The following is a 72,089-nucleotide window of genomic DNA, read 5'->3' as shown; positions in this document are numbered from 1 at the left end:
TCTTCAACGTTACGGTTGAAGGCAGTGACGCGGAGGTTGTGGTAATCCTGCAACGAACGTTTCAGACAAAAAGTTAATACCCAAAGTTCATCAATTGAAGTTCCGGGCTGCCTGCTCAGCAGCCAGCCTGAAACTCGGGGACTACACCTAGTGGGTGCGCTGGCGTGCCCCCACAGAGAGGAACAAGAAAAACAAAGGCCAAAAGCAAAAACATACCCGGACAGCTGCCCGCGACGCCAGGTACGCCTTGGTGCAATTATGGAGAGTGTCGCCCTCGGCACGAAGCTTCGCCTAGACGTCCAGAAGCGCCTGGTTCAGCGGCCCTGTGCCGCCTCCTCGCACCCACCCAATGGGCGCGGCGCTCGTCGCCTCGGCGTCTGGGATCGCCGAGCTGGCAGCACCGGTTTCAAGGGGACGGGGCGCCGAAGTCGCCTTCTCCAGACGGCGGCGCGTTGGCAAGCCGACTCGGAGGAGTAGCCTCGCCACGGCCTCGTCTTCGGTCGGCGGCACCGGAGGGCCCGCCGGCTGCTCGCCCTGCGCACCTTCAGACGGCGACGGAGGCGGCGGCGGAACGTTCGCGTCCGGCGTACAGGGGTCGCCGCCCTCCCCCTCCATGATGGGGTTCTCCCCGCCGGCTTCCCCAGTCTGCCCCGTGAACTCTGGAGGCGGCGGTGCAGAGTTCAACGAGGTGACGAGCACTGCCGACTGGCGGCGTGCGGCTTCCTCAGCCTGCTGCTTCGCCGCGGCGGCGGCTTCGGCCTCCGCTAGTTTTTTCTTAGCGGAGGCCTCCGCCCTGTCGGCCTCCGCCTTCTCTAGGCGGAGGGCCTCTTCTTCGTTGCGCTTCTCCTGCGCATTCCGCTCCGTCGCCTCCCGGAGGTCAGCAGCAGGGTCAATCCGCCGAGTGGTGGCGGACGTCTCCGCTGACCCCATGACGGAGGCGGCGGAGACCCTCTCAAGAGAGAGGGGAGCCCTGAAGCAAGAGGGGCAAGTAGAGACTCAGACAAATCACGAAGAAAGAATAAAACTTTGAAGACAGAATACTTACGTGGAGACCAACGGCGGCTTCTTCACTTCCTTACGGAAGCGGATGGCCTTCGCGGCCGCCTCGTCCCGCCGGGTCGCCGCAGCCGAACCCTTGGGCTTCTTCGGCCGACTGCCGAACAAGGTGGGCATGGCCCTGCGCTTCTTCCCACCGCCTGGAGCGCCCGGCGCGGCAGAAGAACCCGCGCCTGGCTGGCTGGCTCCTGGCCGATGGCGAGGGGCGACTTCTCCCTCGGCGTCGTCGTCAGGCCAGTCGGCGAAAGTGGCCGAAGGCCTGAAGTCGCCCGCTGTTCCTCCTCCTCCCTCGGCGTCATCTTCCAGAGCCGTCGCCCCCAGATCGGGGTCGTCGACATCGCTCTCCGCCCGGTCGGCGAGGAACTCACGGGCTGGCCCCGAGGTGCCGGCTGGTGGGTGAAGGAGGGGATTCTAACCAAAGCCGACTGGTCAAAACAAAACTCGGCAAGAAGACAATCCAAAGAAAGAAAAAAGGCGACTCACCACGGGCGGGGGGTTGGCGTGGGAGTACGGCTTCTTGCCGAATCGCCAGTCCTCCAGGAGCCTGCTGTCCGAGAGGTAGTTCACCATGAAGGCCACCTCTTCATGAGGCATGTCCTTGGTGCACATTCGACTCGGGTCGCGGTGCCCGCTCATCTGGCATATCATATGAGGGCGGCCTTGGAGTGGGAGAACTCGGCGCGAAACGAAGGCGGCCAGCAGATCTGGACCAGTCAGACCCTCCGATTGCGTCAGCACTCGGAGTCGCGTGCTGGCGCCGGCTCCCGCAGGCGTCAGCGACTTGGCCCGGTACGACCAATTGGGCAGTCGCCCAACCGGCGGGCCGGCTTCAAAAGCCGGCAAGTTGACCCAGTCTCCCCTCGCGGAGGCGTTCTTGACGTAGAAGTAGGATCTCTGCCACATCTTCACCGACTTGATCAGCGAGATGGAGGGGAAGGGATTGTCGGCCCCCGACCTTCACACGACGATGAAAGCGCCGCACTGAGCCAGCACGCCCGCAGCCTGGGTGCCGAGCTTGGAGAAGAAGAACTCCCCCAGAGCTCGAGGGTGGGGAGGACTCCGAGGAAGCTTTCGCACATGGCCACGAAGGCGGACAGCAGCACCACTGCGTTGGGGGTGAGGTGGTGCGGCTGGAGGCCGTAGAACTCCAGGAAGGACCAGAAGAAACTGCTCGCCGGCAGCCCCAGCCCGCGCAGGCAGTGCGAGCGGAAGATGACCCGCTCGCCCTCCTGCGGTGCGGGGGAAATCTCCCCCTTCGGCGCAAGACGCACCTGCACGCGATCCTCGCCGGGAAGCCGACGGGTCCAGCGGAGGAACTCAATGTGGTCTTCATGAACTTCGGAGCTGTCCCAGGTGCCGGAGCGCACTGGGGGAGGCGCGGCGGCGGAGGAAGAACTCATCGTGAGCTGTCGCCGCAGCGTTCGCCGGAGCTTGGGCATGTGGCGGAGCGAAGAAGAGAAGAGGAAGGAGGAGAGCGAGGAGCAGCAAGGAGGAAGAGAACGAGTAGTGGGAAGGAGGGGCGCGCGTGCCCCCCTCTTCCCCCTACATATAGCCTCATGGGCTGCGAAGCCGAGGTGGCGGACGTGGGGATTTACTGCTCCCACAACCCCACGACCCCCACGATCCACGATAAAGTTACTGCGCGCAGTAACTCCATGGGAATCCCAACCGTCCACTGGGGCCGCAGCGGATCCGCTTGGGTGCCAAGGCGCGGTAGTGGCGGGCCCCGCCTATGGGCCTGTCCCGTCGCGCGCGTAGGCTGGCAGGACGGCCTAGCCATGTGCCCTCGTGTGACAGGCCAAGAACGGGCGGCTGCCTAGAGGCTTAGCTAGCACGCCACTTGAATCCCGCCGCGACGTTCGAAATACTGAGCAAGTCAGAATTGAGTGAGTCCGAGTTGAGCAAGTCCGACTCCTTCTAGTCGGCCCGGCAGAAGTCAATCAAAGACCATGTGTTGAGCACCCGGAAAGAGAAACTCCTGAGGCTTCTCGGCCGATCGTCCGTGGCACCTCACCAGCTTCGGGGACTACTGTCGGAGTAATGGGCCACAGGTAGGCCAACCCGAGTCCCATAACCTTTCAAGACATTGGGGCAGGCTGCGCCCCTCAAGACCCCAGGACAAAGAGGCGCCTCCTGAGGAGTCGACGACAAGGCGGCCGACTGCCCACTCACGGCCGAGTCCCAGGGACGACTTCCAGAGAAGCCGGCTTTGGGGAGTCGGCCTGCGACTCCAACAAACCCCATGACCTCATCAAAGGGGACGAGGCTGGGGCGTGGCTACAGCAAGCCCACCCCCGCCCCCCACCAAGGGCAGGCATGGCCACAGCACGCCGTACCCCGGAAGATCTCCGTGCGGCGTGGCACTGTTGCCATGCCGACCCTGACATCAGCACCGCAGGGCCGAATCCTACACCAAGGATGGCTTGTCTGTATGGCCTAGAAGCAGCAGGGCCCACCAGTCAGTGAGACCTCGGGAGACGGCGGGAGAACCTCCAGTCAGACCCGACGGGAGTCGGCTCGGGGGAGTCGACCGAGCCCTCCCCTGGGGCCCACGCGCTATTAATCAAGACGAGATGGGGAGTGGCAACAGTGATCACCTGCCAGGCGGCGGGGCTGTTGCCATGACCTCATGATCAAACCCGCGTCATCAGAAGTACGGCTACAGTAATCAGCAGCCGGAAAGACCTGCCCGTGGCGGACGCGGCCTGTCGGCTCCGTACCCGGCCAGTCGGCGGGGCCCGCCAGCCGGCGGGCCCCAGCGGTCAGCAGAGAAGACGGAGGCCAGAGACACTGACGGCTGGGCCCGCGCCTAGCCGGATTACCATTGTACCCCTGGGGGTAGGCCTATATAAAACCCCAGGGCACCCATGCAAAGGGTTGGAACCCATTAGCTCTAGACCAGATCATATAGAAGGGAGAGAGCTAGCCTTGCCCTCTCCGACCACCAGAAAACAGCTCAAGGAGCAACCGTGTAAGCACTTTGCCATAGTGATCATGCGGAGACCCCGCAGAGCAGCAGTAGGGGTATTATCTCCCCGGAGAGCCCCGAAGCTGGGTAAGATTCGCCGGCGTGCATGTCTTCGCCTCATCCCGTTTCCAGGCACCGGCGACGTTCTACTCGCCCCCACCATGATAAGCCATCCGTTGGCATATGTCGCACCAAACCCCCGACACTCCACGAATGAAGAGTGGGTGGAGAGGTATATATAGCCTCCACACAAAATCTAACCGTTACATACAATTTGCCAAACTCGGTGGGACCGAATGGTTAAACTCGGTCGGACCGATTCAGCAAACCTAGTGACCGTTAGGATTTTCGGTGGGACTGAGATGCAACTCGGTAGGACCGATAGGGTTAGGGTTAGGGCATAACGTAATCTCGTTGTGACCGATTACACAAACTCGGTGAGACCTATTTTGGTAATAAGCTAACCAGAGAGTTGGTCAGGCAAACTCGGTGAGACCGATTACACAAACTCGGGGGCACCGATTTTGGTAATAAGCTAACCAGAAAGTTTGCATTGTAATCTCGGTAGTACCGATTGCTCAAACTCGGTGAGACCGGTTTTGGTAATGGACATACAGAGAGAGATTACAATCCCATCTCGGTGAGACCGAGATCCCTGTTAGTGAAACCGATTTGCTAGGGTTTGTGGCAGTGGCTATGACATCTGAAACTCGGTGGCGCCGGATAGAAAGAATTGGTGGGGCCGAGTTTGACTTTTGGTTTAGGTCATATGTGGATGTGGGAAGGTAGTTGAGGGTTTTGGAGCATATCACTAAGAACTTTGAGCAAGCAAGCCATTAAGCAACACCTCATCCCCTCTTGATAGTATTGGCCTTTCCTATAGACTCAATGTGATCTTGGATCACTAAAATAGAAAATGTAGAGTCTTGATCTTGAAGCTTGAGCCAATCCTTTGTGCTTAGCATCTTGAAGGATTCCACATCCTCTAGTCCATGCCACTCCATTGTTGAACTTATCTGAAACATACTAGGTAAAAGTGTTAGTCCTGTTGGGGAACGTAGTAATTTCAAAAAAATTCCTACGCACACGCAACATCATGGTGATGCATAGCAACGAGGGGGAGAGTATGATCTACGTACCCTTGTAGATCGCAGCGGAAGCGTTGACACAACATAGAGGAAGTAGTCGTATGTCTTCTTCCCGATCTGACCGATCCAAGCACCGTTACTCCGGCACCTCCGAGTTCTTAGCACACGTACAGCTCGATGACGATCCCCGGGCTCCGATCCAGCAAAGCTTTGGGGAGGAGTTCCGTCACCACGACGGCGTGGTGACGATGTTGATGTTCTACCGACGCAGGGCTTCGCCTAAGCACTACAACGATATGATCGAGGTGGAATATGGTGGCAGGGGGCACCGCACACGGCTAAGGAACGATCTCAATGATCAACTTGTGTGTCTTGGGGTGCCCCCTGCCCCCGTATATAAAGGAGCAAGGGGAGGAGGCCGGCCGGCCAGGTGTGGCTCGCCAAGGAGGAGTCCTCCTCCTAGTAGGAGTAGGACTCCTACTAGGAGGGGGAAAGAGGTGGAGTGGGAGAAGGAAAGGGGGGGGCGCCGCCCCCCTCCCCTAGTCCAATTAGGACCAAGGAGGAGGTGGCGCGTGGCCCACCTCTGGCAGCCCTTCTCTCTCTCCACTAAAGCCCATATGGCCCATTACTTCTCCCGGTAGGGTTCCGGTAACCCTCCGGCTCTCCGGTTTTCTCCGAAATTACCCGGAACACTTCCGGTGTCCGAATATAGTCATCCAATATATCAATCTTTATGTCTCGACCATTTCGAGACTCCTCGTCATGTCCGTGATCACATCCGGGACTCCGAACTAACTTCGGTACATCAAAATGCATAAACTCATAATAACTGTCATCGTAATGTTAAGCGTGCGGACCCTACGGTTCGAGAACAATGTAGACATGACTGAGACACATCTCTGGTCAATAACCAATAGCGGGACCTGGATGCCCATATTGGCTCCTACATATTCTACGAAGATCTTTATCGGTCAGACCGCATAACAACATACGTTGTTCCCTTTGTCATCGGTAGTTGCCCGAGATTCGATCGTCGGTATCCAATACCTAGTTCAATCTCGTTACCGTCAAGTCTCTTTACTCGTTCCGTAATACATCATCTCGCAACTAACTCATTAGTTGCAATGCTTGCAAGGCTTATGTGATGTGCATTACCGAGAGGGCCCAGAGATACCTCTCCGACAATCGGAGTGACAAATCCTAATCTCGAAATACGCCAACCCAACATCTACCTTTGGAGACACCTGTAGAGCTCCTTTATAATCACCCAGTTACGTTGTGACGTTTGGTAGCACACAAAGTGTTCCTCCGGAAAACGGGGGTTGCATAATCTCATAGTCATAGGAACATGTATAAGTCATGAAGAAAGCAATAGCAACATGCTAAACAATCGGGTGCTAAGCTAATGAAATGGGTCATGTCAATCAGATCATTCAACTAATGATGTGACCTCGTTAATCAAATAACAACACCTTGTTCATGGTTAGGAAACATAACCATCTTTGATTAACGAGCTAGTCAAGTAGAGGCATACTAGTGACACTAAGTTTGTCTATGTATTCACACATGTATTATGTTTCCGGTTAATACAATTCTAGCATGAATAATAAACATTTTTCATGATATAAGGAAATAAATAATAACTTTATTATTGCCTCTAGGGCATATTTCCTTCAAGTCCAACAAGAGATATGTTGACATTAATTACCAAAACCACCCAGGGAGCACTTGTGCTTTCAATCTCCCCCTTTTTGGTAATTGATGACAACATACATCAAAGCTTTAGATAAAGATATAGAGAATAGCAAGTAAAGCTTTGGAAAGACATGTAACAAGCATAGGCTCCCCTTACATGTATGCAATCATGTGAATATTGAATATAGGAGCATGTGAATGCGTAAACATGACAGAGTAAGCAATGTGTTACATGTATCTTGGCTATATGCATCATAGAAAATGATGTGAATGTGAGAAATGTACCTTCATGCTCATGAGTCCTTCTTGCAAACAGTAGTACATCAGCAAGAACTTCTCATTCACATGACTGTGATGCATATACTTACCTTGTGGTCTTGAGTTGGATTAGGATGGGATGAACCTGCGCAAACAAGGTTAAATAACACAGATACACCTACTAACCAGAGCAAACAAGAGAAACCACAAGAGAACCAAGACTGGGATGACATGTAGAGTGAGTACTAAGTACCACATTGGATATAGACATGTCCCCAAAGGTAAAGATATGCAATAAAATCAGAGATTTCCTTCCCTTAGATGTCTTGCTCCCCCTGAATCTGCATGGGATATTGGGAGAAGATAGGGAACAGAAAATCAGAGCAACAAAAAAGAAACAACAGAGCTTGAGCTAAAGCAAGCAACCAAACATGTCTTTCCCCTCTTAAAGACATGTGACATCTCTCCTCTTGAACACCAAGCATCTGGGGTCTTTGATGATATTACTTTCTCCTAGTTGAGAAACTCTCTCCCCCCGAGTATTCTCTCTTTCTCCCCCTATAGGAAGGATTAAGCTTTGATGTGATCTCTCTCTCCCCCTTTGACATCAATTTCCAAGAAGGGCTCTTCTGGACATGTGATACAAATGGGTTGGTCCTCGAGTCACAGAGCAAAGCAGCATGTCTAATATGATGCTGGTAGAGGACAAGAATCATTGAGTGGAGCTGGAGCAAACAGAAATCAGGAATAAGTGGCAAGTTGGTTTTCCTGTGGTGGAATCGGTGACTCCGAGTTGTGTGCTTCGGTTGCACTGAAAGGTTTCGGTTGAGCCGAAGAAAACAAACCGGTGTGACCGAGTTCATCAGAGTGAAACCACTTGTCACCTCAGCTCACTAGACAAGTAAGATCTCACAAGGATTTGCAAGGAATTAACTCAAAGATTTGCTATGAATTGGATGCAGAAGATGCAGAACAAAAAGAAAAAGACAAGAAAAGATCTAGATGAAGTTTTTTTTCAAAGGGGAAACAAATATGCAAATGCAAAAGCACGGAGAAACACTAGAGAACTTCATCTAAAAATGGTCGGTGACAAAGTCACCTATGTTAGAGTATATTGACTTAGGAGTCAAGTGAGAGCACTTGATCATAGGTCATACTCATCGTTTAAGCTCAAAATGGGGTTACCATTTTTCATTTAAGCATCTTGATGTATTCACATCTTGTCGAGTTGCTTTGACTCATGACTTGGAGTAAAGCTTCTCTAAGATGGAATAACATACCTTGGGTGGTGGTGTTGATCTTGCACATGTAGTTGAACTTGTGTGGGTTGCTCAAGGTTGATGTAGTTCATCAAGAGTTGGGAGCACCACTTGGAGTTTGAGTTCATCTACCTACATGGGTTAGCTTTGCAAGGAAGAGCACTTGTGTATCCAAAATGACAATCATGAGACTCAACATAGAATTTGCCAAAGGATATGTTTGAATGGTTTCGTGCTTCCTTGTCTTCAACCACCATTGTGTAGAGACTTGGTGATGTAGAAATTGCTCAAGATGTGAGTGAATTGCAATCTCATAGATTTAGATTCAACCAAGTACCTACACGGGTTAGATAACATGCAAGGTACAAATATATCCAAGACACATGCACACACTTAGCATAATATCAGGACGAGAGGCACATAGATATAACAATGAACCAATCATAGAGCGATAAACCTTTTGATCAACCGGTTCACCATCTTTGGTCAAATCAAGATGTCCACTAGTAGGCATGGGTGTAGTCATACCTTTGCATTCTTGCATATTGAACTTCTTGAATAAGTCCTTGGTGTACTTCGTTTGAGAGACAAAGGTACCTTCCTTAGTTTGCTTGATTTGAAAACCGAGAAAGAATTTGAGTTCACTCATCATAGACATCTCAAACTTCTCCGACATTAGCTTTCCAAACTTCTCACTAAAATGAGGGTTAGTTGAGCCAAATATGATATCATCAACATAAATTTGGCACACAAATAGTTCTCCATTAACCCTTTTAGTAAAAAGAGTAGAATCAATTTTACCAATTTCAAAGCCTTTTTCAATAAGGAACTTGGTCAAGAATTTATTGTTGGAAATATGCCCTAGAGGCAATAATAAAATGGTTATTATTATATTTCTTTTGTTCATGATAATTGTCTATTGTTCATGCTATAATTGTGTTATCCAGAAATCGTAATACATGTGTGAATACATAGACCACAACACGTCCCTAGTGAGCCTCTAGTTGACTAGCTCGTTGATCAAAAGATAGTCATGGTTTCCTGACTATGGACATTGGATGTCATTGATAACGGGATCACATCATTAGGAGAATGATGTGATGGACAAGACCCAATCCTAAGCATAGCTCAAAGATCATGTAGTTCGTTTGCTGTAGCTTTTCCGAATGTCAAGTATCATTTCCTTAGACCATGAGATTGTGCAACTCCCGGATACCGTAGGAGTGCTTTGGGTGTGCCAAACGTCACAACGTAACTGGGTGACTATAAAGGTACACTACAGGTATCTCCGAAAGTGTCTGTTGGGTTGGCACGAATCGAGACTGGGATTTGTCACTTCGTATCATGGAGAGGTATCTCTGGGCCCACTCGGTAATGCATCATCATAATGAGCTCAATGTGACCAAGTGGTTGATCACGGGATCATGCATTATGGTACGAGTAAAGTGACTTGCCGGTAACGAGATTGAACGAGGTATTGGGATACCGACGATCGAGTCTTGGGCAAGTAACGTAGCGATTGACAAAGGGATTTGTATACAGATCGATTGAATCCTCGACATCGTGGTTCATCTGATGAGATCATCGTGGAGCATGTGGGAGCCAACATGGGTATCCTGATCCCGCCGTTGGTTATTGAACGGAGAGGCGTCTCGGTCATGTCTGCATGTCTCCCGAACCCGTAGGGTCTACACACTTAAGGTTCAGTGACGCTAGGGTTGTAGAGATATTAGCATACGGTAACCCGAAAGTTGTTCGGAGTCCCGGATGAGATCCCGGACGTCATGAGGAGTTCTAGAATGGTCTGGAGGTGAAGATTTATATATAGGAAGTCAAGTTTCGGCCATCGGGAAAGTTTCAGGGGTAATCGATATTGTACCGGGACCACCGGAAGGGTCCCGGGGGTCCACCGGGTGGGGCCACCTATCCCGGAGGGCCCCATGGGCTGAAGTGGGAGGGGAACCAGCCCCTAGTGGGCTGGTGCACCCCCCTTGGGCCTCCCCCTGCGCCTAGGGTTGGAAACCCTAGGGGTGGGGGTGCCACCCTTGCCTTGGGGGGCAAGGCACCCCCTTGGCCGCCGCCCCCCTAGGCACCCTATATATAGTGGGGGGGAGAGAGGGCAGCTGCACCCAAGCCCCTGGCCTCTCCCTCTCCCTCCCGTGACACTCCTCCGTCTCCCTGTGCTTGGCGAAGCCCTGCCGAGATCACCCATGCTTCCACCACCATGCCGTTGTGCTGCTGGATCTTCATCAACCTCTCCTTCCCCCTTGCTGGATCAAGTTGGAGGAGACGTCTTCCCAACCGTACGTGTGTTGAACGCGGAGGTGCCGTCCATTCGGCACTTGGTCATCGGTGATTTGGATCACGTCGAGTACGACTCCATCAACCCCGTTCTCTTGAACGCTTCCGCTCGCGATCTACAAGGGTATGTAGATGCACTCCTCTCTCCCTCGTTGCTAGATGACTCCATAGATTGATCTTGGTGATGCGCAGAAAATTTTAAAATTCTGCTACGTTCCCCAACATTTATACCATGCTCTAGGAGCTTGTTTAAGACCATAAAGGGCTTTGTGAAGTTTGTAAACATGATTAGGTTTCTTAGGATTGACGAAGCCGGGAGGTTTCTTAACATAAACTTCCTCCTCAATTTTGCCATTTAGAAAAGCACTTTTAATGTCCATTTGGTACAAGGTGATATAATGGTGATTAGCATAAGCAAGTAAGATGCGAATGGACTCAAGTCTAGCAACGGGAGCATATGTCTCACCATAGTCCATACCTTCAACTTGTGTGTAGCCTTGGGCGACGAGACGTGCTTTGTTGCGAACCACTTGTCCATCTTCATCTTGCTTGTTGTGAAACACCCATTTGGTACCAATGATGTTGTGGTTGTTGTCGGGCTTCTCGACCAATGTCCACACTTGATTTCTCTCAGAGTTGTGTAGCTCTTCATGCATAGCGTTTATCCAGTCCGGATCCTCCAATGCTTCTTCAACCTTCATAGGTTCAATGCTAGAGATGAATGAGTAATGTTCACAAAAGTTAGCTAAACGAGTTTTAGAGGGAGTGATTCTCCCGGTTTGGATATCATTGTAGATTTGCTCGACGGGATGATCTTTGGCAATTCTTGCTCGAACTCGTGAAAGCTTTTGCTTGGGTCGGGGTGGAACATCCTCTTCATCTTGTGCTTCTTCTTGGCCTTCTTCATTGTTGACGTTGTCGTTCTCTTGTCGTGGTGGAGAAGGAGGTTGTTGATGTTCATCTTGGTGTACTTCCTCGTTTCTTCATCTTGGCGTGTCCCACTTGTGGATGCTTCCATATCATCTCTTGGTTCACCTTGTCGTGAGGTAGAAGCTTCCACTTCGACGGACGAGGTACTCTCCTTCACTTCTGTTGGATGAATCTTGCCAATGGACAAGTCTTGAATTGCTTCCAAAGGGTCTTTGTCTCCTACATCAATTGGCAATTGCTCTACTTGCGAGCCGTTAGATTCATCAAACTTCACATCTACCGTCTCTTCAACCTTTCGGGTGAAATAGTTGTATACACGGTAAGTGTGAGAGTTTGAGCCATAACCAAGTAGGAAACCTTCATGAGATTTAGGAGCAAATTTAGAACGACGATGCTTATCAAGAATGTAGCACTTTGAGCCGAATACTCGAAAGTATCCAACTTGGGGTTTGTTACCGGTGAGGAGCTCGTATGCCGTCTTGCCGAGTAGCTTGTGAAGATACAAGCGATTTGTTGCATGGCAAGCTGTCTCAACCGCTTCCGCCCAAAAGTGCTTTGGCGTTTTGTACTCATCAAGCATCGTTCTTGCCATCTCGATAAGAGTCCGGTTCTTCCTTTCAACAACTCCATTTTGTTGAGGTGTGTACGTAGCCGAGAACTCGTGTGAAATCCCTTCTTCGTCAAGAAAGGTGTCCACAGTGGCGTTCTTGAACTCCATTCCGTTGTCGCTCCTAACCTTCTTGATCTTCACGTCAAACTGATTTTGGGCCTTCCTAGCGAAGTTTTTGAAGTTCTTTTGGACCTGCGATTTGTCATCAAGAAAGAACACCCACGTAAATCTTGAAAAATCATCAACTATGACTAGACCAAATGAGTTACCACTGAGACTCTTGTAGGCATTTGGACCAAAGAGATCCATGTGAAGTAGCTCGGGTGGTCTTCTTGTGGTCATGATGTTCTTCACGCGGTGACTTCCTCCAACTTGTTTCCCTGCTTGACAAGCACTACAGAGTCTATCCTTGTCAAATATGACATCTTTTATTCCAAGGATATGATCACCTTTAATAAGCTTATCAAGATTTCGCATACCAACATGACCTAGTCTTCTATGCCACAACCAGCCTTTAGAAGATTTGGTAATTAAGCAAGTTCTAGGTTGAGCCTTTTTAGTGAAATCAACAATGTAAAGATCTCCTCTACGTATACCGGTAAAGACCATTTTATGATTGTCTCTACAAAACACTTGGCAATCTACTTCAGTGAATAAGACATTGAAACCGAAATCCGCAAGTCTAGAAACTGAAAGTAAATTGTATCCAAGGGATTCAACAAGCATGACATTTTGTATGGAGCTATCATGTGAGATGGCCACTTTACCAAGGCCAACCACCTTACCCTTTGAATTATCACCAAAAGTGACATATTTTCGAGGGCCGTCGTTTTCAGCAAGCTCACGGAACATATCTTTATCTCTGGTCATATGATCAGTACATCCACTATCAAGGACCCATTCCTTTCCTCCAGCCATGTAGCCGCGAAGATTTGCCATAAGACCAAAATGCCTCATTGCATCATCAAGATCATAGTCACTATCATCATCTTCATCATAGTATCCATGTTCAACATCATCTTGTGATTGATCAATTCCTAGAGAGGGTAATTCATTAGATAAATGATGATCACAATGGTTACCTTTATGAATTCTAATAGCTTCAGATATGATATCGCTAATGATTCCAACATTTCCTTTAGCACGCATGAGATTGGTAAGCTCAAATAGACAATCACGAAAGCTAGGATCACTAGAGTTCATCTTACTCAAGGCAATAGACTTATGGAGAATTTCGTCTCAATTTTTCAAGGAATAATCTGGAAATCGTTCCTCAAGAAATCTCCATATGGTGTAGGCACACTTGAGAGTAGGCAAACATCTAATCAAGTTTCTAGGCAAACCTCTAATGATGAGCTCAACAGTTCTAAGATTGCGAATCATGTCAATATCTTCATCTAGGGTAGGGTGCAAAGGATCAACGTGAGGTGCACTAGGGTTAGTAATGTACTTGTTCAAATGATATTCATTGAAAATCTCAGGCATTTCATTTTTCCACTCATGAAAATACTCTCCATCAATAATAGGCACTCTATGTCTAAGACTCCCCAAAGTAGACACATCCATCTTCCTCCAATGGTGTTTAAACCAAGGCAATGGAGACCAAAGCTCTGATACCAATTGAAAGGATCGAGAAGAGGTGTCTAGAGGGGGGGGTGATTAGACACTAAGTGCCAAAAGTTGCAGTTTTTAATATTCTTAAGTTTAAGTGGAGTTTAAGCACAAGTTTAACAAACACAATACATATCAAGCAAGCATGCAATGAGTATATGAGCAGCGGAAAGTAAAGCATGCAACTTGCAAGAATGTAAAGAGAAGGGTTTGGAGTATTCAAACGCAATTGGAGACACGGATGTTTTTGTCGTGGTTCCGATAGGTGGTGCTATCGTACATCCACGTTGATGGAGACTTTAACCCACGGAGGGTAACGGTTGCGCGAGTCCACGGAGGGCTCCACCCACGAAGGGTCCACGAAGAAGCAACCTTGTCTATTCCATCATGGTCGTCGCCCACGAAGGACTTGCCTCACTAGCGGTAGATCTTCACGAAGTAGGCGATCTCCTTGCCCTTACAAACTCCTTGGTTCAACTCCACAATCTTGTTGGAGGCTCCCAAGTGACACGTAGCCAATCTAGGAGACACCACTCTCCAAGAAGTAACAAATGGTGTGTTGATGATGAACTCCTTGCTCCTGTGCTTCAAATGATAGTCTCCCCATCACTCACTCTCTCTCACAGGATTTGGATTTGGTGGAAAGAAGATTTGAGTGGAAAGCAACTTGGGGAAGGCTAGAGATCAAGATTCATATGGTTGGAATGGAATATCTTGACCTCAACACATGAGTAGGTAGTTCTCTCTCAGAAAAATGTGTATTGGAAGTGTAGGTATGTTCTGATGGCTCTCTCCACGAATGAAGAGTGTGTGGAGGGGTATATATAGCCTCCACACAAAATCTAACTGTTACACACAATTTGCCAAACTCGGTGGGACCGAATGGTTAAACTCGGTCGGACCGATTCAGCAATCCTAGTGACCGTTAGGATTTTCGGTGGGACTGAGATGCAACTCGGTAGGACCGATATGGTTAGGGTTAGGGCATAATGTAATCTCGGTGTGACCGATTACAGAAACTCGGTGAGACCGATTTTGGTAATAAGCTAACCAGAGAGTTGGTCAGGCAAACTCGGTGAGACCGATTACACAAACTCGGAGGGACCGATTTTGGTAATAAGCTAACTAGAAAGTTTGCATTGTAATCTCGGTAGTACCGATTGCTCAAACTCGGTGAGACCGATTTTGGTAATGGACATACACAGAGAGATTACAATCCCATCTCGGTGAGACCGAGATCCCTGTCAGTGAAACCGATTTGCTAGGGTTTGTGGCAGTGGCTATGACATCTGAAACTCGGTGGCGCCGGATAGAAAGAATTGGTGGGGCCGAGTTTGACTTTTGGTTTAGGTCATATGTGGATGTGGGAAGGTAGTTGAGGGTTTTGGAGCATATCACTAAGAACTTTGAGCAAGCAAGCCATTAAGCAACACCTCATCCCCTCTTGATAGTATTGGCTTTTTCTATAGACTCAATGTGATCTTGGATCACTAAAATAGAAAATGTAGAGTCTTGATCTTGAAGCTTGAACAATCCTTTGTCCTTAGCATCTTGAAGGGGTTCCACATCCTCTAGTCCATGCCACTCCATTGTTGAACTTATCTGAGACATACTAGGTAAAAGTGTTAGTCCAACAAGAGATATGTTGACATTAATTACCAAAACCACCCAGGGAGCACTTGTGCTTTCATTTACTCATTCTATGACATACCAAAACAAAATGACTCTAAAACCTAATAAATAAAGCTTTGCATGATGATACGTCTCCAACGTATCTATAATTTTTGATTGCTCCATGCTATATCATCTACTGTTTTGGACTATATTGGGCTTTACTTTCCAATTTTATATTATTTTTGGGACTAACCTATTAACCGGAGGCCCAGCCCAGAATTGCTGTTTTTTTCCTATTTCGGTGTTTCGGAGAAACAGAATATCAAACGGAGTCCAAACGGAATGAAACCTTCGGGAACGTGATTTTCTCATCAGATAAGACCCAGGAGACTTGGACCCTCCGTCAAGAAAGCCACGAGGTGGTCACGAGGGTGGAGGGCGCACCCCCCCTAGGGCGCCCCCTGCCTCGTGGGCCCCTCGAAGCTCCACCGACGTACTCCTTCCTCCTATATATACCTACGTACCCCCAAACGATCAGATACGGAGCCAAAAACCTAATTCCACCGCCGCAACTTTCTGTATCCACGAGATCCCATCTTGGGGCCTATTCCGGAGATCCACCGGAGAGGGCGATCATCACGGAGGGCTTCTACATCATCCTAGCGCCTCCGATGAAGTGTCAGTAGTTTACCTCAGACCTTCGGGTCCATAGTTAGTAGCTAGATGGCTTCTTCTCTCTTTTTGGATCTCAATACAATGTTCTCCCCCTCTCTCGTGGAGATCTACTCGATGTAATCTTCTTTTTGCGGTGTGTTTGTTGAGACCGATGAATTGTGGGCTTATGATCAAGTCTATCTATGAATAATATTTGAATCTTCTCTGAATTCTTTTATGTATGATTGGTTATCTTTGCAAGTCTCTTGGAATTATTAGTTTGGTTTGGCCTACTAGATTGGTTTTTCTTGCAATGGGAGAAGTTCTTAGCTTTGGGTTCAATCTTGCGGTGTCCTTTCCCAGTGACAGAAGGGGCAGCAAGACATGTGTTGTATTGTTGCCATCGAGGATAACAAGATGGGGTTTTATCATATTGCATGAATTTATCCCTCTACATCATGTCATCTTGCTTAAGGCGTTACTCTGTTTTTAACTTAATACTCTAGATGCATGCTGGATATCGGTCGATGAGTGGAGTAATAGTAGTAGATGCAGGCAAGAGTCGGTCTACTTGTCTCGGATGTGATGCCTATATACATGATCATACCTAGATATTCTCATAACTATGCTCAATTCTGTCAATTTGTCAACAGTAATCTATTCACCCACCGTAGAATACTTATGCTCTTGAGAGAAGCCACTAGTGAAACCTATGGCCCCCGGGTCTATTCTCATCATATCAATCTCCATCACTTTATTATTGCTTGCTTTTTTACTTTTCCTTTTACTTTTTACTTTGCATCTTTATATCAAAAATACCAAAAATATTATCTATCATCTCTATCAGATCTCACTCTCGTAAGTGACCGTGAAGGGATTGACAAGCCCTAATCATGTTGGTTGCGTTGAGCTATCGTTTTGTGTAGGTACGAGGGACTCACGCGTAGCCTCCTACTGGATTGATACCTTGGTTCTCAAAAACTGAGGGAAATACTTATGCTACTTTGCTGCATCATCCTCTCCTCTTCAGGGAAATCCAACGCAGTGCTCAAGAGGTAGCAAGAAGAATTTCTGGCGCCGTTGCCGGGGAGTCTGTGCAAAAGTCAACATACCAAGTACCCATCACAATCCCTATCTCTCGCATTACATTAGTTGCCATTTGCCTCTCGTTTTCCTCTCCCCCACTTCACCCTTGCCATATTATTCGCCCTCTCTTTTCCGTTTGCCTTTTTTTCGCTTGCCTTTTGTTTGCTCATGTGTTGGATTGCTTGTTTGTCGCGATGGCTCAAGATAATACCAAATTGTGTGACTTCACCAATACCAACAATAATGATTTCCTTAGCACTCCGATTGCTCCTCTTACCAATACTGAATCTTGTGAAATCAATACTGCTTTGTTGAATCTTGTTATGAAAGATCAATTCGCCGGCCTTCCTAGTGAAGATGCCGCTACTCATCTAAATAGCTTCGTTGATTTATGTGATATGCAAAAGAAGAAAGATGTGGATAATGATATTGTTAAATTGAAGCTATTTCCTTTTTCGCTTAGAGATCGTGCTAAAGCTTGGTTTTCGTCTTCGCCTAAAAATAGTATTGATTCTAGGAACAAGTGCAAAGATGCTTTTATCTCTAAGTATTTTCCTCCCGCTAAGATCATCTCTCTTAGAAACGACATTATGAATTTTAAGAAACTTGATCATGAACATGTTGCACAAGCTTGGGAGAGAATGAAATTAATGATATGTAACTGCCCTACTCATGGTTTGAATTTGTGGATGATTATACATAACTTTTATGCCGGATTGAATTTTACTTCTAGAAATCTTTTAGATTCGGCCGCGGGAGGCACTTTTATGGAAATCACTTTAGGAGATGCTACTAAACTCCTAGATAATATTATGGTTAATTATTCTCAATGGCACACTAAAAGATCCACTAATAAAAAAGTGCATGCGATAGAAGAAATTAATGTTTTGAGTGGAAAGATGGATGAACTTATGAAATTATTTGCTACTAAGAGTGTTTCCTCTAATCCTAATGATATGCCTTTGTCTACTTTGATTGAGAATAATAATGAATCTATGGATGTGAATTTTGTTGGTAGGAATAATTTTGGTAACAACTCATATAGAGGGAATTTTAATCCTAGGCCTTATCCTAGCAATCCTTCTAATAATTATGGAAATTCCTACAACAACTCTTATGGAAATTTTAATAAGATGCCCTCTGAATTTGAGAATAGTGTTAAAGAGTTTATGGATTCACAAAAGAATTTTAATGCTTTGCTTGAAGAGAAATTGCTTAAAGTAGATGATTTGGCTAGGAACGTTGATAGAATTTCTCTTGAGGTTGATTCTTTAAAGCTTAGATCTATTCCTCCTAAGCATGATATCAATGAGTCTCTCAAAGCCATGAGAATTTCCATTGATGAGTGCAAGGAAAGAACCGCTAGGACGCGTGCTATGAAAGATGCCTTTATTAAAGCGTGTTCTTCAAATTACCATGAAAATCAAGATGAAGATCTAAAAGTTATTGATGTGTCCCCTATTAAATCTTTGTTTTGCAATATGAATCTTGATGAAACTGAATATGATCTTCCTTTACCTAGAAGGCGTTCCAACAATTCGGAGTAGATCTTGATGATGAAATTGATAAAAGTGGGATTGAAAGAAATAAAACCCTAGATGTTGCTAAACACACTATATTGGATTTCAAGGAATTTCATTATGGAAGTTGCTCTTTAATTGATTGTATTTCCTTGTTGCAATCCGTGCTAAATTCTCCTCATGCTTATAGTCAAAATAAAGCCTTTACCGAACATATTGTTGATGCCTTGATGCAATCTTATGAAGAAAAACTTGAGTTGAAAGTTTCTATCCCTAGAAAACTTTATGATGAGTGGGAACCTACTATTAAAATTAAATATTATGAGTTTTATTCTTTGTGCGATTTGGGTGCTAGTGTCTCTACTATTCCCAAAACTTTGTGTGATTTGCTAGATTTCCGTGATTTTGATGATTGCTCTCTAAACTTGCATCTTGCGGATTCCACTATTAAGAAACCTATGGGAAAAATTAATGATGTTCTTATTGTTGCAAATAGGAATTATGTGCCCATAGATTTTATCGTTCTTGATATAGATTGCAATCCTTCTTGTCCTATTATTCTTGGTAGACCTTTCCTTAGAACGATTGGTGCGTTTATTGATATGAAGGAAGGGAATATTAGATTCCAATTTCCATTAAAAAAAGGGCATGTAACACTTCCCTAGAAATAAAATAAAATTACCATATGAATCTATCATGAGAGCCACTTATGGATTGCCTACCAAAGATGGCAATACCTAGATCTATCCTCGCTTTTATGCCTAGCTAGGGGCGTTAAACGATAGCGCTTGTTGGGAAGCAACCCAATTTTATTTTTAGTTTTTTAGTTTTTGTTTATGTTTAGGAATAAATAATCCATCTACCTTCTGTTTAGATGTGGTTTTATCTTTTAATTAGTGTTTGTGCCAAGTTAGACCTATAGGATCTTCTTGGATGATAGTTATTTGATCTTGCTGTAATTTCCAGAAACTTTCTGTTCACGAAAACAATTGCTAAAAATCACCAGGACGTGATAAAATACTGATTCCAATTGCTGCTGATCAATAAACAAATTGTCTAGGTCTTCCTATTTTGGTAGATTTTTTGGAGTTCCAGAAGTTTGCGCTAGTTACAGATTACTACAGACTGTTCTGTTTTTGACAGATTCTGTTTTTCGTGTGTTGTTTGCTTATTTTGATGAATCTATGGCTAGTAAAATAGTTTATAATCCATAGAGAAGTTGAAATACAGTAGGTTTAACACCAATATAAATAAAGAATGAGTTCATTACAGTACCTTGAAGTGGTCTTTTGTTTTCTTTCGCTAACAGAGCTCACGAGATTTCTATTGAGCTTTGTGTTGTGAAGTTTTCAAGTTTTGGGTGAAAATCTTTTGATGGATTATGGAACAAGGAGTGGCAAGAGCCTAAGCTTGGGGATTCCCATGGCACCCCCAAGATAATCCAAGGACACCAAAAAGTCAAAGCTTGGGGATGCCCCGGAAGGCATCCCCTCTTTCGACTACTTCCATCGGTAATTTTACTTGGAGCTATATTTTTATTCACCACATGATATGTGTTTTGCTTGGAGCGTCTTGTGTTATTTGTGTCTTTGTTTGTTAGTGTGCCACAATCATCCTTGCTGTACACACCTTTTGAGAGGGCCATACATGAATTGGAATTTGTTAGAATACTCTATATGCTTCACTTATATCTTTTGAGCTTTATAGTTTTGCTCTATGTGCTTCACTTATATCTTTAGAGCTTTATAGTTTTGCTCTAGTGCTTCACTTATATATTTTAGAGCACGGTGGTGGATTTGTTTTATATAAACTATTGATCTCTCATGCTTCACTTAGATTATTTTGAGAGTCTTTAATAGCATGGTAATTTGCTTAATAATAATATGCTTGGTATTCAAGATTTGTAAAACTTTCTTTTGAGTGCGTTGAATACTAAGAAAATATTGGTGCTTGATAATTGTTTTGAGATATGAAGATGGTGATATTAGAGTCATGCTAGTTGAGTAGTTGTGAATTTGAGAAATACTTGTGTTAAAGTTTGTGATTCTCGTAGCATGCACGTATGGTGAACCGTTATGTGATGAAGTCGGAGCATGATTTATTTATTGATTGTCTTCCTTATGAGTGGCGTCCGGGGACGAGCGATGGTCTTTTCCTACCAATCTATCCCCCTAGGAGCATGCGCGTAATACTTTGCTTGGATAACTTCTAGATTTTTGCAATAAGTATATGAGTTCTTTATGACTAATGTTGAGTCCATGGATTATATGCACTTTCCTTCCTTCCACCATTGCTAGCCTCTCTAATACTGTGCACCTTTCGCCGGTATCATACACGCACCATATACCTTCCTCAAAACAGCCACCATACCTACCTATCATGGCATTTCCATAGCCATTCCGAGATATATTGCCATGCAACTTTCCACCGTTCCGTTTATTATGACACGCTCCATCATTGTCATATTGCTAGCGTGATCATGTAGTGGACATTGTATTTGTGGCAAAGCCACCGTTCATAATTCTTTCATACATGTCACTCTTGATTCATTGCGTATCCTGGTACACCGCCGGAGGCATTTACATAGAGTCATATTTTGTTCTAAGTATTGAGTTGTAATTGTTGAGTTGTAAGAAAAATAAAAGTGTGATTATCATCATTTTTAGAGCATTGTCCCAAGTGAGGAAAGGATGATGGAGACTATGATTCCCCCACAAGTCGGGATGAGACTCCAGACGAAAAAAAGAGGCCATAAAAAAAAGAAAATGCCCAAATAAAAAAAAATAAAAAAATGAGAGAAAAAGAGAGAAGGGAAAATGTTACTATCCTTTTACCACACTTGTGCTTCAAAGTAGCACCATGATCTTCATGATAGAGAGTCTCTCATTTTGTCACTTTCATATACTAGTGGGAATTTTACATTATAGAACTTGGCTTGTATATTCCAATGATGGGCTTCCTCAAAATTGCCATAGGTCTTCATGAGCAAGAGAGTTGGATGCACACCCACTTAGTTTCTTTTGTTGAGCTTTCATATACTTATAGCTCTAGTGCATCCGCTGCATGGCAATCCCTACTCACTCACATTGATATCTATTGATGGGCATCTCCATAGCCCGTTGATACGCCTAGTTGATGTGAGACTATCTTCCCCTCTTTTTGTCTTCTCCACAACCACCATTCTATTCCACATATAGTGCTATATCCATGGCTCACGCTCATGTATTGCGTGAAGATCGAAAAAGTTTTGAAAATGTCAAAAGTATGAAACAATTGCTTGGCTTGTCATCGGGGTTGTGCATGATTTAAATACTTTGTGTGGTGAAGATAGAGCATAGCCAGACTATATGATTTTGTAGGGATAGCTTTCTTTGGCCATGTTATTTTGAGAAGACATAATTGCTTTGTTAGTACGCTTGAAGTATTATTATTTTTATGTCAACATGAACTTTTGTCTTGAATCTTTTGGCTCTGAATATTCATACCACAATTAAGAAGATTTACATTGAAATTATGCCAAGTAGCACTCCACATCAAAAATTCTCTTTTTATCATTTACCTACTCGAGGACGAGCAGGAATTAAGCTTGGGGATGCCTGATACGTCTCCAACGTATCTATAATTTTTGATTGCTCCATGCTATATTATCTACTGTTTTGGACTATATTGGGCTTTATTTTCCACTTCTATATTATTTTTGGGACTAACCTATTAACCGGAGGCGCAGCCCAGAATTGCTGTTTTTTTGCCCATTTCAGTGTTTTGGAGAAACAGAATATCAAACGGAGTCCAAACGGAATGAAACCTTCGGGAACGTGATTTTCTCATCAGATAAGACCCTGGAGACTTGGACCCTCCGTCAAGAAAGCCACGAGGCAGTCATGAGGGTGGAGGGCGCGCCCCCTAGGGCGCGCCCCCTACCTCGTGGGCCCCTCGAAGCTCCACCGACGTATTCCTTCCTCCTATATATACCTACGTACCCCCAAACGATCAGATACGGAGCCAAAAACCTAATTCCGCCGCCGCAACTTTCTGTATCCACGAGATCCCATCTTGGGGCCTGTTCCGGAGCTCCGCCGGAGAGGGCCATCATCACGGAGGGCTTCTACATCATCCTAGCCCCTCCGATGAAGTGTGAGTAGTTTACCTCAGACCTTCGGGTCCATAGTTAGTAGCTAGATGGCTTCTTCTCTCTTTTTGGATCTCAATACAATGTTCTCCCCCTCTCTCGTGGAGATCTATTCGATGTAATCTTCTTTTTGCGGTGTGTTTGTTGAGACCGATGAATTGTGGGTTTATGATCAAGTCTATCTATGAATAATATTTGAATCTTCTCTGAATTCTTTTATGTATGATTGGTTATCTTTGCAAGCCTCTTCGAATTATCAGTTTGGTTTGGCCTACTAGATTGGTTTTTCTTGCAATGGGAGAAGTGCTTAGCTTTGGGTTCAATCTTGCGGTGTCCTTTCCCAGTGACAGAAGGGGAAGCAAGGCACGTATTGTATTTTTTCCATCGAGGATAACAAGATGGGGTTTTTATCATATTGCATGAATTTATCCCTCGACATCATGTCATCTTGCTTAAGGCGTTACTCTGGTTTTAACTTAATACTCTAGATGCATGCTGGATAGCGGTCGATGAGTGGAGTAATAGTAGTAGATGCAGGCAGGAGTCGGTCTACTTGTCTCGGACGTGATGCCTATATACATGATCATACCTAGATATTCTCATAACTATGCTCAATTCTGTCAATTGCTCAACAGTAATTTGTTCACCCACCGTAGAATACTTATGCTCTTGAGAGAAGCCACTAGTGAAACCTATGGCCCCCGGGTCTATTCTCATCATATCAATCTCCATCACTTTATTATTACTTGCTTTTTTACTTTGCCTTTTACTTTTTACTTTGCATCTTTATATCAAAAATACCAAAAATATTATCTATCATCTCTATCAGATATCACTCTCGTAAGTGACCGTGAAGGGATTGACAACCCCTAATCGCGTTGGTTGCGTTGAGCTATCGCTTTGTGTAGGTACGAGGGACTCGCGCGTAGCCTCCTACTGGATTGATACCTTGGCTCTCAAAAACTTAGGGAAATACTTACGCTACTTTTCTGCATCATCCTCTCCTCTTCGGGGAAATCCAACGCAGTGCTCAAGAGGTAGCACATGACACTACACGTGCGATGACCACGGGAGCACTGGTACAATGATAATCCCCAAGTGTAGGGAATCATCGTAGCAATTCCCAATGGTGGAAGTGATAAGTATGGAGTGTCGAACCCACAAGGAGCTAAAGGTAAGATCAATATATTCTCTCAAGTCCCATCTGCCACTTATACGACTCTACGTACACTGAACGTTTGCTTCCAACTAGAAATGAGAAATAAAACTACGTTGTGGGTATGAAGAGGATAACCTTGCATGCTATCGGAGATCTAAAACATAAAGTAGGTGCTGTTATCATAAAGTTAGAATATATTACTAAATATTATAAATAGCGAGTGTGGAATAATGATGGGTCGGTGTGCGGAATTATCCTAGGCAATCGTTAACACGACCGGTAATCACTATTGCAATTTCATATGAGGGAGAGGCATAAGCTAACATACTTTCTCTTCTTGGATCATATGCACTTATGATTGGAACTCTAGCAAGCATCCACAACTACTAAAGATCATTACGGTGAAACCCAACCATAGCCTTAAAGTATCAAGTACTCTTTATTCCCATACGCCATGTCCCGCTTATCCGTGTTTGTGTTTCATTCACTCATGCAGCACAGACAATAAGCAAACCATGGACATATTGCAACACCCTACAACAGGAATCCCTCACGCTTGCGCGACACGGAGGGCACCATAGGACAACACCAAAATAAAACATACAACTCATACCAATCTAGACCATCAATCAACCCAAAGACAAAGGATATCTACTCAAAACATCATAGGATGGCAACACATCATTGGATCATAATATGTGGCATAAAGCACCATGTTCAAGTAGGGATTACAGCGGGGTGCGGGAGAGTGGACCGCGTAAAAGAGATGAGGATGGTGATGTTGATGAAGACGGTCACCGCGACGATGATTCCCCTCCCGATGGCACTCCGGCGCCACCGAGAGAGAGGAGGAGAGGTTCTCCCCCTTGTGCTTCCTCCTCCATGGCCTCCCCCTGGATGGGGAGAGGTTCTCCCTCTGGTCCTTGGCCTTCATGGTGACGATGGCCCTTCCGGGATCCTCCTCCTATGGCCTCCGGTGATGATGGCCCCCTCCGGCAGGGTGCCAGAGAGGTCCTAGATTGATTTCTTGTGGCTAGAGAGGCTTGCGATGGCGGAACTTACGATCTAGGTTAATTCCCGAAGGTTTCTATATTTATAGGAGAAGTTGGCGTTGATTTCACGTCAGGGGGACCCTTGGGGAGTCCACGAGGCTGGGGGCGCGCCCCCACCCTCATGGGGCCCACGGGACTCCCCTCCGGTAGATTTTTGCTCCAGTATTTTTCATATTTTCCAGAAAAAATCTCCGTTGATTTTCATCGCATTTCGAGAACTTTTATTTCTGCACAAAAACAACACCACGGTAGTTCTGCTGAAAACAGCGTCAGCCTGGGTTAGTTCTAATCAAATCATACCAAAATCATATAAAACTACTGTAAACATGGCATGAATACTTCATAAATTATAGATACGTTGGAGACGTATCAGCATCCCCAAGCTTAATTCCTGCTCGTCTTCGAGTAGGTAAATGATAAAAGAAATAATTTATGAAGTGTGAATGCTAGCAAGTGCACAAGTTTGATCAATGATAATTTCAATCACCTTTTCTAGCATCATTATATATCATAACAGTAGCTCAGCTCATAAAACTTTTCATGATCAAGTAATAAGCTATTCACATGTTAAAATATAGATCATAAACTTTCTTGAAACTAAGAAACTATATTCTCAGTCATCAAACAATTGCAATTCATCTTATTTTCAGGAAGGGTCTATGTCAGAGCTTTGATTTAGCAAACTCCACATACTCAACTATCATTTAATCTTTCACAATCGCTAACACTCACATAATATTTATGGGTTCAAGATTTTAATCGGACACAGAGAAAGATAGGGGCTTATAGTTTCGCCTCCCAACCTTTTACCTCAACGGTAATGTCAACAATAATAGTTCATGATAACTTGCATCCAATTGGATATATATATCAGGATCTTTCCAACACAATGTGCTTGCCAAAGGATAAAATGTAAAAAGGAAAGGTGAAGATCACCATGACTCTTGCATAAGGTAGAAGATAAAAGTAAAAGATAGGCCCTTTGCAGAGGGAAGCAGAGGTTTTCATGCGATTTTAAGGTGGGATGCACAAAATCTTAATGCAAAAGAACGCCACTTTATATTGCTACTTGTGATAGGGACCTTTATTATACAGTCTGTCGCTTTTATTGCTTCCATATCACAAGATCGTATAAAGCTTATTTTCTCCACACTAATAGAACATACATATTTAGAGAACAATTTTTATTGCATGTACCGATGACAACTTACTTGAAAGATCTTACTCAATCTATAGGTAGATATGGTGGACTCTCATGGCAAAACTGGGTTTAAGGATATTCGAAAGCACAAGTAGTATCTCTACTTGGTGCAAAGAATTTGGCTAGCATGAGGGGGAAAGGCAAGCTCAGCATGTTGGATGATCCATGACAATATACTTTATTTCGGATATAAGAAGAGATAACCCATTACGTTGTCTCCCTTGTCCAACATCAACCTTTTAGCATGTCATATTTTAATGAATGATCACAATTACAAAAGATGTCCAAGATAGTATATTTACATCTGAAATCTCTCTTTCTTCAATATTATTTCATGAATTGTTCAAGTGACCAATTCTGCGTTTGCTAACTTTCAATAAGTTTACTACCTATACTTATTTTGTGTGAAGTCATTACTCCCCATGGTATAAGCATATTTATGTGCACTGGGGCCCGATCTTTCGATGAGAGGGAGATAACTACGATTTTTGGGTGGGACTTGACCCTCACGATCCGGCTACCAACCGTACAGGAAGAAATGTACACGACTGATATCCACGACAATCGCTGAACCAACTCCACGGTGTTATCGACCGAGCCAACGGCGCGATTGACCTATCCACGAAGGATTTTTCCTGCAAGCAAATTGAAGAACATGCAATAAAATGATATCCAAGCAATCTAAAAATTGCGGATATGCTAGATGAATAAATTTCACAAATTGGGGTTCCGATAGGATGTCTTGACGGTCGCACTAGCCGCTACGAGCGAAGACAAATAAAAATAGCAATAGCGAAACTTCTCTAAACAAAACCCGAGTCTAAACCCTAACAGTAGCTAGCTATTTATTAAAGCCGTCCACCACCGTCGGATGTTGATGCAACAGGTCTTGGTGAATACATCCAAATGATGAGACGGCCATACGAAGGCGTGCACAGCAGGCCGGACTAGTTTATTTGCTGGCCCAAAGTTGCTCTCCCAACGCACCAAAAAATAAGGTCTTGGACCCACGTGCGTGGTTGGTTTGGATCCTAGGAGCAAAGTCCAAAACTTGTGTTGTCTTGTGAACTTGGACGTTGTGGACGACGTTGCATGCATGTTGGATGAATTGGTGGGGAACACGTTCATGCAATTACTTTTTCTTCTTGTGAACGAACATGCATCTCCATCTTTCATCTCTAAGTGAGCATCTCTTGTTGACTCTCTGGTCCATTCATTTCTAGGTACAAATAAATCACAACATGAGTGTAAATATCATAGTTCTATTTGTTAAATAATATATCCAAAAGAACGAAAGTACCTGGTTAATAAATTGCCGTGTAATATTCATAGACATTTCTAAGATAGCTATGTGCACATCATCCTCCCTTCCTTGAAAACAAAGCCGTCCTCGGCTTTTATTTATCTGGAACACATCATAGAACAAAGCAAAAATAGGTGCAACACATATAGGTCGTTCCAAAAGCATTAGCTCATGAGGATGAAATAAATTTGATATAGCACCATTAGGAATATCATGAAAAAAAAGTTTGATCCCACACAAAGTCTATGTATGAATTATGGGGATGCAAACTAACTATATGGGTACACTGTTGATAAGCACATTTCATATACATCTTTTGGCACTTAAATATGCAGTTTATTGAGATATGACCATCAATTCTTGCTGTGAAATATTGAATATTTGCATGAAAATCATATAAAGAATCATTTACAAGTCATTTGTTTCTTTTGCAGAAAAGTGCGCAAAGGCACTATAAACTTCCAAGATCTGGACTAGGTAGCTAAGAGAATTAGTCAAGTGAAAAGAAGAGAAGGAAGAATGGACTTGTGTGTGATGATAAGAAGTAACCAGAGGGGCTAGCCAAAGAAGAGAGGGACCAACTTGGGAAGAAAGAAGAGAAGTAGGAGGGCAAAATTGCAAAGTGGCAGATCAGATCGCGAGGGATAAAAATCCCTAGCACAGCCACCGATCCCCTTTGGTCCTGACACTTCTCTCCCTCCCCTGATTTCTTCTCCATCTCAGGCCGCCGCCACGGCCAGGCCGACATGGTAGGTGCGCCACCAGCACCCAGCGCCACCCATCCTCCATCTTCGCCGCCGCGCCACCGCACCAGCGGCCTCCATCACCCCCATCCTCTGCAACATCCATCCATTTCAGCCGCCGCCACACCTAGATCCTCCCCCCTGCTGCCCGCTTCCCTCTTCTTCTCCCCAATCTTCTTCTCCTAACCCTTCTGCTCCTCCTTCCCTCATCCTTGCTGCTGCTCTCTCCCTCTCCTAGCGCTGCTGCTTCTCTTCCCTTCAACGCCTACTGCTGCTCCTTCTTCCTATGCGCCCCTGCTGCTCCTCTCTCTCGCAACTCCTGCTGTTGTTCTTCTTCATCTTCTCCTCACCTTGTTGCTGCTCTGAACCTTAATTGTTGCTGCCACTTCTTCTTCTCTGAACCCAACGCTGCTAGCTGCTCCTCCTAGTGCCGCTTCTCTTCTGCCCAACAAAATTGCTGCTGCTCTCTTTCTTTCTCTTCATCTCTCTCTTCCTATGCGTGTGTGTGTAATTTCTGTGAGTTATTAGTGGATGCAAGATCAACTATATTCTATTCTGAATTAGTATTATTTGTGTCTGTATGTCAGTTAGTTTACTTTAATAATTCAGATCACCTGTGATCTTTGTGTTGAATGTGCTTTCAGTGTTCTTGAGAAGTGTAAAACTGAATATTCAGTTTACAATTTCTGAAACTTCTGTGATTCAGTGGTGTCTCTGTGTCATATATATAGCCTGTGTATTGCCTGTTGTAGAAAATTCCAGTTTGTAAGTTCCTATGATAGCTCCAGTACATGTGACTTTTATGTTGTCTCAAGTACCTATGATATATATGCATATGTGTGCGTGATACATTTATGTTCTGTCCTACAACCTTGTTTCTTCCCCCTGTTAATTGTTAGATAGTTATATATATATATTCCTGCCTTTTTAATTCCCTAGCATTTTGATGTTTGCTTGTATTAGCATTTTATTTCTCAACTAAAACAAAAACACAAAAAAAATACATTGAGTAAAATCTGAATCTACCTTTGCTTATCTGCATTTTCTTTGGCGACAACCCTGTTTAGTTTAGTTTTACTTTCTTGCTTTCATCACCCGAATCGTGTTACCTAGCTTAAGCGAGCATAGTCGCCGTCGCCTAGTCCCTGTGGGGAACACGACACTCGCAGAATTGGGAGAAATACCCCACTTCACTTTCAATTGATTATTTTGGCGCCGTTGCCGGGGACTAGCGTCGAGCGATTTTGTTAGGCTATAGACTAGGTTTTTCTTGTTTTTCCCTTTGTGCTATATATATATGTGATATATCTCTAACCCCTAACCCTAGTTCAAGTTATTTTCTCTTTCTTTGCTTGGTCATTCTGCAGGTTATTGCAACTTCTCAGATATGGCTTACTATTCAGATCATCATGCTTATGCGAGCAACACTACAAACAGCACGGAAAGTATTCAAGAACTGATAAGTAAGATTTCCCATCAATTAGATGATTTAGCTCGGCAGCAAGGTATTGTTTTTGAGGATAGGCCTAGCTCTTATGATCCTTATTCTAGAGGCCATCCTTATGTTGCTCCTACATGCCATATTTGTGGATTTCAGGGCCATTCACCCGTTGAATGTCAGCGTTGTTACTCTCACCCTCCGGATTGTTTTGGTATGAGCTTTGCTCAACAGCATAGCTCATGCCAAAACAATTACACACATGGGTGGCCTGAAAACCAGAATATGTCATATAGGAACAACAACCCTGAGATCTCACCATTTGCTTCTAGTAATCATATGCAGGGATTTAGGTACAATGAGGAGAGCCACAACTATGCACCACAACAATTTCATTCAACTCCTAGTCATATACCACAGTACCAGGAGATGTGTCTAATGGAGTTAAATGGTCCTCCATTTGGTCAACCAACAACTCCAGCACCTGTTGTGCAATCTCATGTGCAAGTGCCCACACAAGATGAGTTCGATGACATAGACAAGCTCACACTTTTGAGTCTCGAGTTCACTTGGAGTGCCGAGGATGATCCTATTAGGAAGGTTATATTGGAGGAAATGAAGAAGATTAAGAGTGGAAAGGAGCTAGTGGAAGAAGTAAGGAAGATTGAGAAGAACATCAACGCTGGCAGTAATATCTCTTCCCTCCTTGAGTTGAGTGTTGATGGGATATCCCTTAAGGTGTGTGAGGTTCCAACACCGTCACATCCAACTGAGCAAGATAGCAAGAGCCCAGAGGAAGAGATACCTCAGATTGAAGAAGATGAACTAGAAGACGAGGAACAAGATGATGAAGAGCTCGAATTCCCAAGTGATCAAGATGAAGACAAAGATCTACTACTCTTGAAGAAGTAAAAGAAGCTGCTGTAGATGAACTTGAAGAACCAGAAATTCATTTGCCCATCGTCATACAAGAGCGTGACGTAGCAGGTTTATCCAATCCTCTCAATGACATGCATCCTTGTAATCTCTTTGATACTACCTTGCATTGCACGATACCATCACTTAAGCTAGACTTGAAAAATTATTTGCTTGGACATGATCATAGATATCCTGTTAGTGGCATTACTCTCATTTGTGATGATCACAGTTACTTTCCTCGTGCTAGTCCTATGCTAAATGAAACATATCATTCCCATGCTAGTCTTGAGCTTAATGATAAATATCATCCTCATGTTAGTGTTGACCTTGCTGATTTCGACCATCCTAAACATGTGCTTTATAGCTATGCTTATGTAATTGGATATTCGATTGATGACTTGGAGGGTATTATCCCTACCACTTGCATTTTCTCTTTCGTTGAGTGCTCTTTCAGGTTCTTGCTTGTGCACGAATCACTACATGCTGACCAGGTTCGAGGTGACATTCCTTGGGACCCCGGTGGATCCTGAGCACGGAGACGAGGAGAAGCAAGGATCACACATATGGAAGAGAGAAACTGTACCGTGCTTGTGGAAGCAAAAGGAGAAGAGCTGCAGCTTAGAGAGTGATCAAGCGAGTGTTACTTCATAGTGCCCGATGAGCTGTTTCATGACCCATTCTGAACATCATAAATACATGCTGAATTCAATTGCTAGTTGGGTTGCTTGAGCCAGTTATTACTTGTTGTCAAGCTGAAATTCACCTTTGGCATCGTGCTTGATGTGAATTTGTGAACTTGATTTCTGAATGCCTTGTAAACTAGTGATCTACACCATCCATGCTTGGCTGAAATTAGTGAGAACTATTAGTTTTGAGTGCTCAAATCCCTAGTACACTAGAAAACTTCGTCATTTTCTGCATTTTACTATGATACACCTAGATCACCATGTTTAGATGCTGAATTTGTGCGAAGTGTGTTCCCATTGAGAGCAATCACCTAACCACTATGGATTAGCATGCTATGTTCCCTGGATCGGTAGCATGTGAACCAGACATGGAGAAGTGAGGATTCCTTTTTTTGTGCTTATGTGTTGTTCTTTAAAAAATATCTTATAATGAATAATTATTTGGTCTTACCTAACAGTAGCATGTCATGTTCCCTGGATCGGTGGCTTGTGAAATCTGGTTGGATTGGATGTGTTAATTATATTAAAAAATGTAATTGTCGAACCAGGTGTATACCATGTTCTCGGGATCGGTGGTATGTTCCTTTGGGGAGACAAACAAAAAAACTAAAAATTGGTCGAGCCAGGTGAATACCATGTTCTCGGGATCGGTGGTATGTTCCTTTGGTGAGACTGGTAAAATATTATGATTGTTGCTTCCTCCAAATCCAATAAGTGGTTCTACCACAATGTTGTGTTCATGGTAATAAGTGTTTCTCGGGATCATGCTCTCTTTAGGAACCTTTGGCACAGTCATCATTTAAACTTGTTGATCCTCTTTTATCATTGTAAAAGTTTAAAATGGTCATGCTTACTAGTATCCTACTGCTTTGTAGCACTCTTAACCATTAATTTTCACTAGCTAAGTCTGAAGCATGCCTTGTTTGGAGATCTATTTTACCAGGACATTATTTACTCAATTCACTGTTCACATTTTGCTCTTGTCATATGCCTTTGCTTGAGGACAAGCAAAAGTTTAAGTGTGGGGGAACTTGATAAGCACATTTCATATATATCTTTTGGCACTTAAATATGCGGTTTATTGAGATATGACCATCAATTCTTGCTGTGAAATATTGAATATTTGCATGAAAATCATATAAAGAATCATTTACAAGTCATTTGTTTCTTTTGCAGAAAAGTGCGCAAAGGCACTATAAACTTCCAAGATCTGGACTGGGTGGCTAAGAGAATTAGTCAAGTGAAAAGAAGAGAAGGAAGAATGGACTTGTGTGTGATGATAAGAAGTAACCAGAGGGGCTAGCCAAAGAAGAGAGGGACTGTCAAGGACCTCGGTGCCCAAGACAGCAGGACCTCAACTACGTAGTTCGTAGTCTCGGTTGATAGGAGCGCTAGGGTTTTTACCTAACTGCTCAATGGTGCAGGAGAAGAGATTAGGAGTAGAGGAGGAGGTAGGAGATAATGATTTATTGCCTGCGTCAAAGGGTGCAGATTACAGGATATATAAAGGCCTTATGGGCTTCTAACAAGCTAGGAAACTAACTACTCCTGGACTCTAGGAACCAACGTAGGATCAGGCTTCTAACAAACTAAGAAACTAACTACTCCTGGACTCTAGGAAACAACGTAGGATCAGGACTCCTTGCCCCGATGATGCCTCGCCAGCTGTGGCCGTCGGCTGCTGCTCCTTGGCGCGCGCCCCGTGCCTGTACGCAGCGCCCCACATGACATCTCTCCCCCCTCGATGAGCAGCTCGTCCTCGAGCTGAAAAGCGGGGTAGCGCTCGACGAAACTGTCAAGATCCTCCCATGTAGCTGATGATGCTGCTTCACCCTTCCAGTGGACGAGCAGCTGGCGAACGCCGCGTGCTAGTCGTGCACGAGTCACGCGCTCCGGTCCTGGAACCGCCGCCCCGTTGTGGATCGGAGGCAATCCCGGTAGTGCAGTTGGAGGCGTGCCGAAGAACTTCTTGAGCAGGCCCACGTGGAACACGTCATGGAGGCATGAGCGTGCCGGAAGCTCAAGGCGGTAGGCCACGTCGTTGACGACCTCTGAAATGCGGTACGGTCCATAGAAGCGTGGCTTGAGCTTGCCCCTGGTTGGCAGGTTGAGAGAGGACGTGGCGCGCTGGCGAAGACGAAGCCAGACCCAATCGCCCATGTCATGCCGAATGTCCCGGTGGCGTCTGTCGTAGTAGGACTTGTAGACCGCTTGTGCCTGCTGTAGATGATAGCGGACGTCTGCCATGCTCCTGGCCACTGCAGCCACCCGTGTATCGCCCGGCTCATAAGAGCGAATAGTGGGAGGGTCACGGCCATACACCAGCTTGAACGGAGTTTCTTGGGTCGCTGTCTGGTAGGCGGTGTTGTATATGTACTCGTCCCAGGGAAGCCACCGGAGCCACTGCCTGGGACGATCCCCGGTGAGACAACGGAGGTACATCACAATGATCTTGTTAGCAGCCTCTGTTTGGCCATCCGACTGTGGATGAAACGCCGTCGTCATGTGCAGCTTGGTCCCGGTGAGGCGCATGAGCTCCCGCCAAAAAGCCGAGGTGAAGACGGGGTCGCGGTCCGAGACCATGGACTGCGGGACGCCATGGAGACGCACAATCTCAGCGAAGAACACTTGCGCCACTGATTCTGCCGTGTACGGGTGGGCCAGCGCCACAAAGTGGCAGTACTTGCTAAAGCGATCCACCACGGTGAGGATAACAGACTTCCCGCCCACACAAGGGAGCGCTTCTACGAAATCGATGCCGACGTCAGTCCACACGGCCGTGGGCACCGGCAGTGGCAGCAGCAGACCAGCTGGGTGCAAGTGCTCGGACTTGTAGCACTGGCAAGTACCACAGGCGCGGACATACTCCTGCACCGTCTTGCGCAGGTTAGGTGCGTGGAAGTCGCGGCGGAGACGATGCAGCGTGCGCAGGACGCCTTCGTGTCCGTCATCGTGCACTGCGGTGAGAAGCTCCTGGAGTAGTGGAGACGTTGGCGGGATGTAGAGGCGGCCGTTAAAAGTGACGAGGCCGTCGGAGAGCGCCCACGGCAGCTGCCGAGCGCCTGCCGTTATATCCTCGCGTAGCGCGACGAGTGCTGGGTCGGTGGACGAAGCTTTCCGTAGGCGGTCGATGAAGTCGAAGTGAGGACCAGATATAGCCGTGACCCCCGTCTCTTCCGTGTCGCGGCGGGAAAGGGCATCCGCCACCGTGTTTGTACTACCGGCCTTGTACTCCACAGTGAAATTGAAACCCAGTAGTTTGCCGACCCAGTGGTGCTGCGGAATGGTTGCCAAGCGCTGGTCAAGGAGGAATTTGAGACTGTAGTGGTCAGTTTTTACCACAAATTGGCGCCCCCCAGAGGTACGGTCGCCAATGGCGAATAGCGAGCACCAGGCCAATGAGTTCCCGTTCATATGCCGCCAGAGAACGGTAACGAGGCGCGGCCGGCCGGCTGAAGAAGGCCACCGGGTGCTGATCTTGGAGAAGGACGGCCCCGAAACCGTATGTAGACGCGTCACACTCGACGATGAACGGCCATGTGAAATCGGGCAACGCGAGCACGGCAGCCGTGGTGACCGCCGTCTTGAGGGCGGTAAAAGCTGCCGCCGCCTCCGACGACCATGAGAAGCCGTCCTTGCGAAGCAGGGCCGTCAGGGGCGCGGCGACCACGCCAAACTCCTTGACAAACTTGCGGTAGTATCCTGCAAGACCGAGAAACCGCCGGACCGCGCGCGCCGAGCGAGGCTGCGGCCAGTCGGCCACGGCCTGCACTTTTTCCGGATCCATGGCCACTCCGGCCGCGGAGATGGTGTGACCCAGGTAGGAGATCGACTCGATGGCGAAAGAGCATTTGGACCTCTTGACGAAGAGCTGGTGCTGGTGCAGTACGGTAAAGATGGTGCGCACATGGCGAAGATGATCGGCCCACGACTCGCTGAATATGAGGATGTCGTCGAAGAAGACGAGAACGAAGCGGCGTAGGTACGGCCGCAGCAGATCGTTCATGAGTGCCTGGAACGTCGCCGGCGCGTTGCAGAGGCCGAACGGCATCACCAGGAACTCGTAGAGGTCGTCGTGGGTACGGAAGGCAGTCTTTGGGATATCCTCCGCACGCATCCGCACCTGGTGGTAGCCGGAGCGTAACTCGAGCTTGGTGAAGAAACGAGCGCGCTGGAGCTCGTCGAGGAGTTCGTCCACCATCGGAATTGGAAATGCATCCTTGATGGTGATGGCGTTCAGGGCGCGGTAGTCGATGCAGAAGCGCCAGGACCCGTCGGGCTTGCGGACCAGTAGTACCGGCGATGAGAATGCGGAACGACTTGCTCGGATGATGCCCTGGGCGAGCATGGCGGCGCACTGACGCTCCAGCTCGTCCTTGTGCGCGGCGGGTAGCGATACGGACGGACGGCCACCGGGGCGGAGCCGGGCAGCAGGGTGATGCCGTGGTCATGGCTACGGAGTGGTGGTACGCCGGAGGGTTCGGCGAAGATGCCGTCAAACTCGGTGATGATGGGGTCGAGGAAAGCGCGGCCATTGCATGATTGCAGGGCTGGCCCGTCTGGTCCGGCAAGGCCGCGCCAGCAGACCCGATGGCCCCTCCGCCAGAACGTCATGGAGAGGGCGCGGAAATCCCACAGGATCGGTCCAAGCGTCGCCAGCCATTGCGTGCCCAAGACGACGTCATAGCCTGCGAGCGGCAAGGCGAGGAAATCCTCCGAGAATGCCTCCTGGTCGATGCGGAAGGACACAGCGCGGTATGCGCCTTGGCACGGAACACGCTCGCCATTGGCCACCGTGACACGCATCTCCTCGGTGGTGGGGGATGGCAGTGTAGCACGAGCGGCCGCCTCCTCGGCGATGAAGTTGTGGGTGGAGCCTGAGTAGATCAGGGCGAGGAGGGAGACACCCCCGAGGGTGATATGCATCTGCATGGTCTCGCTCATGCGCACGCCGGAGATCGCGTGGAGCGAGATTCGAGGGTCGGCCGGCGAGGCATCAGCGGTTGCGGAGGCCGTGTCGTCGTCGTCGTCCGGCGCCAGGTCGAGGAGAAAGATGCGCTGGCGGACGCGGTTGTGGCCCCTGCCAAACTTCTCATTACAATTGAAGCATAGGCCCAGGCGACGGCGTTCCTCCATCTCTGTCTGTGACAGGCGTTTGATTGGGTGCCCTTCCGGCAGACTAGGAGCAGGGGGTGCGGCTGGTAGAGCCGGTGCGGGGGGCGCGAGGCGTGGTACGGGCGCCGGCAGGATGCCCTTCTGCTGAAAACGCACCGGTGGCGCGGAGGTGAGCGCGCACTGGTCGCGCAGCTCCAACTTGCGGGCGAGGCTCATGGCGACGGCGAGGGACTGCGGGTTGTGGATTTCCACGTCGAGGCTGAGGGGTGGCTGGAGTCCCGCGGTGAAGATCTGAACCTTCTGTGTCTCTGATAAGACGCCTGCCTGGGGGAGGAGCGCCTCAAACCGCTCCTGGAAGTCGACTACGGACGTTGTGCGCTTGCACGCCATTAGTTTGCCCAGCGGGTTAGCGCGTAGAGGTGGCCCGAAGCGGAGGTTGAGCAGCTTGGAGAAGCGGCGCCATGGCGGAATGCCCTCGTCACGCTGGACCTGCATGTACCACAGCTGGGCAGAACCCTCAAGGTTGTAGGACGCCATCCAGACTTTTTCCTCCTCGGTGACCCGTTGTTGATGGAAGAAGGACTCGCATCTGTTGAGGAAAGCGAGCGGATCGGACTTGCCGTCGAACTTGGGGAAGTCCATCTTCTGAAATCGGGGCGGGCGATCATTGTGGTGCTGCCCATCGTGGGCGTCGGCAGCGCTCGACGAGGAGGTGGACTTGTCCTTCTGGATCGCGGCGACGGACGTCTGCAGGGACGCAACCGTTGCAGTCAAGGCCTCGATCATCTTGGCCAGATCAGTAGTGGTTGGTTCTGCCATGCCGGAAGTGACTGAGGCGGCGGCGGATGGTGGCGATGGAGGTGTGCTTGGCGCGGACGCAGGGGTGGCGGCGGGCTGCGGATGGAGCGCGGACGAGGAAGAGGATCGCCTGGAACCTGATACCAAGTTGTCAAGGACCTCGATGCCCAAGACAGCAGGACCTCGACTACGTAGTTCGTAGTCTCGGTTGATAGGAGCGCTAGGGTTTTTGCCTAACTGCTCAATGGTGCAGGAGAAGAGATTACGAGTAGAGGAGGAGGTAGGAGATAATGATTTATTGCCTGCGTCAAAGGGTGCAGATTACAGGATATATAAAGGCCTTATGGGCTTCTAACAAGCTAGGAAACTAACTACTCCTGGACTCTAGGAACCAACGTAGGATCAGGCTTCTAACAAACTAGGAAACTAACTACTCCTGGACTCTAGGAAACAACGTAGGATCAAGACTCCTTGCCCCGATCATGCCTCGCCAGCTGTGGCCGTCGGCTGCTGCTCCTGGGCGCGCGCCCCGCGCCTGTACGCAGCGCCCCACATGACAGGGACCAACTTGGGAAGAAAGAAGAGAAGTAGGAGGGCAAAATTGCAAGTGGCAGATCAGATTGTGAGGGATAAAAATCCCTAGCACAACCACCGATCCCCTTTGGGCCTGACACTTCTCTCTCTCTCCCCTGATTTCTTCTCCATCTCAGGCCGCCGCCACGGCCAGGCCGACATGGTAGGTGCGCCACCAGCACCCAGCGCCACCCATCCTCCATCTTCGCCGCCGCACCACGCACCTGCAGCCTCCATCACCCCCATCCTCTGCAACATCCCTCTATTTCAGCCGCCGCCGCACCTAGATCCTTCCCCCTGCTGCCCGCTTCCCTCTTCTTCTCCCCAATCTTCTTCTCCTAACCCTTGTGCTCCTCCTTCCCTCATCCTTGCTGCTACTCTCTCCCTCTCCTAGCGCTACTGCTTCTCTTCTATTCAACGCCTACTGCTGCTCCTTCTTCCTATGCGCCCCTGCTGCTCCTCTCTCTCGCAACTCCTGCTGTTGTTCTTCTTCATCTTCTCCTCACCTTGCTGCTGCTCTGAACCTTAACTTTTTGCTGCCACTTCTTCTTCTCTGAACCCAACGCTGCTAGCTGCTCCTCCTAGTGTCGCTTCTCCTCTACCCAACAAAATTGCTGCTGCTCTCTTTCTTTCTCGTCATCTCTCTCTTTCTATGCGTGTGTATGTAATTTCTGTGAGTTATTAGTGGATGCTAGATCAACTATATTCTATTCTGAATTAGTATTATTTGTGTCTGTATGTCAGTTAGTTTACTTTAATAATTTAGATCACCTGTGATCTTTGTGTTGAATGTGCTTTCAGTGTTCTTGAGAAGTGTAAAACTGAATATTCAGTTTACAATTTCTGAAACTTCTATGATTCAGTGGTGTCTCTGTGTCATATATATAGCCTATGTATTGCCTGTTGTAGAAAATTCCAGTTTGTAAGTTCCTGTGATAGCTCCAGTACATGTGACTTCTATGTTGTCTCAAGTACCTGCGATATATATGCATATGTGTGCGTGATACATTTATGTTCTGTCCTACAACCTTGTTTCTTCCCCCTGTTAACTGTTAGATAGTTATATATATATTCCTGTCTTTTTAATTCCCTAGCATTTTGATGTTTGCTTGTGTTAGCATTTTATTTCTCAACTAAAACAAAAACACAAAAAAATACATTGAGTAAAATCTGAATCTACCTTTGCTTATCTGCATTTTCTTTGGCGACAACCCTATTTAGTTTAGTTTTACTTTCTTGCTTTCATCACCCGAATCGTGTTACCTAGCTTAAGCTGAGCATAGTTGCCGTCGCCTAGTCCCTGTGGGGAACACGACACTCGTATAATTGGGCGAAATACCCCACTGCACTTTCAATTGATCAACTGTATATCCGGATCACAAGTTGGGACAATCAGCGGAAACATTTCAAAATTGATAGCAAGCATAGTGTGCATAGTATGGTCCGCTGATTTAGCTTTCCCATCATTTACTATTTCATCACCGGTCATAGGAAGCAAGTTGATGGTTTTTCGTTCAAACACAAGAGTATACGAATTTGTTCTACCAAGAACAAGCTTGCATAGGTACAACATCACAGTCAAGGTAGTCATGATATCAACCAAGTGTAAATTGTACTCGCACACGACGTGTTACCTTCAACTTACCACAGTCGTTGAACCATTGGATGTAATATGTGTTGGGGAACGTAGTAATTTCAAAAAATTTCCTACGCACACGCAAGATCATGGTGATGCATAGCAACGAGAGGGGAGAGTATGATCTACGTACCCTTGTAGATCGACAACGGAAGCGTTTGGTTGATGTAGTCGTACGTCTCCATGGCCCGACCGATCAAGCACCGAAACTATGGCACCTCCGAGTTCTAGCACACGTTCAGCTCGATGACGATCCCCGGACTCCGATCCAGCAAAGTGTCGGGGAAGAGTTCCGTCAGCACGACGGCGTGGTCACGATCTTGATGTACTACCGTCGCAGGGCTTCGCCTAAGCACCGCTACAATATTATCGAGGATTATGGTGGAAGGGGGCACCGCACACGGTTTAAGAATATGATCACGTGGATCAACTTGTGTGTCTATGGGGTGCCCCCTGCCCCCGTATATAAAGGAGTGGAGGAGGGAAGGGCCGGCCCTCTCTATGGCGCGCCCTAGGGGAGTCCTACTCCCACCGGGAGTAGGATTCCTCCTTTCCTAGTCCAACTAGGAGTCCTTCCATGTAGTAGGAGTAGGAGACAAGGAAGGGGAAGAGGGAAGAGAAGGAAGGAGGGGGCGCAGCCCCTCCCCCTAGTCCAATTCGGACTAGGCCTTGGGGGGGGGGGCGCGGCCTGCCTCTCCCTCTCCCCTAAAGTCCAATAAGGCCCATATACTTCTTCTCCCGTATTCCCGTAACTCCCCGGTACTCTGAAAAATAGCCGAACCACTCGGAACCTTTCCGATGTCCGAATATAGTCGTCCAATATATCGGTCTTTACGTCTCGACCATTTCGAGACTCCTCGTCATGTCCCCGATCTCATCCGGGACTCCGAACTCCTTCGGTACATCAAAACTCATAAACTCATAATATAACTGTCATCGAAACCTTAAGCGTGCGGACCCTACGGGTTCGAGAACAATGTAGACATGACCGAGACACCTCTCCGGTCAATAACCAATAGAGGAACCTGGATGCTCATATTGGTTCCTACATATTCTACGAAGATCTTTTATTGGTCAGGCCGCATAACAACATACGTTGTTCCCTTTGTCATCGGTATGTTACTTGCCCGAGATTCGATTGTCGGTATCCAATACCTAGTTCAATCTCGTTACCGGCAAGTCTCTTTACTCGTTCCGTAATACATCATCCCGCAACTAACTCATTAGTTGCAATGCTTGCAAGGCTTATGTGATGTGCATTACCGAGAGGGCCCAGAGATACCTATCCGACGATCGGAGTGACAAATCCTAATCTCGAAATACGTCAACCCAACATGTACCTTTGGAGACACCTGCAGAGCACCTTTATAATCACCCAGTTACGTTGTGACGTTTGGTAGCACACAAAGTGTTCTTCCGGCACACGGGAGTTACATAATCTCATAGTCATAGGAACATGTATAAGTCATGAAGAAAGCAATAGCAACATACTAACGATCGGGTGCTAAGCTAATGGAATGGGTCATGTCAATCAGATCATTCAACTAATGATGTGATCCCGTTAATCAAATAACAACTCTTTGTCCATGGTTAGGAAACATAACCATCTTTGATTAACGAGCTAGTCAAGTAGAGGCATACTAGTGACATTCTGTTTGTCTATGTATTCACACATGTATTATGTTTCCGGTTAATACAATTCTAGCATGAATAATAAACTTTTATCATGATATAAGGAAATAAATAATAACTTTATTATTGCCTCTAGGGCATATTTCCTTCAGTCTCCCACTTGCACTAGAGTCAATAATCTAGATAACATCGCCATGTGATTTAACATCAATAGTTCACATCTTTATGTGATTGGTTCACATGTCCATGTGACTAACACCCAAAGGGTTTACTAGATTCAATAATCTAGTTCACATCGCTATGTCATTAAGACCCAAAAAGTGATCATGTTTTGCTTGTGAGAGAAGTTTAGTCAACGGGTTTGCCACATTCAGATCCGCGTGTATTTTGCAAATTTCTATGTCAACAATGCTCTGCATGGGGCTACTCTAGCTAATTGCTCCCACTTTCAATATGTATCCAGATTGAGACTTAGAGTCATCTGGATCAGTGTCAAAACTTGCATTGACGTAACCCTTTACGACGAACCTTTTGTCACCTCCGTAATCGAGAAACATATCCTTTATTCCAGTAAGGATAATTTTGACCGCTGTCCATTGATCTACTCCTAGATCACTATTGTACTCCCTTGCCAAACTCAGGGCAGGGTATACAATAGGTCTGGTACACAACATGGCATACTTTATAGAACCTATGGCTGAGGCATAGGGAATGACTTTCATTCTCTCTCTATCTTCTGCCGTGGTCGGGTTTTGAGTCTTACTCAACTTCACACCTTGCAACACAGGCAAGAACTCCTTCTTTGACTGTTCCATTTTGAACTACTTCAAAATCTTGTCAAGGTATGTACTCATTGAAAAACTTATCAAGCATTTTGATCTATCTCTATAGATCTTGATGCTCAATATGTAAGCAGCTTCACCGAGGTCTTTCCTTGAAAAAACTCTTTCAAACATTCCTTTATGCTTTGCGGAATAATTCTACATCATCTCCGATCAACAATATGTCATACATATACTTATTAGAAATGTTGTAGTGCTCCCACTCACTTTCTTGTAAATACAGGCTTCACCGCAAGTCTGTATAAAACTATATGCTTTGATCAACTTATCAAAGCGTATATTCCAACTCCGAGATGCTTGCACCAGTCCATAGATGGATCGCTGGAGCTTGCATATTCGGTTAGCACCTTTAGGATTGTCAAAACCTTCTAGTTGTATCATATACAACTCTTCTTTAAATCCATTAAGGAATGTAGTTTTGTTTATCCATTTGCCAGATTTCATAAAATTGCGGCAATTGCTAACATGATTTGGACAGACATAAGCATCGCTACGAGTGAGAAAATTCCATCGTAGTCAACACCTTGAACTTTGTCAAAAACATTTTTCGACAAGTCTAGCTTTGCAGATAGTAACACTACTATCAGCGTCCGTCTTCCTCTTGAAGATCCATTTATTTTCTATGGCTTGCCGATCATCGGGCAAATCCATCAAAGTCCATACGTTGTTCTCATACATGGATCATATCTCAGATTTCATGGCCTCAAACCATTTCGCAGAATCTGGGCTCATCATCGCTTCCTCATAGTTCGCAAGTTCGTCATGGTCTAGTAACATGACTTCCAGAACAGGATTACCGTACCACTCTGGTGCGGATCTCACTCTGGTTAACCTACGAGATTCGGTAGTAACTTGATCTGAAGTTACATGATCATTATCATTAGCTTCCTCACTAATTGGTGCAGTAGTCACAGGAACAGATTTCTGTGATGAACTACTTTCCAATAAGGGAGAAGGTACAGTTACCTCGTCAAGTTCTACTTTCCTCCCACTCAATTCTTTCGAGAGAAACTCCTTCTCCAGAAATTTTCCGAATTTGGCAACAAAAGTCTTGCCTTCGGATCTATGATAGAAGGTGTATCCAATAGTTTCCTTTGGATATCCTATGAAGACATATTTCTCCGATTTGGGTTTGAGCTTATCAGGTTGAAACTTTTTCATATAAGCATCGCAGTCCCAAACTTTAAGAAACGACAGCTTAGGTTTCTTGCCAAAACATAGTTCATACGGTGTCGTCTCAATGGATTTAGATGGTGCCCTATTTAACATGAATGTAGTTGTCTCTAATGCATAACCCCAAAACGATAGCGGTAAATCTGTAAGAGACATCATAGATCGCACCATATCAAGTAAAGTACGATTACGATGTTCGGACACACCATTACACTGTGGTGTTCTAGGTGGCGTGAGTAGTGAAACTATTTCCCATTGTTTTAACTGAAGGCCAAACTCGTAACTCATATATTTTACTTCTGCGATCATATCGTAGAAACTTTTATTTTTGTTACGATGATTCTCCACTTCACTCTGAAATTCTTTGAACTTTTCAAATATTTTAGACTTGTGTTTCATCAAGTAGATATACCCATATCTGCTCAAAACATCTATGAAGGTCAGAAAATAACGATACCCGCCGCGAGCCTCAACACTCATCGGATCACATACATCAGTATGTATTATTTCCAATAAGTCAGTTGCTCGCTCCATTGTTCCGGAGGACGGAGTCTTAGTCATCTTGCCCATAAGGCATGGTTCGCAAGCATCAAGTGATTCATAATCAAGTGATTCCAAAATCCCATCAGCATGGAGTTTCTTCATGCTCTTTACACCAATATGACCTAAACGGCAGTGCCACAAATAAGTTGCACTATCATTATTAACTTTGCATCTTTTGTCTTCAATATTATGAATATGTGTATCACTACGATCGAGATCCAATGAACCATTTTCATTGGGTGTGTAACCATATAAGGTTTTATTCATGTAAACAGAACAACAATTATTCTCTAACTTAAATGAATAATCGTATTGCAATAAATATGATCAAATCATATTCATGCTCAACGCAAACACCAAATAACACTTATTTAGGTTCAACACTAATCCCAAAAGTATAGGGAGTGTCCGATGATGATCATATCAATCTTGGAACTACTTCCAACACACATCGTCACTTCACCCTTAACTAGTTTCTGTTCATTCTGCAACTCCCGTTTTCGAGTTACTACTCTTAGCAACTGAACCCGTATCAAATACCGAGGGGTTGCTACGAACACTAGTAAAATACACATTAATAATCTGTATATCAAATATACCTTTGTTCACTTTGCCATCCTTCTTATCCGCCAAATACTTGGGGCAGTTCCGCTTCTAGTGACCAGTCCCTTTGCAGTAGAAGCACTTAGTCTCAGGCTTAGGACCAGACTTGGGCTTCTTCACTTGGGCAGCAACTTACTTGCCGTTCTTCTTGAAGTTCCCCTTCTTCCCTTTGCCCTTTTATTGAAACTAGTGGTCTTGTCTACCATCAACACTTGATACTCTTTCTTGATTTCTACCTTCATCGATTTCATCATCATGAAAAGCTCGGGAGTCGTTTTCGTCATCCCTTGCATACTATAGTTCATCACGAAGTTCTACTAACTTGGTGATGGTGACTAGAGAATTCTGTCAATCACTATCTTATCTGGAAGATTAACTCCCACTTGATTCAAGCGATTGTAGTACCCAGACAATCTGAGTACATGCTCACTAGTTGAGCGATTCTCCTCCATCTTTTGGCTATAGAACTTGCTGGAGACTTCATATCTCCCAACTCGGGTATTTTCTTGAAATATCAACTTCAACTCCTGGAACATCTCATATGGTCCATGACGTTCAAAACGTCTTTGAAGTCCCGATTCTAAGCCATTAAGCATGGTGCACTAAACTATCAAGTAGTCATCATATTGACCTAGCCAAACGTTCATAACGTCTGCATCTGCTCCTGCAATAGGTCTGTCACCTAGCGGTGCATCAAGGACATAATTCTTCTATGCAGCAATGAGGATAAACCTCAGATCACGGATCCAATCTGCATCAATGCTACTAACATCTTTCAACATAATTTTCTCTAGGAACATATCAAAATAAACACAGGGAAGCAACAACGCGAGCTATTGATCTACAACATGATTTGCAAAATACTACCAGGACTAAGTTCATGATAAATTTAAGTTCAATTAATCATATTACTTAAGAACTCCCACTTAGATAGACATCCCTCTAATCCTCTAAGTGATCATGTGATCCAAATCAACTAAACCATGTCCGATCATCACGTGAGATGGAGTAGTTTCATTGGTGAACATCACTATGTTGATCATATCTACTATATGATTCACGCTCGACCTTTCGGTCTCCGTGTTCCGAGGCCATATCTGTATATGCTTGGTTCGTCAAGTATAACCTAAGTATTCCGTGTGTGCAACTGTTTTGCACCCATTGTATTTGAACGTAGAGCCTATCACACCCGATCATCACGTGGTGTCTCAGCACGAAGAACTTTCGCAACGGTGCATACTCAGGGAGAACACTTCTTGATAATTAGTGAGAGATCATCTTATAAAGCTATCGCCGAACTAAGCAAAATAAGATGTATAAAAGATAAACATCACATGCAATCAAAATATGTGACATGATATGGCCATCATCATCTTGTGCCTTTGATCTCCATCTCCAAAGCATCGTCATGATTTCCATCGTCACCGGCATGACACCATGATATCCATCATCTTGATCTATATCAATGTGTCGTCACATGGTCATCTCGCCAACAATTGCTCTTGCAACTATTGCTATCGCATAGCGATAAAGTAAAGCAATTATTTGGCGCTTGCATCTTATGCAAGAGAGAGACAACCATAAGGATTTTGCCAATTGCTGATAACTTCAATCAAATAATGATCATCATATACAACAACTTATAACTCATCACGTCTTGACCATATCACATCACAACATGCCCTGCAAAAACAAGTTAGACGTCCTCTACTTTGTTGTTGCAAGTTTTACGTGGCTGCTACAGGCTTAAGCAAGAACCAATCTTACCTATGCATCAAAACCACAACGATAGTTTGTCAAGTTGGTGCTGTTTTAACCTTCGCAAGGACCGGGCGTAGCCACACTCGGTTCAACTAAAGTTGGAGAAACTGTCACCCGCTAGCCACCTTTGTGCAAAGCACGTCGGGAGAACCGGTCTCGCGTAAGCGTACGTGTAATGTCGGTCCGGGCCACTTCATCCAACAATACCACCGAACCAAAGTATGACATGCTGGTAAGCAGTATGACTTATATCGCCCACAACTCACTTGTGTTATACTCATGCATATAACATCAACACATAAAACCTAGGCTCGGATGCCACTGTTGGGGAACGTAGTAATTTCAAAAAAATTCCTACGAACACGCAAGATCATGGTGATGCATGGCAATGAGAGGGGAGAGTATGATCTACGTACCCTTGTAGATCGACAACGGAAGCGTTTGGTTGATGTAGTCGTACGTCTCCACGGCCCGACCGATCAAGCACCGAAACTATGGCACCTCCGAGTTCTAGCACACGTTCAGCTCGATGACGATCCCCGGACTCCGATCCAGCAAAGTGTCGGGGAAGAGTTCCATCAGCATGACAGCGTGGTGACGATCTTGATGTACTACCGTCGCAGGGCTTCGCCTAAGCACCGCTACAATATTATCGAGGATTATGGTGGAAGGGGGCACCGCACACGGTTTAAGAATATGATCACGTGGATCAACTTGTGTGTCTATGGGGTGCCCCCTGCCCCCGTATATAAAGGAGTGGAGGAGGGGAGGGCCTGCCCTCTCTATGGCGCGCCCTAGGGGAGTCCTACTCCCACCGGGAGTAGGATTCCTCCTTTCCTAGTCCAACTAGGAGTCCTTCCATGTAGTAGGAGTAGGAGACAAGGAAGGGGAAGAGGGAAGAGAAGGAAGGAGGGGGCGCAGCCCCTCCCCCATAGTCCAATTCAGACTAGGCCTTGGGGGGGCACGCAGCCTGCCTCTCCCTCTCCCCTAATGCCCAATAAGGCCCATATACTTCTTCTCCCGTATTCCCGTAACTCCCCGGTACTCCGAAAAATACCCGAACCACTCGGAACCTTTCCGATGTTAGAATATAGTCGTCCAATATATTGATCTTTACGTCTCGACCATTTCGAGACTCCTCGTCATGTCCCCGATCTCATCCGGGACTCCGAACTCCTTCGGTACATCAAAACTCATAAACTCATAATATAACTGTCATCGAAACCTTAAGCGTGCGGACCCTACGGGTTCGAGAACAATGTAGACATGACCGAGACACGTCTCCGGTCAATAACCAATAGCGGAACCTGGATGCTCATATTGGTTCCTACATATTCTACGAAGATCTTTTATCGGTCAGACCGCATAACAACATACGTTGTTCCCTTTGTCATCGGTATGTTACTTGCCTGAGATTCGATCGTCGGTATCCAATACCTAGTTCAATCTCGTTACCGGCAAGTCTCTTTACTCGTTCCGTAATACATCATCCCGCAACTAACTCATTAGTTGCAATGCTTGCAAGGCTTAAGTGATGTGCATTACCGAGAGGGCCCAGAGATACCTCTCCGACGATCGGAGTGACAAATCCTAATCTCAAAATACGTCAACCCAGCATGTACCTTTGGAGACACCTGTAGAGCACCTTTATAATCACCCAGTTACGTTGTGACGTTTGGTAGCACACAAAGTGTTCCTCCGGCACACGGGAGTTACATAATCTCATAGTCATAGGAACATGTATAAGTCATGAAGAAAGCAATAGCAACATACTAAACGATCGGGTGCTAAGCTAATGGAATGGGTCATGTCAATCAGATCATTCAACTAATGATGTGATCCCGTTAATCAAATAACAACTCTTTGTCCATGGTTAGGAAACATAACCATCTTTCATTAACGAGCTAGTCAAGTAGAGGCATACTAGTGACATTCTGTTTGTCTGTGTATTCACACATGTATTATGTTTCCGGTTAATACAATTCTAGCATGAATAATAAACTTTTATCATGATATAAGGAAATAAATAATAACTTTATTATTGCCTCTAGGGCATATTTCCTTCAATATGGATGGGGGTGTCTCGTAGTGGTGAGGCAAAGTTTCTCGACCATGTCTATACTCGCCAAATTATTGCAGCTTCCACCATCAATGATCACACGAACGGAATGCCCTTTGACAGCAAACTTAGTTTGAAAAAGATTATGGCGTATAGGCATCTCAATATGCCCCACCTGGGCACTAAGTACACGCAAGGTTACAAGACTTGGGTACTGATCGGCCATCTCAGCATTAACATGTATCTCCTCTGTGTCATGCTCCTTAATGTCATATGCATTATTAGTGGCAAGCATAGCGCGTGTATCTTCATCCAAATCACTAGTAGAGGAGTACTCACCGTCTTCCCGCATAATGAATGTTCGTTTATTTGGGCAGTCCTTCATCAAGTGCCCGCCACCTTTGCATATATGACACTTCATGTCCCTTGTGCGTCCAGACGAAGTGGTGGGTGCCTGAGAAATTGCTCTCGATGCCGCAGAGGATTGTGGAGCTGATTTTGAACTTGTTGGGAGTGCACCATTGTTCGGGATATGTGGTGTTGCCTCGGTAGTGGGTGGGATAGTGGGAGAGTGTGTCCATGATGAGTAACGACCTGTAGAAAAGTTACCTAGTCCCTTGTTGTGTCGTCCCTGTACTTCCCTTTAAGCTTTACAAGCAGAACGAAACAAATGAGTAATAGAATTGTACTCTTTATAGTCCAATATATCCTGAATATCACGATTCAAACCACCTAAAAATCGAGCCATCATAGCATCTTCGGTTTCAACTAATCCACATCGTACTAAGCCAGTTTGCAATTCTTGATAATAATCCTCTACTGAACTACGACCTTGTTTTAAACGTTGCAATTCATTTAGTTTGTCACGAGCATAATATGAAGGAACATAACGTTGTCGCATAGCTCGTTTTAAAGCACCCCAAGTAGTAGGTATATTATTTGCATTAATACGACAATATTCACTCCACCACATAGAAGCAAAGTTTGTAAATTCACTAGTGGCTGCCCTAACTCTTTGGTTCTAAGGAATATCATGCCATGCAAATTTTTGTTCAACTGAAAGTTCCCAATCAAGATAAACATATGGATTAAATTTACCATTGAAAGCAGGCATAGTAAATTTAATTTTAGCACTAGAGTGGTCATAATCTCGAAAGTCATACCTAGGTGGACCTCGTGCCATACCTTGACGGTTGAAACACAGTTGCTGATGAGCATGGTCATTGTGGTGGTCGACCTTGGTGTCACTAGAATAATCCTCGTAATTGTCCCCATGTTCATCGGTGACGCGGGGAGGAATTTGTCGGTGCTGGTTTATGGTGGCAGCATCACTGGTAGTAGCTGGGTGTTGTGGATGACCCATGGGCACACGTCGAGCTCGCGAAATAGCGGCGCCACCCGTGGAGTTGCGAGGGTCAACGTTGTTGTTGACGTGGGGTGCAGTCCGCAACTCGTCCAGACGTGACAAGATGTCCTTTAGCTGTGTGTTCGCAACACCCTGTGCATCCTCTATGGCCTTGAGCCTCTCTTCAGCTGCAATCTGAGCACCCTCAAGTTGGGCAAGACGCTCGCTGGTGACTTTCACATCCGCGGTGAGACCCTCAAGTGTGGGTTGATCCTGTGCCATTGTTAGCGAAAGAGAAAAAACACAGTGTATAAACCCTATCAACTAGTAGGATGTGGTGGAAAAAAATTCGCTAACACTCAAGCTTAGTATCAAATTCTTACCTGTTCTTACTAGTGCAAGAGGTGGTGATCGGCGCGTTGGTGTTGGCTTCAAACGACTGATGAAGATTGGATAGAGCGATAACCAGGAATCAGTAGAGCGGGGACCTGTACTTATTGGTAGTAAAAAGTGTAGCTTGGAATGGCTTCTCAACTCACAATATTAGTGGCACAATTTAGCAAAAAGCAATGCAAGTTGAATAATTGCTCAAACTCCTAACTAGTGCTGGCAGTCGACTAGTAAGAGAGAAAACAATCTAAGCCCAGATACTGAATCAAATGAATGTGAAAACCGATCAAAATATGAGTAGCTCTAAAAGCTAGATATAAGTAAAGTGTAAACGCAGTGTATATCAAAGCTCGAAAATAGATGATTGATGGAGTGGCGATCAAGTAGCAGCAAAACTACAGTCTGAGTAACAAACAGAACAAATCAGGCCAAATTAGATGCTAGCTGACCTGACTTTTTTTTCAACTTTTTTTTCTTTTTTTTTCTTTTTTTCCTTTTTCTTTTTTTTCCTTTTTCCTTTTTTTCTTCTTTCTCTTTTTTTCTTTACTTGGCTGTTACCGGAGAAGTATACGCACGATGATGAATAAAAGTGAACAGAGTAACTAACATTGGCTGCAAACCAAGTAGTTAAATGAACACATCACAGTACCAATCAATTCAAGGCAGGAGGAGTAAGGACTTACAACAATGGCTTGAATTGGTGTGCTCATGCCCTTCATCTTGCTGGTGTGGCAATCCTTGAAGATTTGCACTTCATTCGGTTTAGGTTCTTTTTGGTCCGCACGGGCTTCCCTCTGTATTTGGAACAAGTCAATATAGATACGGTAATATGGCACAAAAAGAAGAAGGAAGTAGCAGCTATTTACAAGAGCCTCGCAGTGTGCAATATAGCTACGAGATCCCGTTGTCTGTTGGAATTTCACTTTAGAACGATTGGTTTTGTTCTTCAAACAGTTAGCCTAGAAGAAGATACACTTGTAAGGCACATACATAAATACAAGTTCAATATGTGGTCTGATCAAATACATATAGCCTACCTGATACTTTGGATCAGACCAGTGTTTAACAAGGGCTGTCCAGTCTTCATCTGTAATATATTCCACTGGAGATGTTTGGGCGATTTCATTGTTAGCCTTGCCTTCAAAGTGAGATTTTTCTAAGGTGGTACCGATACTATCGCAGAGCAGACTGAAAAACATGAGTGCATGCTTGTTTAGTTGCATCATCTTTCGGATCCAACTTGAACATCATCTGTTGAAAAAAGAATGTGAGTCTTATTAGGAGGAAGCTAGAAAGTATGGGACATAGCAAGACAATATTACTAATTGCGATGAATAACATTACTTACGGATAAATGGTCAAGGAAGGTGTTAAACATGGTATTGCCTTTCTCATTCCTGTACTGGATCCACGTTGGGAGGATACGTGCATGACACCTAATGGCAACGGCTGCCTCTGATACTAACTTGGCTGACTCTATAGCATCACGTGACTTTTTTAAACCTGCCTCAAAATGGATCTCCATTCTTCCTCCTTTAGATTTTGTTAATCTGTCAAGCATTATCCCTGATGTCTGTTTCCGCTTGCGCCATGGTGCTAGTTCAACAATGAATATGGAAAGTGTTAGTGTACATCAAACTGTGAGAGTACATATAAAGGAGCATGCAACTGCAACTTGACTCGGTCAGGTACCGTCTTGGTGTTGATGCTCATGAGGTTCATCTGATCTTGCCAAGTCCTGTTGTGTCAGCAGTGCTTCGAAAGTAGTATTAGGTGTGAAGGCAGCTTGGGAACTGGCCAGTTCCGGAGCAAACGAACGAGTAACTGGTTGAGATGCTGGTACAGTTGAAGTAGATGCTACAGCTGGTATAGCAGGTGATACTGTGCTTGTAGATTTAGCCGGTGGACTTGGACCTTCTACTGCACTATAAGTACCAGCAGAATCTCGATGGCAGAACCTTTTCCGTTTCACCCAACGAGTAACAACACTCCCTACTATATTATTTTCCTTGCTCTTTTTTGACTTTGCCATGTCAAGCTGTACCCACAACACAAAAGAATAAAATCACTCTTCAGAACTCATTGATGCATGATACAGACAAGCAATACTTTGATGTAAGACAACCGTATGAGGATGGAATATGTAAGAAAAATAGGACGGCATGACATATTCACAGCTACGATGTGCAAACTAAGCAGAAGGATTTTCAAGAAAATAGAAGTAATGCAAGCTAGACACCATATGAAAGATGCAACCAATATTACTCTGCCAAGTTAAAAGTGTCGTGTCATAAGTGGCAATTCGAAAAATTAGAAGCAGTACAACGTAGAAATCAATGCAAGATGCAACCACTATCAAACTGCCATGTTAAAAGCGTCCAATCATGAGTGACTGATGCGGGATACACAACAGCAGTACTTTGATGTAAGAATGTGGTATGATAGATAGATGCAGTGTATTCTAGACACAAAAAGCCATGTCATATGCACATGTATAACGTATAAACTCAGCAGGTGAAATTTAATCAAAATAGAAGAAATACAGGCTAGACAACATATGCAACATGAAACCAATTATCACACTGTCAACTTAGAGCAAGCACCTGCGATGGTGGAGTACGGGAGATGAACTCATCATGTAGACTTGGGACTTCAACTTCATTAGCAGTAGCAGTGGAAAATCTAGAGATTCTCTGTTTGCGTCGGTGCGGAGGACCACCAACATCCCCTAACTTACTCTTTTCCTTCCTATTTTCTGATATTGCCTTATGAAGTCAAAACCACAAGAAGATGAATAAAATTAGCTCTGCATAACTGGTTGATGCATGATACAGACGAACACTACTTTGATGTAAGGCAAGCACATGATAGGAGGATGGAATATATACAAAAAAGACAAGTTTCATATTCACACGTACGATAAGAGGATAGAATATGTATGAAAAAACAGTAAGCGGAAGGCACTTCAACAAAATTAGAAGAAATGAAAGCTAGGCACCATATGAACATGCAACCAATATCACTCTATCAGGTAAAAAGTGTCTCGTCGTAAGTGCCATTTCAAGAAATTAGAAGCAGTACAAGCTAGAAGACAATGCAAGATGCAACCTACATCACAGTCCCAAGTTAAATGTGTCTTATGGGTAAGTGATCGTTGCAGGTATAAGTTGTAAGCTACGCAGATGCAATTCAACATAATCAGAAGCAATACAAACTAGACATCATACGGAAAGCGCAACCACGTATAATAGTTCCAAGTAAGAGCAAGCACATGTGATGGTGGAGTAGGGGAGATGTGCTCATCATGTACACGTATGTTCTAGAAACAGGAACACGTGTCATATTCACAGGCATTATGTGTAAAGTAAGCAGATGGAATTCAAGTTAGAAGCAATACAAGCTAGACATCATACGCAACATGCAACCACATATAATAGTGTCAAGTTAGAGCAAGCACCTGTGATGGTGGAGTAGGGGAGATGTGCACATCATCTACACAACTACGTTGACTGTCCAGCCTTGTGTTGTCTTGCGAATCTTGTTGAGAGGATGGCGGAGTAGAATCTGTAGAGACCCCCTGTTTGAGTTGCTCCGAAGGACCACCATCATCCACTGCCGGACTAATTTCCTTCAACTGTAATGATTTTGCATTGTGAAGTCAAACCGATAAGAAAAAGAAATAAAATTCGCTCTTTAGAACTCATTCATGCATGATACTGAGGAACACTACTCGGATGAAAGGCAAACACATGATGCGAGGATGGAATATGTATGAAAAACAGGATGGTGTGACATATTCACACCTATGATGTGGTAACTAAGCAGAAGGAATTTCAACAAATTAGAAGCACTGCAAGCTAGAAACCATATGAAAGATGCAACCAATATCACTCTGCCAAGTTCAAACTGTATGGCGTTTCAACAAATTAGAAGCAGTACATGCTAGAAACAAGACACAACCAATATCACAGTGGTGACTTAAAGGTGCCTTATCATAAGTGACTGATGCGGGATATGCAAGAATAGTAGTCTGATGTAGAAACAGGAACACATGTCATATTCACAGGCATTATGTGTAAAGTAAGCAGATGCAATTCAACAAAGTTAGAAGCAATACAAGCTAGACATCATACGCAACATGCAACCACATATAATAGTGCCAAGTTAGAGCAAGCACCTGTGATGGTGGAGTAGGGGAGATGTGCTCATCATCTACACAGCTACGTTGACTGTCTAGCCTTGCGTTGTCTTGCGAATCTTGTTGGGAGGATGGCGGAGTAGAATCTGTAGAGAACCTCTGTTTCAGTTGCTCGGAAGGACCACCATCATCTAATGCCTTGCCAATTTCCTTCAGCTTTATTGATTTTGCATTGTGAGGTCATACCGACAAGAAAAAGGAATATCATTCTCTCTTCAGAACTCATTCATGCATGATACTGACGAACACTACTCTGATGAAAGGCAAAGTCATGATATGAGGATGGAATATGTATGAAAAAATGGACAGCTTGACATATTCACACCTATGATGTGGTAACTAAGCAGAAGGCACTTCAACATATTAGAAACACTCCAAGACACCATATGGAAGGTGCAATGAATATCACTCTGCCAAGTTAAAACTGTCTCGTCATAGGTGGCGTTCATTAAACTAGAAGCAATACATGCTAGAAATCATATTCAAGACACAAACCAATATCACACTGCCAACTTAAAGGTGTCCCATCATAAGTGACTGATGCAGGATACACAAGAAGAGTAGTTTCATGTAAGAACATGGTGTGATAGACAGATATAGTATGTACCAAAAACAGGAAAGCGTGTCATATTCACATGTATCATGTGTAAGCTAAGCAGATGCAATTTACACTAATTAGGAGCAATACGAGCTAGACACCATATGCAACATGCAACCAGATATCACACTGCCAAGTTAGAGCAAGCACCTTGGATGGTGGAGTAGGGGAGCGGAGACTTGGACCTTGTAATGCAGTATCAGTACAAGGAGAATCGGTACAGATGCTCCGTTTACGTTGCTGCAGAGGACCACCATCATCGCCTTCCTTACTCTTTTCCTTCCTCTTTCTTGATTTTGCCTTGTCAAGTCAAACTGTAACGCCCCAGGTGCAACTTTCCCAATTTGTACTCCAACTCTTGCCGTTTCCGGCGTTAAGTTATATTTATTTCCTCGGGTTCGGGTTTTGTCTCCGTGTGTTGTTTTCGTTTTCATGCATCTCATATCATGTCATCATGTGCATTGCATTTGCATACGTGTTCATCTCATGCATTCGAGCATTTTCCCCGTTGTCCGTTTTGCATTCCGGCGCTTCGTTCTCCTCCGGTGGTCATTTCTAGCTTTCTTTCGTGTGTGGGGATTAAACATTTCCGGATTGGACCGAGACTTGTCATGCGGCCTTGGGTTACTACCGGTAGACCTCCTGTCAAGTTTCGTATCATTTGGACTTCGATTGATACTCCAACGGTTAACCGAGGGACCGAAAAGGCCTCGTGTGTGTTGCAGCCCAACACCCCTCAAATTTGACCCAAAACCAACCAAACTCTGCTCCATGTCCTAGAGCGTTCGATCACGATCGTGTGGCCGAAAACCGCCCCTCATTTGGAGTCTCCTAGCTCCCTCTATGCCTATATATACCCCCTCCATTTTCGGATCTCGTCTTCCCCCTCTTGGAACCGTAAAAATCAGATCCGCCGCGCACCGGACGTGTCCGGCCGCGCCGGACGTTGTCCGCCGCCGCCCGCGTCCTCTCCCGCGCTGCCAAGTGGCAACCGCCAGCGCCGCCGCCTCGGAGGCCCGCCGGCCCATTCCCGGCCCCCGCGGCCCAACTCCTTCCCGCCGCCTCGCGCCACTCGACCGCCGCCCGCGCCCGCCGTCCGCCACCGGAGCCCGCCCGCTCCGGCCAGCCGCTCCGCCCGCCGTCCGTCGCCTCGCCCGCGGCTCCCCGCCGCCGCCTCCGCCGGGCAGCGCGCTGCCCCGGGCCGGCCAGCCCCGCCGCCTCGTCGCCCCGGCCGCCGCAAGCCCCCGCCGGCGACCGGCCTCGCCTCGTCCCCACCGGCCCCAGCCTCTCCCCTCCATCTCCGGCCACCACGCCCTCGCCGGAGTTCTCGAAGTCCGCGCAGGTGAATAGTGTCGTGAACAGTGCACGTCGCCAGATCCAGATCCAAAAAACCCTAGGGGTTGACTTTTTCCCTCTCCCCCTTAATTTTTTATGCCTACTTTGACCACCCGTAACTTTGCATCCGTAGCTCCGATTTGGGCATATTATATATCAAAATGTTCGTCTCGAAGAGTACATCATTTCATTCCATTGCATCATTTTCATTTGAGTTTATCTTGATGCCCAAAATGCTGTTAGAAGGAGGCTTCGTGAGTTAATTGTCAGATCTGCTAGTTCATCTTAGACTTTTGTCATTTTTGCCATGATTATTGTGTGCATGCTATGCCTGTGAGTCCTTCATATGTTTTCTTAAGCATTTTGTCTTCTTTACAGAGGTGAAACCCATGCATTTTTAGGATGTGTGTGGTGACTTGTGCAAGCTTGCAAAGTGAGGCACCCGGTAAATCTGTTTTCAGGGACTTAGTTGTTTTCACCAAGTCTGGGATATTTTAGTTCATGATGCCATATGTTCAGCTTGTTTCCTAGTGATCCGTGTCTCTTTTGAGGATTATCAGTAAAGGAGTTTTGTTAATCATGTTATGCTATATACATCCATGTCTTTGTTTGCAATTATGGAGCACCATAGCTTGAGTCAATCGAGCTCTACTTTTGCTTCATGGTGAATCTGGGCAGATCGTCAACTTGTTTGCGATTTTGCCGGCGTTGTTGTAGTTGATCCGTGCATGCTATGCCATTGTTCTTGCCATGTCTAGCTTGTATTTTGTGCCTTCTTAATGGATGTATGCTTGCATTGCTGTGACTTGCACCATGGTGAGTGCATCGAGATCGTTTACATGCCTTCGTGAGTTCTATTTCAGCATGTCTCAGTTTTCACTTAGTCTGAAAACATATTGTGTTTTAGCTATGTTCGTGTGCCCGTTAATATATTTTGTGAACCCTTTTGGCCCCAGGTCACTTTGGGTCTTTTGTTAAGCTTGTTGAGTAGCTCCATGCCATGTTCTTACTTGTCATGTTCAGGTCATTTATCATGTTGTTTTGCTGCTCCGAAGAGGGCTTCGTGATCTGAAATTTCAGACTAGTGTTAATGCCATGCTTCGTGATCTGAAATTTCAAGTCTGGAATCTGTTTTGCATTTGCGTTTTTGCCATGCTTGTTTGAACCTTCTAATGTAGGAATTGGCCGTGGCTCAGTGCTAGTCTTTTGTTAAGCATCTTGTGGGCATCCCTTCCATGTATTTTGTTGTCATGTTTGGTGGCTATAGCATGTTCATTTCGTTGCATTTAGATGCCTACTTGCTGTAAATCGCAGACCGGTGTCATATCTTAAAACGCTTGCCATTTCCAAACCGTAACTCCGATTCCAATGATCTTTATATCGTTTTCAAGCGATTTCATCCCCTCTATCTAGTGGCACCCTTGGAATTCCAATTTGAGGCCAGGTTCATGCATTTCCTGTCATATCTTGCATTTTGCATCCCGCATCGCATCCCGCATAGCATATCATCATTTCATCATATTGCTTGGTCTTGCACGTGGTTGATTGTATCCTTGTTGCTTGTTTGTCTTGTTTGGGTAGAGCCGGGAGACGAGTTCGCTACCGAGGAGCCCGTTGAGTTTGCTTGTGAGGATCCAGTCAACTCTGACAACTATGCAGGCAAGATGATCATACCCTCGAAATCACTACTATCTTTGCTATGCTAGTTTGCTCGCTCTTGCTATGACAATGCTACGATGCCTACCTTTTGCTTGTCAGCCTCCTAATTGCCATGTCAACCTCTAACCCACCTTGTCCTAGCAAACCGTTGATTGGCTATGTTACCGCTTTGCTCAGCCCCTCTTATAGCGTTGCTAGTTGCAGGTGAAGTTTGGAGGCCGTTCCTTGTTGGAACATCATTTATTTTTCTTGTTGGGGATATCATTATATTGCTATGTTATCTTAATGCATCTATATACTTGGTGAAGGGTGGAAGGCTCGGCCTCTCGCCTAGTGTTTTGTTCCACTCTTACCGCCCTAGTTTCCGTCATATCGGTGTTATGTTCCCGGATTTTGCGTTCCTTACGCGGTTGGGTTATAATGGGAACCCCTTGATATTTCGCCTTGATTAAAGCTTTTCCAGCAATGCCCAACCTTGGTTTTACCATTTTCCACCTAGCCTTTTCTTTCCCTTGGGTTCTGCAGACTCAAGGGTCATCTTATTTTAACCCCCCTGGGCTAGTGCTCCTCTGAGTGTTGGTCCCACTGAGCGATGTCCGAGGCTACCAGGGGCAACTCTGGGCTGGCTTACCCGACGTCTGGCTTATCTGAGTGTGCCCTGAGAAAGAGATATGTGCAGCTCCTATCGGGATTTGTCGGCACATTCGGGCGGTGTTGCTGGTCTTGTTTTAACCTGTCGAATTGTCTTGTTGTACCGGGTTGCCGAGTCTGATCGGTGTGTCTCGGGTGGAGGTCTATTCCTTCGTTGACCGTGAGAGCTTGTCATGGGCTAAGTTGGGACTCCCCTGCAGGGATTGAACTTTCGAAAGCCGTGCCCGCGGTTATGGGCATATGGGAATTTGTTAATGTCTGGTTGTAGATAACTTAAACCTTAATTAATTAAAATGAATCAACTGTGTGTGTTACCGTGATGGCCTCTTCTCGGCGGAGTCCGGGAAGTGGACACGGTGTTGGAGTAATGCTTGCGCAGGTTGCTCTTCTAGATTCTCGATCGCGCTTTGCCTCCTCTTCTCGCTCTCTTTTGCGTATAAGATAGCCACCATATATGCTAGTCGCTTGTTGCAGCTCCACATATATTTGTCTCATCCATTCCTATAAGCTTAAATAGTTTTGATCACGAGGGTGCGAGATTGCTGAGTCCCTGTGGCTCACAAATACTATAATTCCAGATGCAGGACCAGGTGATTTCGCTCCAGGTGACGAGTACGAGCTCAAGTGGGAGTTCGACGAGGACTCTCAGCGTTATTATGTTTCCTTTCCCGATGATCAGTAGTGGTGCCTAGTTGGGGTTTGATTCAGGGCCTTGTCGCATGTTGGGTCCTTTTCTATTTTGGCGCCGTAGTCGGGCCATGAGTGATTGTTTGATGGATGTTATTTCTGTACTCTGATGTGACGTGGCGAGTGTAAGCCAACTATGTATCTCCCCCTTTTATTACTTATTACATGGGATGTTGTAATGGTTGCCTGACTTGCGACATTGCTTTCAATGCAGTTATGTCTCTAAGTCGTGCCTCGACACGTGGGAGCTATAGCCGCATCGAGGGCGTTACACAAACCCACAAGAAAAAGGAATAAAATTTGCTCTTCAGAACTCATTGATGCATGATACTGACGAACACTACTTTCATGTAAGGCAGCCGCATGATAGGAGGATGGAATATGTATGAAAAACAGGATGGCGTGACATATTGACATGTATGATGTATAAAGTGTAAACTAAGCACAAGGTGCTTGAACTTGTTAGAATCGATGCAAGCTAGAAACCATATGAAAGATGAAACCAATATCACCCTGCCAAATTAAAAGGGTGCCCTAACAAATGTATTTGACCAAATTAGAAGCAATACATGGCAATAGGCTAGAAATAATATGCAATATGCAACGAATAAAGGTGACTCATCATAAGTGATTGATGCAGGATACAGAAGAGAGGTAGTTTCATGTAAGAACAAGGTTAACACATAGATGTAGAGTGTACCAAAAATAGGAAGGCATGTCATATTCACAGGTATAGTGTGTAAACTAAGCAGATGCAATTTACCCTAATTAGAAGCATTACAAGCTAGACACCGTATGCAACATGCAACCACATATCACATTGCGAAGTTAGAGCAAGCACCTGTTGTCAGGACCGAGTTTTCAGGATATAATTTCCCAGGAAATGGCCCTTGTGCTCACCAGCCCCAGGATTACTGTTAGCTGATGAGGCACCAACTTGATACATAAACTCCAAGCAAAATACATGATATGTAGTACAAGACCATTCCGGCCTATGAGTACAACAAATGGTTTCTAGTGGTTGATGGCGGAAGCGGTTTGCGGGTCATCAGTGTCTATGGGACTCCATTTCCCACGGGAACAGCTGACCAGGATAACTCCTATCTTCGCGAGGCTGCTATCTCCATTTGCATGGGTTCCGGGGCTGTCATCACAACGCTCCTCTCCACGCAAGAAATCTGGCCAAGACAATAGCCAGGGACAAGCCAGTGAGTACTTTGAATGTACTCGCAAACATTATGAACACAGGTATAATATAACAAATGATAACCATGCTCTGAAATATGCCACGATCACTACGTCAGCCACGAAGTAAGATTTATGATGCACACACAAGCAAATTATTCATATAGAACATGAGTAAACAACCCGAGAATAGAAGTAAAGGGGCACCGATCGGGTGTCTAAAGCGACGCCTCGAAAGGATAATAATATAAAGCATGCCTCAGTCGGGCATCTGAGCGACACCACATAAAGGGCTTATATATAAAAGATATAACAAGCATGCCACAGTCGGGCGTCTGTGCGACACCACATAGAGGGCTTATATGTAATTGAAATGACAAGCATGCCACAGTCGGGCGTCTGAGCGACACCACATAAAGGGCTTATAAGTAATTGAAATAATAAGCATGCCACAGTCGGGCGTCTGAGCGGCACCACATAAAGGGCTTATATAAGAATAATCACCGTGAATATCCAGGAGGTAGAACCGTCCCAGGGATACTCATTAATTCAAAAAAATACAAATGGTTAGTCCACAATAATAGTAATCATTATTATCATATGTCACAGGTCATAATCAATGTTCTGGTTTAGTAGTTTTTCCTCCAAAGACCGACACTAAGACCGACACTTGACCCATCCCAGACTGTAGTCCTTAACCATGGACACGGCTATTCCAATAGGTATAATCTCTGGAGAGGGTGTACTCTTTACCCACGAGTAACGGATTTCTTTAGTCTCTCGGGACTAATTCCGTTCACGGTCTTTTGATTGAAAACACACCTGACCGCACACACCAGCCTAACTTACCGGTGTCTGGAATCACCCTTGACACCTATTAAGCAAAAGTCTAAGTGGGGAGGCTACAGCCTCGACTAGCATGGGATCACAAAATTTATACCGCGCGCAAACTAGGGGAGCTACCCCTTCGGCTACAACCGAAACACCCATGCCCCCAGACCAGGTGGCATGCCTACCGGATGCAGCCAGTATCTTCCACCATGGCCTCTCTGTACGGTGTGTGCTAGGAAAGGGGTTGACAACTTACTGAACCGTACCCTACCTATGGCAGGGACCAGTGGTAGTACGGAACAAGTATGGGGGTTACTGGAACAAGACTCGATCTATGGTTGACTCAGGAGGTTTAGGCATTCCTTGCACGATTAGCATAACAAATATGTTTCAGCCACAGACATAATCACCACTCATCATGCCTCACTATGCCGTACCGGAAATAACCGTCTCGACGAAGACCGGAGACAAGCTCGTGTCTACCCAAGACAGAGACTTTCCCGGCTTCCTTTCGATAGGCACGAAAAGCATACGAGGGTCATTACTATCAACATATCAAAATTTCCATAGCACGGGTCCGTCAATATGCACTTATGAGTAGGGTCATATCATCGCATAAAGTAACGAAACTCCGAGACCAGGTGATGTTGTAACTGTGTCCAACATCACACGATAATATTATGCCAGGGTTCAAAAATGCTTGCCTTCAAGGTGTGGAGAGGTGAGGTGCGCTCCAATACTTTTTGAAAGCTTTCTTCTCTCTCTTTTTCCTATTTGAAAAAAATATTCAAATAACACATACTTTAAAAACAGTACAAAAAGTTGTCCTAATTATTTTTGAAATAAATCTTAAAATAAACTAGGTGAAATTTGAGAGAGGTAGGAAAAAGAATCAATTCAGTTGGAGTTTTATTTAAAAAGGTATAGCGAGTCAAAGTTTCAGTCAAACTCTGTTTTTAAAATAAAACAGAAAAAGAAAACGTTTCAAATAAGAATACGCTTTCGGGTAGAGGAAACGTACTTTGGTCATTTGCGCTTAAACTTAAAACACGTGAGCCGGCTCGGGGTCACTGATAGTGGGTCCAGGGGGCCCACTGGTCAGGTTTGACCAGTCGCCGCGCCTCTTCTCCCTCCTCTGACAGTGGATACAGTAAATTTAGAATAAATTCTAAATCTCTAAAATACGTTGGTCGTACCCGAGGGCACAGTGCTCTCTCTGGCTGACAGGTGGACCCGGGGTCCACTGTCAGTCTCTTCTTCTTCCTCTGGTTCTCTCTTCCTCCTCTCTCCCGCGCGCTTTCCCGTGCGTTCTCCACCGGCGACGTCTAGCCCATAGGGTATCTAGGCCGTACTGCGGTAGTGCGTGGCGTGCTAGCTACCGGTGCAGCGTGCACTCACCTCGCGGGCCAGCATGCTATCGGCACTGCTTGCGGATTCGCCTTCGAACACCGACGATCGGGCGACGAGCGGCCCTGGTGGACTTCGCCCACCGTACACCGATCTCAAACTATAAAACGACCGGGGTGCTCCTCTCTTCTTCCTCACACCTGGCCTCGCTTCTCCTTCTCCTTCTTTCTCCTCCATCTCCGTTTACAGAAGCTCGAGGTGAGGCTCTAATGGCGGGGGCGGTGCTGGACTGGTACTAGATCCTGGTGTGCGGAGGGCTGGCGGCATTGCTGGGGCTCTCCGTGCTCCTGTGCGCGATGATCCTCGATGATCGTCGCGATGTTGCCACTTGAGTGTTGGCTCTCCGCGGTGGCGGTGATCACGAGGATTAGGGTGGTGTCGGGTGCTAACTGTCGTCGGTGCGCTGGAGGTAACTTGTACCAGATGATTATCCACTAATCTCTCCTTCAGAGACTGTGGTGTGTTAGGGAGGTGATTAGTTAGATGCAACACGGTTACATGGTTTGCAATTAGTGCAAGTGTTTGAGTGGTTATGGTTGTGAGTCTGATGCCGTGGTGCTGCACGAATAAAAAAAATCCATGTCGTGAGGGGATATATGTTGTAGCAGCTTAGGGAAAAGAAATCTGACTCCAGGATTTTTCGCGAGTGAAAATTAGTTAATGAAAATTTATAGCAGCAAAAACTACTCACAATAATTGAAACCAATTATTTATCTCATCGTACAAGATTTAGAGTAACACACGTAAGTTACTACACATAACTAATTGCTGGAATAAGAGAACATAGAAGTGACGTCTACAATGAAAACGGCAACTGGATGGGGTCCTGAGAAAACGTCTCTGGTACTGGGGCGCACTCTTCTTCTATCGGGGGAAGCGGATTGACCAGTCAATGAATGCATCTCTCCTGGTCGGGCCTCAGTGGTCTGCCGATGGCGATCTATGGATTTAAATCAGCGAGGCTCTGGAGATAACCCATTACTCGCTAGTTCAAATGTTCTTGAGCAATGACATACTGGACAAGGTTGGCCAGCACTGGGTCTCTCTCAATTCGTCCACCGGGAAAAGATGTTACTTCCCCGGGGTGTTGCACGGCTCGAAAAGTAATAATACCCTCGTTCGCTGGCATAGGGTACCGCGAATCGAAGGCGAACAAGCGCTTCGTGTGCAGCCGCTTTTATGGCCATCTGCGGAGTCGGCATAGATTTCCCCAGGAAGGAGACTTCCGTTGGGTCTTGGTTTGTGTTTACGGGAGGGATGTGCACTACTGCCCAATATTTTGAGGTGGATGAGGTGATTCTCGATTTCAGCAGCTCGTACTGGGGTGGCTGGGTAGAACCCATGGTACTGCAGGTAAAGTCCCACAATATTTTAACAAAGCTACCCGGAGTTGCATCTGGGGTTCTCAGATAAATGCTAGGGCTCGGCTTGGCATGAAAAGGTTGTGAGGGTTGTGCACAAGGTGAGGGGTACTTGGCAAGGTCACGAGGTGGCCTTTTTATATAGCACCCCGGGCTGGGTTATTTACCGTGGTGAGGTGCAACTGGTTTGTCGGTTCTGCTCTATGGGGGGGTCGGGGTCAGTGCCACAAATACACACATCTCATAAAAGTGACGTTTTACTGTGGGTGCCGTCGGGGTTGGCTTTTGGTAGCTACGCCCGGAATTAAAAATGCAAATGTACATCAACATACTTATGCACCGCTACTATTGAAATAGGGGCACACAAGCAGACATCATTGCGGCGATACAAGATCACACAACTACAGGTTGTGGACAAACCGAGACTTGGTACTACTCGAGTGACTTAGTCTACCTCGTTTATATCTAAGCGGGCGTGCCTTGTGGATGTCGTGGCTTCTCCATTGGCCTCACCGTCGGGGTTAGCTAGAGGGGGTTGAGGAACTGCAGGGTCGGGGTAGTGATGATGACCATCGCGGGGATTGTTGGCCACAGTTCCGTTGGAGCGTGTTCCCAAAAGGCGACGAAGCACTTCTGGGGTCATCAAAGCACCTTGGTCGATGGCTGGGGTAGACCTCAGGGGCTCGATCGGTTGTCCGAATAGCATGACTAGGTTGTCGGCATCGGGCTCATCTTCTCTTCTTGCCGGGGCTCGGCGAACTAGCTTTCCATGAGCTGCGATCAGGTCTAGGGTGATTTGATCGAACAGACCCTCTAGCGCACTTACATAGCGCACCAGATGCAATAATGCAGGATCCGTCTCGTGATCTCTGTTGGCAACTTGGGGTGGTCTACCATACCCGTCACGGCTGGGGTAGTAGTAGAAGGAGCAACAGTTAACTCTGGGCGACAAGTGCCGGAGTTGAACTGTAGCCTCTCAAGCAGCTAGTTGGATGGCCTGCGGCTCAAAGGAAGTTGTCCTTTTGGTAAACCTGTAGGGGCGTTCTGGTGATAGACACCTACCATAGACGTGCACAGTGGCCCAGAATTGAGGGCTCTCACCGCTCATGGAGCCTTGGTACACAACATATTCTGGGGACTCTTCTAATGCAAAGGCATGGCGGGTGAGGTTTGCTAGCACGGTCACAAAACCTCCAAGGTTGGTCGTTGTGGTCCCATTGTGAACAATGGGGCCAGGAATTATAGCTTGGTTTGGGGTAGAGGTTGTGCTATGCTGGGTTGAGGCTAGCGTGCCCTTTTTATAGGAAAAGGGGACGGAGTCTTCCTTCGCACACTTACGAAAAAGACTATTTAGGCGTCGGTCACTGGCGCGTTAACGACAGGCCAGGTTGATAGGTTGGGCACCGACTGCCAAAAGGTGTCAGGTTCACTATGTGGCTATCTTACGCGAGAAGCTTGGCCGGGGTTGGGTTCAGGTCTGGTGGGTTGGTTTTCCTAGGTTTTTTGACCTAGCTAAGATAGGATTAGCCAACGGTCAGCCTGGCTCTGATACCAAGTTTGTCAGGACGGGTTTTCGGGATATAATTTCCCAGAAAATGGCCCTTGTGCTCACCATCCCCAGGATTATTGTTAGCTGATGAGGCACCAACTTGATACAGAAACTCCAAGCAAAATACATGATATGTAGTACAAGACCATTCCGGCCTATGAGTACAACAAATGGTTTCTAGTGGTTGATGGCGGAAGCGGTTTGCGGGTCATCAGTGTCTATGGGACTCCATTTCCCACGGGAACAGTTGACCAGGATAACTCCTATCTTCGCGAGGCTGCTATCTCCATTTGCATGGGTTCCGGGGCTGTCATCACGACGCTCCTCTCCACGCAAGAAATCTGGCCAAGACAATAGCCAGGGACAAGCCAGTGAGTACTTTGAATGTACTCGCAAACATTATGAACACAGGTATAATATAACAAATGATAACCATGCTCTGAAATATGCCACGATCACTACATCAGCCGCGAAGTAAGATTTATGATGCACACACAAGCAAATTATTCATATAGAACATGAGTAAACAACCCGAGAATAGAAGTAAAGGGGCACCGATCGGGTGTCTGAAGCGACGCCTCGAAAGGATAATAATATAAAGCATGCCTCAGTCAGGCGTCTGAGCGACACCACATAAAGGGCTTATATATAAAAGATATAACAAGCATGCCACAGTCGGGCGTCTGTGCGACACCACATAAAGGGCTTATATGTAATTGAAATGACAAGCATGCCACAGTCGGGCGTCTGAGCGAGACCACAAAAAGGGCTTATAAGTAATTGAAATAATAAGCATGCCACAGTCGGGCGTCTGAGCGACACCACATAAAGGGCTTATATAAGAATAATCACCGTGAATATCTAGGAGGTAGAACCATCCCAGGGATACTCATTAATTCAAAAAAAATACAAATGGTTAGTCCACAATAATAGTAATCATGATCATCATATGTCACAGGTCATAATCAATGTTTTGGTTTAGTAGTTTTTCCTCCGAAGACCGACACTTGACCCATCCCAAACTGTAGTCCTTATCCATGGACACGGCTATTCCAATAGGTATAATCTCTAGAGAGGGTGTACTCTTTACCCACGAGTAACGGATTCCTTTAGTCTCTCGGGACTAATTCCGTTCACGGTCTTTTGATTGAAAACACACCTGACCGCACACACCAGCCTAACTTACCGGTGTCTGGAATCACCCTTGACACCTGTTAAGCAAAACTCTAAGTGGGGAGGCTACAACCTCGACTAGCATGGGATCACAAAATTTATACCGCGCGCAAACTAGGGGAGCTACCCCTTCGGCTACAACCAAAACACCCATGCCCCCGAACCAGGTGGCATGCCTACCGGATGCAGCCGGTATCTTCCACCATGGCCTCTCTGTACGGTGTGTGCTAGGAAAGGGGTTGACAACTTACTGAACCGTACCTTACCTATGGCAGGGAACAGTGGTAGTACGGAACAAGTATGGGGGTTACTGGAACAAGACTCGATCTATGGTTGACTCAGGAGGTTTAGGCATTCCCTGCACGATTAGCATAACAAATATGTTTCAGCCACAGACATAATCACCACTCATCATGCCTCACTATGCCGTACCGGACATAACCATCTCGACGAAGACCGGAAACAAGCTCGTGTCTACCCAAGACAGAGACTTTCCCGGCTTCCTTTCGATAGGCACGAAAAGCATACGAGGGTCATTACTATCAACATATCAAAATTTCCATAGCACGGGGCCATCAATATGCACTTATGAGTAGGGTCATATCATCGCATAAAGTAACGAAACTCCGAGACCAGGTGATGTTTTAACCGTGTCCAACATCACCCGATAATATTATGCTAGGGTTCAAAAATGCTTGCCTTCAAGGTGTGGAAGGTGAGGTGCACTCCAATACTTTTTGAAAACTTTCTTCTCTCTCTTTTTCCTATTTGAAAAAAATATTCAAATAACACATACTTTAAAAACAATACAAAAACTTGTCCTAATTATTTTTGATATAAATCTTAAAATAAACTAGGTGAAATTTGAGAGAGGTAGGAAAAAGAATCAATTCATTTGGAGTTTTATTTAAAAAGATATAGCGAGGCAAAGTTTCAGTCAAACTCTGTTTTTAAAATAAAACAGAAAAAGAAAACATTTCAAATAAGAATACGCTTTCGGGTAGAGGAAACGTACTTTGGTCGTTTGCGCTTAAACTTAAAACACGTGGGCCGGCTCGGGGTCACTGACAGTGGGTCCAGGGGGCCCACTGGTCAGGTTTGACTAGTCGCCGCCCCTCTTCTCCCTCCTCTGTCCGAGCGGGGCGGGGCTCCAGCGATCGTCGCCGGCGATTGGCGGCTCCTCGCGGGCTCCGGAGGGCAAGGATGGATCCGCCAGCCCGGGGAGGTCCTCCCGGTGGTCGCTAGATCAGTGGGGGTGGAGGGAGTCGCCGGCGGTGAGCTTCACGTCGGCCGGTGGCTTTGGGAGGTTTGGGGCTTTGGGCTACGGTGGTTCCTCGATGTAGCTGAGGGTTCGGGCGGCTCCGCACGGTCATGGGGAGTCGAATGGTGGCACCGGAATGATGGGGAAGGCTTTGTTTGCGACGAGCGGAGCCGGAGGGTGGCGGTGGCCGAACCTGCCGGAGATGGGGAAGAGAGCTTCCCTCCGTCGATTGCTGGCCAGGGGAGCTCTAGGGGGTTGTCTTGAAGGTTTCCTGAGGGTCTGGCGAGCTCGGGGGGGGGGGGGGGGTCCTTAAATAGGCGATCGGGGTCGGTTCTGACGGTGGCCGTGGATAAGAATGGCGAACCGCCGTTCTGTAGATTGTAGGGCGATGTGGCGGTGACGGGCGCGAGCAGACGGCTCGCGGATGAGCTCGTGCTGCTCCGGAGGGGAGCTAGCGTGCTGGGGTGGCTCGGGCGGCGCCGTCCGGGGCAGGAGCCCACTGTGGCCGGCCGCTAGCCGCCGTGGCCGACCTGACAGCGACGCTCTAGGGCGCCAGGGGGGGCTTGGATGGTTCTCACGAACGGATGAGGTCGGGCGTGGCTCTGCGGGCGAGCAAAGGCCAGGGGCACAGGGCGAGCGAACGCGGCGGCTCGGGTGCACGTGCGTGCAAAACACGCGCTCTGGGCGCGTCCAGAGCACGCACGGTGACCGCTCGACGAAATGCCCTGCTGAGCTAGGAGGCCTGGATGCAAAGACAAATTAACAGGGCTAGGTTATCACTAGCTAGGGGATTAGTGGACATGATGGTTTGGTCAGGGGATCAAGTTCACAAGGCAAACTAATAATCATGCCAGATCTGTGCATGCACTCAAGGTGTTTGACAGAATGCCAATGGCATCTAGGTTACTCTTGGGGTAGCCAAAATCTCTAGATCATAGTCTCTTTAGATGGTAAAGAAAGTGGCAAGGTCATTTGGGAAAAACCAGAAACTTGCTAGTGCAAGTTTTGCAAAACTTCAGTTCTGGACAGAAGATAAATGGCATTATTTCATGAACCAAAAATACTCCAATGAGTCCAACCTCATGGACTTAAGGGTTTTATAGGATGGGTTATAAGCAGGAGAAAACCCAAGGGCACTAGAGCAAAATAAATTAGGGTTGCAGTAGAAAAAGCCAAACTGGACCAGAATGAAAATGAGGTTGATTCACTCAAATTTTTCAAAGAACATCAATGGTTTATTGCATAAATTTGAATAATTTACTACTTCTATCATCCCTTAATTTTGGTGGAGGCTTTAAAGAAATATTTAAATAGGTTGTAGTGCAAAATTACCCACTGGACCAGATTTGAAAAATTGGTGTAGAGCTCAAAATATTAAATGAATGAAATATATTTTTACATAAAAGTGATTTTAAAACATCAAATGGCATCCCCAAATTTTGGTTGAAATTTTAAATAAATTTATCAAAGGGTTGTAGTGCAAATAGAGCTCCAAAACTAATGAAAAATCACTTTAAGGAATAAAGCCCAGAGAGAAATAATTATGCCAATAAATCCACTGATAATAGAAATGTTTTTCTTGAGGGGATAAATAAGTCCAAAAATATATTTGGAAAGTTTTTACTTGCGGTAAAAACTCCATAGTAACAAAGAAAAGGATGGTTCTAAAACCAAAAGAAAATCCAAAATAAAAGTTTAAGTTTCCTGGCAAAATTTTAATTAATAAAAACAAGGTCAAAATTTTGGGGTGTCACACCTGTGATGGTGGTGTAGGGGAAGTGCGGTCTTCAGGTATAGAGCTACGTTCAATATCTTCATTTAGGCTTGCTGTTTCTTGAGAATCATGTGGAGAGGATGAAATTGCATTCTTTATAAGAGTATTGTGTCTCATATTAACCCACGCGCGTGACTGTCTCATCATAAGCGATAGACGCAGGATACACAAGAATAGTAGTTTGATGTAAGAACATGGTGTGATAGGCAGATGTAGTATGTACCAAAAACAGGAAGGCGTGTCATATTCACATGTATAATGTGTAAGCTAAGGAGATGCAATTTAACAAATTAGGAGCATTGATGAGGGATACACAAGAAAAGTAGTTTGATGTAAGAACATGGTTAATAGAAAGACGTAGTATGTACCAAAAACAGGAAGGCATGTCATATTCACAGGTATAATGTGTTAACTAAGCAGATGCAATTTACCCTAATTAGAAGCATTACAAGGTAGACACCATATGCAACATGCAACCACATATGACACTTCCAAGTAAAAGCAAGCACCTGCGATGGTGGTGTGGGGGAATTGCGGTGATCAACTAGAGATCTACGTTGACTATCTTCATTTAGCCTTGCTGTTTCTTGAGAATCATGTGGGGAGGATGACACTGCACTCTTTAAACGAGTATGGCATCTCACAGTAACCCACCCGGGTGACTGTCTCATCATAAGTGATTGACGAGGGATACAAAAGAGCATTAGTTTGATGTACGAACATGGTTAATAGACATATGTAGTGTGTATCAAAAATAGGAAGGCATGTCATTATCAAAGGTCTAATGTGTAAAGTAAGCAGATGCAATTTAACCAAATTGGAAGCAATACAAGCTAGACACCATATGCAACATGCAACCACATTTGACGGCGCGAAGTTAAAGCAAGCACCTGGGATGGTTGTGTGTGGCAATTGAGATCATCAACTGTAGAGCTATGTTTACTGTCTCCAACTGCTGACACTGCATCCTTTAGACCGCTGAAATGCTTAGTGCTTATCTTCGAATTACACTGGAGCGACTTTTGTCTTTTCTTTTCTGCATTCATCAACACTGCGTCAAAGTCTGAAATACCCATGCATAAAAACAATAGTGTGAGTATGGGTGAAGTGTGTGCTTAATTAGTACAGTGTAAAGATAGCAGATAGCAGGTCGGTGAGAAATAAATGACGGGAGACATATGATAGCTCTACAACATGCATGGCACACCAAATTACTACAAGATTATATGAAAATAATAGTCGACTGAAAGCAAATAGCTCAGTCCATTTTTTCTGCACCGTCTGATGTACAAAGAACGGGCAGATCGCCTTCACCTACCTCCAGCCAGTCAGTATTGACAATCTTCCTCGAAACGCCAGCGACCATCGGCCCAGTATTCCTCCCCTGCCTGCGCCCTCCCCTCGACCTCACCGCACCGCTGTGCTAGGCACCGCCCCCCGGCCATCCATTCAAGCCCCGCCGACCTCCAGATCGGGCGCAAGCAGCTCCTGCGCCCCACACCCCTATGATAGACACCGATGCGCTGCTTCCCCGGGGAACAGGCGGACTAGGTGCTCCGCCCGCCTAAACAGGTGCTGCTTCTTTTAATTGCGGTTCGACTGACCCTAAATTGAAATCCAGGCGGGCTACTGACCTCTAGCAAAGGTGAAATAGTAAAAGGGAGGAAACCTTGTGCATTTAGTATCACGAAGAAGATGCAGTAAGAAGCCCTCAACTAGTTTCTTTCATGGGATGAATACGGTGTGAGCGGAGACGTAAGCTTTGCATGAATAAGGGAAGGGGAGTGCCTCTTTCTGCTGGCAGTGCTGTGTCCTCCTTCTGTTTTTCCGACGATCTTCTTGTTGTTCGCCGGAAACCAGATGTTGTGGAGGACGGTGCAGCCTTGGACGAACCCATGGCCAAGTTGTTGAGTGTGGTGTGGTGGCCGTCTGTCGGCGGCGGGGAAGCAGATCCGAGGCGGCGAACAACAGCGTAGCGGGAACCGCTCCGGTGCGGTGGACGGTTGCGACAGTGGAGCCACAGTAGTGAGGCGCAGGACGGCGTGGTCGGAGTGGTTCTGGTACAGCGCATGTCGGCGTCGGCGTCATGGAGGCAGCTCTGCCTCGGCTTCAGCTGCTAAGTCCTTGAGGGCGTTGCGGTTGCGGTTGCGTTGGACGACGACGTCGGGGTACCGGCTCTGGCGTGATGGAGGAGGGCGGCGGTGGATTGGCCGCTATGGGGTGGAGGACGGAGGAGGCTGGGGTTTCGCGGCTGGTGGAGAGGGCGTTTTCGCGCCCACGGAGTATGAATAAGGAAACGGAGGGAGGCGGGGAACTAAGGGGGAACAATTTTTCGGTTTGAGATGTGCTTGTTTGAAATTTGGGGAAAGTTACAAACTTTGCCCCCATCTAAAATTTCAGACATATTGCGGGTTGGGGGTAGGACAGTCATGTCAGGTGTCCCAAATATGGGCGGGATAGATTTCGGCCGAGCGCATGTGTAGGCGCCCACGGCGTATGAATGCTTCTCGGAGGCGGTTGAGACTGGCGTCTTGGTGAAGTTACAAACCTACCCCGGTTTAGACCTTTGGACATCGGGCCGATAGGCTACACGGGCCAGAGTCAGGACAGTAATTTCCTACCACCAAAACATTAGTCTCGTGCGGTTTTGAGTGACCAGAGGCCTATTTGG

At 46.0% G+C, this 72,089-nt stretch overlaps 1 protein-coding gene and 1 pseudogene across 1 annotated transcript; one reads left to right on the top strand and one right to left on the bottom strand.

The window, feature by feature from the left end:
• Positions 1-28,154: 28,154 nt before the first annotated feature.
• Positions 28,155-31,477, top strand: LOC147966239 (uncharacterized; annotated as a pseudogene).
• Positions 31,478-32,911: 1,434 nt separating this feature from the next.
• LOC147966238 (uncharacterized) lies at positions 32,912-49,641 on the bottom strand. The gene is made up of 4 exons (XM_087530764.1): positions 49,200-49,641; positions 35,867-37,494; positions 34,671-35,669; positions 32,912-34,576 (listed from the first exon to the last, which is right to left on the bottom strand). The coding sequence occupies exons 1-4, from the start codon at positions 49,639-49,641 to the stop codon at positions 32,912-32,914; spliced, it is 4,734 nt and encodes a 1,577-aa protein (XP_087386890.1).
• Positions 49,642-72,089: the final 22,448 nt, after the last annotated feature.

Source organism: Triticum urartu, chromosome 6A (genome assembly GCF_056163025.1).
Source record: "Triticum urartu cultivar PI428250 chromosome 6A, HENAU_Tu73, whole genome shotgun sequence".
NCBI classification, from domain to species: Eukaryota; Viridiplantae; Streptophyta; class Magnoliopsida; order Poales; family Poaceae; genus Triticum; species Triticum urartu.
Note: the sequence above shows the minus strand (reverse complement) of the source record. Positions and strands in the feature narration are given on the sequence as shown.

What these genes read in the sequence shown, in the direction of transcription:
- LOC147966238 (XM_087530764.1), bottom strand. Translation starts at nt 49,641, where the DNA reads ATGGCACAGGATCAACCCACACTTGAGGGTCTCACCGCGGATGTGAAA. An exon ending in ACTGTGTTTCAACCGTCAAG is followed by an intron (nt 37,495 to 49,199) that starts GTATGGCACGAG and finishes CCTTTGACGCAG; the next exon opens with GCAATAAATCATTATCTCCT. An exon ending in TCTGGCGGAGGGGCCATCGG is followed by an intron (nt 35,670 to 35,866) that starts GTCTGCTGGCGC and finishes TCCGTATCGCTA; the next exon opens with CCCGCCGCGCACAAGGACGA.